Raw genomic sequence first — 71,690 nt, 5'->3', positions numbered from 1 at the left:
ACCCCTCCGCCTCGCTAAGATCTAAGATATGGAAAGAACAGCACAAGAGACACAGGGTTTATACTGGTTCGGGCCACCATTGTGGTGTAATACCCTACTCCAGTGTGTGGTGTAGTGGATTGCCTCTTGGGCTGATGATGATGAGCAATACAAGGAAGAACAGCCTCGCGAGGGTCCGTTCTTGGCTGGGGGGATGAACTGCTAGGAGGAGTTTAGTCGCCCTTCTCTCTCTCTCTCTCTCTTTGTGATGCTACTCGATCCGATCCTAGCTAGTTTCTCTCTTGGCTTCTAGATTCTCCCTTCTTGATTGCCCCCTACCCTGGGGGTGGCTAGTCCTATTTATAGGCAAAGGCCCTGGGCCTCTTCCCAAATATTGAGCGGGAAGGGCGCCAACAATTGGCCATTTTGAAGGGGAACATCTGGTACACTTATCCTGACTAAAGTTGGTCCTCGCCTGCCAAAGGCTCTGGTGGTGACGCTGGCTTGGGCTCCACAATGACTTCCTCCCTGCCGTTGGACTGGTCTTGGTCTCGTTGCACCGAAACGGGTGCCTTTGCTTGATGCTCTCGCCTGCGCTTGCTCCCTTTGCACCAAAGAGGAAAGGAGGACACTGCGCGGCTGGCGCCCGCCTGGCGCCTTTGGTCGTCATGGCTTGCGTCACGGGCACCTCGTGAGGTACCCCGCCTTGATCTCTCCGCCTCCTCGCGAGCCAGCCTGATGAGGCCGTGCCTGAGGAAGCTCCGTGTCGTCCGCCCCGCGAGGCTTGGCCCCTCGCGAGGGTCTTGGGTCTGTGTTGATGAAGATGGGCCGTGCTGGGCCCCCTTTGAGCCACGCCGCAGGCCGCAGGCAGGCAAGTCTGGGGACCCCCGTTCCCAGAACGCCGACAGTAGCCCCCGGGCCCAAGGCGCGCCCGGACTTGGCCGTGCAGGGAGGCGAAAGGGCAAGAGCGAAGCGCCGCGGGCCCTAACAGCCTGCGGCCTTGGGCGCCGCGTGGCGGTTGACTGGACGTGGGCGCCTCAGCAACCGCGCGAGTTGATAAGGGAGCGGCATCTGCCTAGGCTTTGCTTTTTTTGCTTTCTCCGGTTGCTGCTCAGATCCCCTTTCTTGCGCCTCTCCTTCCTTCCTCCAAAATTTCCAGATCTACTCCGACCGCGTGACCTAGGAAGCCATGGCGCCTCGTCAGTCCCCGGCCGGAGCTTGGTACTCGTCTGCCCTGGACTCGCCGAACGTGTCGGAGGCGAGCCTCGCCCGGTTGCGCCGGATGGCGGCGGCGCAGGGCATCGACGGGGCGAAGGTGTTCAAGGCCGGCTCCGCCACCCCTGAGGGCCAAGGGAGCACCTTCTATCCGTTCTTTGTAAGCGCCATTGCTGCTGGCCTGGTGCCTCCCTTCTCCGAGTTCTTCTTCTCTGTCCTCCGCCATTATAAGCTACAGGCTCTGCATCTCCACCCCAACTCCGTCCTTCTCCTGGCAATCTTCGCCTATTACTGCGAGGCTCACGTAGGGGTGCAGCCCTCAGTGGCCTTGCTGCGCCACTACTTCTACCTCCGGACCTCTCGCGGTCCTGCTTCCGCGTGCGCGAGCTTCATCGCGTACGGTGGCGCCATTGCCATTTCGAACCCCGGGAAAAGGATTGAGGGCTTCAGGAGCAAGTGGGTCTTGGCAGATGCTGGGCGCATCCACCCTCGGCTGATCTTGCCCACGGAGCAACCCACGAGCTCCAGCGATTGGGGTCGAGCGGAGCTCGCGGACCCCCGCGCGAAGCTGGTGTTGGAGAAGATGGACGCGGATCTGAGGCCGGCCAACATGGCGGCGGCGAAGCTGACCGGCGCGTCGCTGCTGAGGGAATTCCTGGAGCACCAGCTGGCTCCGCTTCGGCAGTACTCACTTCCGATGTGGAGGCCCCATCCGAGCCCCGCGGCCTTGGCCGACGAAGATCTGGCTGCGGTCCTCCAATCTCTGGTCGGGGGCGATGTGGCGAGGTTGGAGGGCGCTCCTACGCCCTTGTTCCTCCGCGACGACTGGGAGCAGGTAGTGGAGTCCATGCCCGTCTTCAACGGGGACGGGCCCGTGCCCATGGAAACTCCCGGGGAATCGGTGGACGTGTCCTCCGACGACTCCAGCGAAGAGGAGGAAGGAGGGGAGCGGGAAAAAGGGCCTGACTCCGAGGCGACTGACGGAGAGTCGAGGGCTCCCCTCCCCCGGCGCAGGTCCCGCGCTCTCCGCCTCTCTCCGAGCGATGACGACGAGGATGATGACGAGCAGGGCGGCGGGAGCTTGCCCCCGATCCCGAAGAAGGACAGGACCGGGCTGATCTCCCGCGGGTCTGCCCCGGCCCCGAGGCGGACCGCAGACGCGCCTTCCGCTCCCGAGCTTCCCAAGGTTGACCCTTCCAGCCGGCTTTCAGGCTTCAAATTTGGCCGGAGGCTGCCTGAGCTCACTGGCGACGACCCGTAAGCGCTTGATTCTTGTCTTTATTTCTTGTTCTGCTGCTGAGGCTTGACGTCCACATCTCTTGGATAGGCTGGCGCCCGCAGCAAAGAAGCCGAAGGGAGCTCCTGAGGTTCCATCCGTGGCAGCGCCTCTGCCCGCGAAGGAAGGTGACCGCGACGCACGGGCTTCTCCTGCCCGGTCGTCCTCGCGAGGCCTGGCTGAGCCGGCTGGGGCGAGCTCAGCTCCCATGGCCCAAGTGACTCCCGAGGTGCCTTTGCCTGCTGCCGCCACTACAGCCGTTGGGGCGCAGCAGGCTCCGCCTCAGGATGCTGTGGTCGCGCTGCCGCCTTCTCCTCCTACTCCACCGACTGCTGTCTCTCCGACTCCTCCTGCCGTTCTGGATCGTGCTGCTGCTGAGCTGGACCGGCTGCGGCAGGATCTTCTTGGCGCCGACCCTCGCTTGGTGGCCGGGCGCTTGGAGCTGGCTTCAGGATGGATTCGCTCCGACGCTTCGATTCGGGCGGCGCTGGTCCAGGCCTCGACGGCTTGCGATGAGGAGAGGCAGGCCGTCCTTGAGGCGAAGGCTGCTCGTGACGCAGCCCTGGGGGAGGTGGTCGACGTCCGTGGTCGCTGCAAGGCGCTGGAGGACGAGCTGCAAGGCCTGCGGGACCAGCTCGCGAAAGAGGCCCGCCTTCGCCAAGAGCAGGAAGAAGGCGTGAAGGCTCGCGAGGCGGCCGTCAAGGAGAGGGAGGTCAAGCTCAGGAGGCGCCGTGACCGCCTAGGCGCGCTGGAGCAGGAGTTGGGGGCGAGGAAGGTCGAGCTGGACGACAAGGCCCAGGTTCTTGCCGAGGACCGCGTGGCCTTCGCGGAGATGGAGGCGAAGGCTCGCTCCTCGCTGAGGACGCTTTACGACAGCGGCCTGGAGAGCCCGCTGGCTGGCGCCGAGGACGGCCCCGCCAAGCTGCTTCCCTTCCTGGTTCGCGCTCTTGAAGATGTCGCCCTTGGCCTTGGCCCCACGGCCGAGGCCGAGGCGCGTGTCCTGTCTTCTGCAGCGCTGACGCGGGTCCTCACCCACATCTACCTTCGCGATCCCGGCGTCGACCTCGACAGCCTGCTGGAGCCAGTAAGCGGCGAGCGTGCCGCTGCCGCTGCCGAGGCCGTGAAGGGTCGCGCGGAGGCTCTGCTGGGGAAGTTCCGGGCCTTCAGCACCAAGCCGAAGCAAGGCGCTGCCGACCCCGCTGCTCCATGAGGCGAACCCACTCCGCGCTGCTCCACCGCCGACAAGTGACTCCGTTGTGGCTCCTGTCCTGCCTTTAATTCCTGCACATGTATCATGCCTCGGGGAGGCGTTTAAACTTGCGTTTGGCATTGAGATAACAGTGTGGACTGTAATATTTGCTTTTGAATTCCTTGAAATTTACGCTTTTCCTTCCTACTTGCTTATGTTCTACGCCGGCAGAGCCCGGCCCCGCGCATACCTCAGCCGCCGTTAGCCCCGACCGGAAACCAGGACGGGACCAAGGAGTGAGGGGCTACGTGACAAGTTAGGCTCCTGAGTCGCGATGCTCAGGAGTCCCCCTTGGCGCACGAACAGCAAGTAGGGAGGTGTGATGTGGGTGGATCTACCGTTCTACGTCTGCAGAGCCCGGCCGCGCGCATACCTCAACCGCCGTTAGCCTTTCGGAACTAAGGAGTGAGGGGCTACGTGACCAGTTAGGCTCCTGAGTCGCGATGCTCAGGAGTCCCCCTTGACGCTCAAACGGCCTTCGTACCTTGGCTCCGCTCGGGGAGAGACGCGCGACGAACCAGGCCCGGGGGGGCCTGGCTGGGTGGCGTGCGTCTGGGCGTGACCCAGGCGCAGCCCCCGTGCCCAGCCCCCTCGCGCGGCACTCCCGAGGGGAGGCGTTACGATGAGGCTAGACACTGAGCTCTGGGCTCCCTGAGGTTGATGCGGCCCGGGGGCCGCCCTCAGTTGTTTATCACCAGCGCGGAGCATAGCGCTTCCGTATGTGTACGGGCATAGCCGCTCCTCGGCAGTGTCGTCAGCCAGCGCGGAGCATGGTGCTTCCACTGGTACGTGGGAGGGGGCTCCCCTCCGGGAGGAGCCCCCGGGGCGTGTACAGCCCCGCCCTGACACGTGGCTGGCATGGTAGGGCCTGGCGAGGTGTATCTGGGCACCCGTGAGCCAGCGCGGGACTCACGGGGCCCTACCTCTAGGCGGGTTGCGCCTGGCACTGGGCCTTATCTTGTGATGTGTCCCTGCAAATTTGGTTAGATGCCGGCACTCTATGTCCTCGGGTCCCGGCCCTCGAGCTGGTCTCAGCCGTCACTGGTATGCCAGGTCGCGATGCCGTGGACAAGGCCAGAGGGTGAGGGCTGGAGAGCCAGTAAGAGCCCTGAGTCGCGATGCTCAGGTACCCCCCCCCTTCACGTGCAAGTGGTTGGCATGGAGAAGAAGAGGTGCCGTGGACATGCATCAAATAATCAAGCATGGTGGGTCGAACGCATAGCCGGAAATAAACGCAAAAGGGATACATGCCGCTGGGTCTGGCCCGAGCGACTTGGGGATGATGCAGCCCGAGGGGCGCCCCCAACAAGGTAAGCTAACAACATGAAATAAAAGGGATACATGCCGCAGGGACGGACCCACGCGGCCTGGGAATAATGCAGCCCTGGGGGGCGCTCCCAGCTGGAAATGAAACTTGAAAGATGTCACCTGATGATGTTGAGGATGAAGGAGTGTTGGCGTAGCAGACTCGGTGGGCTGCGGAAGCCGATCCTCACGAGCCCCCAGGCCCAGAGGCCTCGGGAGGCTCCGGAGGCGCTGGTGGCTCCTCGCGGACCATCTCCATCTCCGCCAGGGCTGCAGAACGCCTGGCCTCTTGAGCCTCCATGATGCCCCTCATGAGGCGCTGGTACACGGCAGCCGCGTTCGGCAAGCCGTAAGGCATGCGAACGTAGCTGTGGGGTGGACCTTCGCAGCGCCCCACTCGCGAGGGCCAGAGGCGCTCCAGAGAGGCGACTCGATTGAGCCCTGGTATGTCGATGCATACGTGCAGCCCACCATCCTCGCCTGGATGGGGAGCCACAGCTGGTAGGCGGCGGCCGCCTTTCATGACTCTTGACTCCTGTAGCTCCTGAATGGCCTTGCTGACGAACTCCTGAGGGTCTGGCTCTCCTTGCCTTACTCCTTCTTGAGGGAAACGTGCTTCGAAACACGCCTCCATGTGGTGCCCAAGCGCCTCCCTCGTGACCTTAGCCAGGTCGGTGGCCCTCCAGGGGAGAGCCCCCGAGCCCTGCCTGAGGAGGGCGCCGGGCGCGCTTTCCTATGCGATGGAAGGAGGTTCCCCCTGGGCAGGCGCGGGCCCTGAGGGGCCTGCCTCCTGAGGGGCCGGGCCGGACGATGTCTTCTTCTTCTTGGGGGCGGTCTCGGGAAGCCTCCTGCTTCCGCGATCCGGGTCTTCCAGTGATGCGGCCTGAAAGGCTCGTTCCAGGGAACACACCGCGTCCTTCTCTTCACAGGGCACCGTGATGACTCCGCCACTTCCTGGCATCTTGAGGACGTTGTAGCCGTGGTGAGTTACGGCCATGAACTTGGCCAGCGCTGGGTACCCAAGGATGGCGTTGTACGGCAGGCGAATGTGAGCGACGTCGAAGTCGATGAGCTCGGTGCGGTAGTTGTCGCGTGCCCCGAAGGTGACAGGGAGGCGGACCTGCCCAATCGGGACCGTGGAGCCGTCGGTGACTCCGGAGAAAGGCTTGGTTGGCTGAAGCTGGTTGTAGGGCACTTGGAGATTGTTGAATGTTTCCACGGACAGGACGTTGAGCCCTGCCCCGCCATCGATGAGGGTCCTGGTGACCACCACGTTGCTGATGATTGGGGAACAAAGCATCGGGAGGACTCCGGCTGTGGCCGCACACTTGAGCTGATCTGCTGAGCTGAACGTGATGGCGCACGCCGACCACCTGAGAGGGCGCGTGGCTTCGAGCTTGGGGAGGACTGCATTCACTTCGCGGGCGAACTGCTTGAAGATGCGTTGAGAGGCTGGGGCTTGAGCCCCGCCCAGGATGCAGGCGATCGCGCGCGGCTCCTGGAAGCCCCCAGCCCCCTCGTCCTGATGGCGGTCCTCGTTTCTCCTTGGCTGCGGCGGCAGCGGAGGGAGGCCTGCGTTGCCTTGCGGGCGATCCTCGCGAGGCTGATCCCTCCAGTCTCCCTCGCGAGGCGGGTCTTGCCAGCGATCCTCGCGAGGTCGATCGCGCCACCCTTGGCGCGGGCAGCGGTCTTCCTAGCGTCCTGCGTTCCTTCCTCCTCCTCGACCATAGCCCCGGTCACCGTGGTCGGGCGACGGCCGATCCTTCCTTCTCGCACGGCTCGGAGCTCTTGACATTCGTTGGTGTTGTGGGTGTGGAGGTCGTGGTACACACAGTACCGACTGCCCTTGGAAGATTCGGGCTGATCTCTGCCCCGCTTGGTGTCTGGTTCTGCCGCGAGCATGGCAGCCCCCTTGCGCTTCACATCCTTGGCCTTGGGCTTCTTCTCTTCTGGGTCCGCGGCAGGCAGCTCGAGGAGGGAGAGACGCCCTTCCTCAGCCCTGGCGCACTTGGTTGCCAAGTTGAACAACTCCAAGGAAGTGCACAGGTCTTCATGCATCGCCAGCTCCTCCTTCATCTTGACATCGCGCACGCCGTCGGAGAAGGCTGAGATGATGGCCTCCTCGGTCACCTTGGGAATCTTGAGGCGTGCGTTGTTGAAGCGCTGGATGTACTTCTGCAGGGTCTCTCCGGGTTGTTGCTTGATGCGGCGCATGTCGCTCACGGCGGGTGGCCGGTCGCGAGTACCTTGGAAGTTGGCGATGAAGCGGGTGCGCATCTCGTCCCAGGAGGAGATCGTGCTTGGAGCCAGGTTCAGGAGCCAGGTGCGGGCCCCATCCTTGAGCGCCATGGGGAACCAGTTCGCCATGACCTTCTCGTTTCCGTTGGCAGCTTCGATGCCCAGCTCATAGAGCTGGAGGAACTCCGTAGGGTCGGCCGTGCTGTCGTGACGAGGAGGTAGGTCTGGCTTGAACTTGCCGGGCCACGCGACGCTGCGTAGCTCGGTGGTGAAGGAACGGCAGCCTGCTGTGGCCACGGGAGGCCTTGGGTGAAGGAGAGCTTGGTCTTGCATGTCCCCACGCGCTGCAGCTGGGAGCAGCGCGGGGTCTTGACGTGCGGGAGCAGGAGCATGGTCGCGACGTGCTGGAGCAGGGAGCGCCCGGGCAGCTTCTTGCGGGCGAGGGACTTCTTGGCAGCTCTGCTCTTGCCGCGCTGGCACCTGACGGAGTGGATTCCGCCCAGGGGCCACGCGCCTTGGAGCCATGGCACCTTCTTGAGGAGGAGGCGGCTGGGGCGCCCCTGAAGCTTCGTCGCCCGCGCGGGGCGGGGTGCGGTGCAGCGGAACGGACGGCGCAGGAGAGCCCCCTGCGGTGCGGACGAGCTCGGCGACGCGGTCGAGACATTCTTCGTAGATGTCGTTGATGGGACGGTAGCGCAGGAGCTCGTTTGCTGCGATGAGCGCAGCTCGAGCCTCCATGGGTGCGCGGAGCGCGCGGGACGAAGAACCAGCTGGGGTGAGCGAGGGAGTAGCGGTGCGGCCGTCTTGCCGCACGGACGGATGCTGAGACGACGCTTGCTGCTCGTTCCCCGCCGGGCCGGTGGCGGCGTTGATGGCAGGTGACGGGGAATGGCGAGGACGCCCGCCGACAGGAGCCGTCCTGGCGACGCGGGCCCGACGACCGTCAGACATGGACGCGATGGTCGAAGGAGAACGAGGTGGTGGAAGACGAATTCTGGCGCACCCCTACCCGGCGCGCCAAATGTCGGATTTCGGGTTCCGGCAGACCCTTGAGGTTCGAACACTGGGGTGCATGCGGAGATTTCGCCTTCTACCTACATGCACCCCTCCGCCTCGCTAAGATCTAAGCTATGGAAAGAACAGCACAAGAGACACAGGGTTTATACTGGTTCGGGCCACCGTTGTGGTGTAATACCCTACTCCAGTGTGTGGTGTGGTGGATTGTCTCTCGGGCTGATGATGATGAGCAATACAAGGAAGAACAGCCTCGCGAGGGTCCGTTCTTGGCTGGGGGGATGAACTGCTAGGAGGAGTTCAGTCGCCCTTCTCTGTGTGTGTGTGTGTGTGTGATGCTACTCGATCCGATCCTAGCTAGTTTCTCTCTTGGCTTCTAGATTCTCCCTTCTTGATTGCCCCCTACCCTGGGGGTGGCTAGTCCTATTTATAGGCAAAGGCCCTAGGCCTCTTCCCAAATATTGAGTGGGAAGGGCGCCAACAATTAGCCATTTTGAAGGGGAACATCTGGTACACTTATCCTGACTAAAGTTGGTCCTCGCCTGCCAAAGGCTCTGGTGGTGACGCTGGCTTGGGCTCCACAATGACTTCCTCCCTGCCGTTGGACTGGTCTTGGTCTCGTTGCACCAAAACGGGTGCCTTTGCTTGATGCTCTCGCCTACGCTTGCTCCCTTTGCACCAAATAGGAAAGGAGGACACTGCGCAGCTGGCGCCCGCCTGGCGCCTTTGGTCGTCATGGCTTGCGTCACGGGCACCTCGTGAGGTACCCCGCCTTGATCTCTCTGCATCCTCGCGAGCCAGCCTGATGAGGCCGTGCCTGAGGAAGCTTCGTGTCGTCCGCCCCGCGAGGCTTGGCCCCTCGCGAGGGTCTTGGATCTGTGTTGATGAAGATGGGCCGCGCTGGGCCCCCTTTTGAGCCATGCCGCAGGCAGGCAAGTCTGGGGACCCCCGTTCCCAGAACGCCGACAGCTTTTCTAAATGGTGAAATTGAGGAGGAAGTTTATGTTAAACAACCTCCCGGGTTTGTTAATGCTAAGAAACCCAGTCATGTTTACAAACTTCATGAAGCTCTTTATGGTCTTAAACAAGCTCCTAGAGTGTGGTACAAATGCTTGACCAAGTTCCTTATTGAAAAAGGCTTTGAGATTGGAAAGATTGATTCTACTCTTTTTACTAAAAGGGTTAATGGTGAATTATTTGTGTGCCAAATTTATGTTGATGATATCATATTTGGTTCAACTAACCCTCATTTTAGTGAAAAGTTTGGAAAGCTAATGTCGGAGAAGTTTGAGATGTCTATGATGAGTGAACTCAAATTCTTCCTTGGTTTGCAAATCAAGCAAACTAAGGAAGGCACCTTTGTTTCCCAAACAAAGTATACCAAGGACTTATTCAAGAAATTCAAGATGCAAGAAAGCAAAGGTATGAAAACTCCCATGCCTACTAGTGGACATGTTGACTTAACCAAGGATGGAAAACTAGTTGACCAAAAGATTTATTGCTCTATGATTGGTTCATTGTTATATCTTTGTGCCTCTCATCCCGATGTTATGCTAAGTGTGTGCATGTGTGCATGATATCAAGCAGACCCCAAAGAACGTCATCTTAAGGCTGTGAAAAGGATAGTGAGATACCTAATCCATACACCAAATTTTGGCATTTGGTATCCTAAGAGGTCTTCTTTTGATCTTGTTGGCTATTCCGACTCGGACTATGCCGGTGACAAGGTTGATAGAAAGTCCACTTCAGGTACTTGTCAATTTCTTGGTAGATCTCTTGTATCTTGGTCTTCCAAGAAACAAAACTCGGTATCCTTATCCACCGCCGAAGCGGAATACATTGCCGCCGGTTCATGTTGTGCTCAGTTACTTTGGATGACCCAAACTCTTAAAGATTATGGGATCTATGTGAAACATGTTCCATTGCTTTGTGACAATGAAAGTGCTATTAAGATTGCTCATAATCCCGTGCAATATTCTCGAACCAAGCATATTGAAGTTCGTCATCACTTCATTCGAGATCATGTTTCCAAAGGGGACATTGATCTTAAGCATGTTCGTACCGATAAGCAATTGGCGGATATATTCACGAAACCGCTTGATGAGAAAGTATTTTGTCGTTTGAGAGGTGAATTGAACATCATTGATGCCTCAAACTTGGAGTAGAAACTCCATTTGGATGCATGCAAGGCATGAGCCTTTGACTAATCCTTGATATTCCTCTTATGATGATGATCATATATCTTGGATATATTTGCACACTTGCATGCTATCTAACCCTTGTAGGTACTTGGATGAACCAAAATCTATGAGATTGCAAATCACTCACATCTTGAGCAATCTCTACATCACCAAGTCTCTACAATATGGTGATTGAAGACAAGGAAGCATGAAACCTTTCAACATATCCTTTGACCATTTCTATATATCAAATTTCATTTGGTATCAAATTCATGATTGTCAATTTGGATACACAAGTGCTCTTTGATACGTCTCCATTGTATCTACTTTTCCAAACACTTTTGCCCTTGTTTTAGACTCTAACTTGCATGATTTGAATGGAACTAACCCGGACTAACGTTGTTTTCAGCAGAATTGCCATGGTGTTATTTTTGTGCAGAAATAAAAGTTCGCGGAATGACCTGAAAATCAACGGAGCAAACATATAATGAAGATTGGAAGGAAGATCCACGTCAGGGGGTGTCCCACCTGTCCACGAGGGTGGGGGCGCGCCTGCCCCCCCCCCCTGGGCGCGCCCCCTGCCTCGTGGGCCCCCTGACGCTCCATCGACCTCAACCTGGACTCCATATATTCACTTTTGGGGAGAAAAAATCAAAGGAGAAGGATTCATCGCGTTTTACGATACGGAGTCGCCGCCAAGCCCTAAACTCTCTCGGGAGGGCTGGTCTGGAGTCCGTTCGGGGCTCCGGAGAGGGGAATCCGTCGCCATCGTCATCATCAACCTTCCTCCATCACCAATTTTATGATGATCACCGTCGTGCGTGAGTAATTCCATTGTAGGCTTGCTGGACGATGATGGGTTGGATGAGATTTATCATGTAATCGAGTTAGTTTTGTTAGGGTTTGATCCCTAGTATCCACTATGTTCTAAGATTGATGTTGCTATGACTTTGCTATGCTTAATGCTTGTCACTAGGGCCTGAGTGCCATGATTTCAGATCTGAACCTATTATGTTTTCATCAATATATGAGAGTTCTAGATCCTATCTTGCAAGTCTATAGTCACCTATTATGTGTTATGATTCGTTAACCCTGAAGTGACAATAATAGGGATACTTACCGGTGATGACCGTAGTTTGAGGAGTTCATGTATTCACTATGTGTTAATGCTTTGGTCCGGTACTCTATTAAAAGGAGGCCTTAATATCCCTTAGTTTCCGCTAGGACCCCACTGCCACGGGAGGGTAGGACAAAAGATGTCATGCAAGTTCTTTTCCATAAGCACGTATGACTATATTCGGAATACATGCCTACATTACATTGATGAACTGGAGCTAGTTCTGTGTCACCTAGGTTATGACTGTTGCATGATGAACCGCATCTGGCATAATTCTCTATCACCAATCCATTGCCTACGAGCTTTCCATATATTGTTCTTCGCTTATTTACTTTTTCGTTGCTATTGTTATCATCACTACAAAACACCAAAAATATTACTTTTGCTACCGTTACCTTTTATCACCGTTACCACTACTATCATATTACTTTGCTACTAAACACTTTGCTGCAGATATTAAGTTTCCAGGTGTGGTTGAATTGATAACTCAGCTGCTAATACTTGAGAATATTCTTTGGCTCCCCTTGTGTCGAATCAATAAATTTGGGTTGAATACTCTACCCTCGAAAATTGTTGCGATCCCCTATACTTGTGGGTTATCACTCTTCCTTGCAAGGCTAACCCATGTAGGTAGATGAACTCAAACTACAAGTGGTGCTCCCAATCCTTGATGATCTACATCGACCTTGAGCATCCCATACAAGTTCAACTACATGATCAAGTTCAACACCACCACCCAAGGTATGCTATTCCATCTTAGAGAAGCTTTACCCCAAGTCATGGGTCAAAGCAACTCAACAAGATGCGAATACATCAAATGCTTAAACAGAAAATGGTAACCCCATTTTGACCTTAAACGATAAGTATGACCTACGATCAAGTGTTCTCACTTGACTCCTCGGTCAATATACACTAACATAGGTGACTTTGTCACCGACCAATTCTAGATGAAGTTCTCTAGTGTTTCTCTACTTTTTTTGCATTTGTCTCTTGCATGTTTGTTTCCCTTTTCTTTTCTTTGTTTTGTTCTGCATTCCTTGCATCAAATTCATTGCAAATCCTTCCGTTAATTCCTTGCAAACCTTTGTGAGATCTTTTTTGCCTAGTGAGCTGAGGAGACAAAATGTTGTTCGTATGTTGAACTCAGTGCCACTGAAGAATACAACTCGGTGCTACCGATTTCAGTGCTGGGAAGACAATTTGCACCTTGCATCCTGCATTTTTTCTCCAGCTCCACTCAATAATTCTTGTCCTCTACTAGCTGAAGGAAATATGCCCTAGAGGCAATAATAAAGTTGTTATTTATATTTCCTTATATCATGATAAATGTTTATTATTCATGCTAGAATTGTATTAACTGGAAACTTAGTACATGTGTGAATACATAGACAAAATGAGTGTCACTAGTATGCCTCTACTTGACTAGCTCGTTAATCAAAGATGATTAAGTTTCCTAGCCATGGACAAGAGTTTTCATTTGATGAACAGGATCACATCATTAGAGAATGATGTGATTGACTTGACCCATCCGTTAGCTTAGCACTTTGATCATTTAGTTTATAGCTATTGCTTTCTACATAACTTATGCATGTTCCTATGACTATGAAATTATGCAACTCTCGAATACCAGACGAACACTTAGTTTGCTATCAAACGTCACAACATAACTGGGTGACTATAAAGATGCTCTACAGGTGTCTTCGATGGTGTTTGTTGAGTTGGCATAGATCAAGATTAGGATTTGTCACTCCGTGTATCGAAGAGGTATCTCTGGGCCCTCTTGGTAATGCACATCACTATAAGCCTTGCAAGCAATGTGACTAATGAGTTAGTTACGGGATGTTGCATGATGAAACGAGTAAAGAAACTTGCCGGTAACGAGATTGAACTTGGTATTGAGATACCGATGATCGAATCTCAGGCAAGTAACATACCGATGACAAAGGGAACAACGTATGTTGTTATGCGGTTTGACCGATAAAGATCTTCGTAGAATATGTAGGAACCAATATGAGCATCCAGGTTTCGCTATTGGTTATTGATAGGAAGTGAGTCTCGGTCATGTCTCAATAGTTCTTGAACCCGTAGGGTCCGCACGCTTAACGTTCGGTGACGATCGATATTATGAATTTATGTGTTTTGATGTATCGAAGGTAGTTCGGAGTCCCGGATATGATCACGGACATGACGAGGAGTCTCGAAATGGTCGAGACATAAAGATCGATATATTGGAAGGCTATGTTTGGACATCGGAATGGTTTCAGGTGAGTTCGGGCATTTACCGGAGTACTAGGGGGTTACCGGAACCCCCCGGGGAGTGTATGGGCCTTATTGGGCCTTAGTGGGAGAGAGGAGGAGGCGGCCAAGGTGGAGGGCGCGCCCCCCAAGCTCAATCTGAATTGGGTAGGGGGCCGACCCCCCCCCCCTTCCTTCCCTCTCTCTCCCCCTTCCTTTCTCTCCTACCCCAACAAGGGAAAGGGGAATCCTACTCCCACCTGGAGTAGGACTCCCCCCTTGGGCGCGCCATGAGAGGGCCGGCCCTCCCCCTCCTCCACTCCTTTATATACGGGGGAGGGGGCACCCCATAGACACACAAGTTGATTGTTTTAGCCGTGTGCGGTGCCCCCTCCACAGATTTCCACCTCGATCATATCGTTGTAGTGCTTAGGCGAAGCCCTGCATCAGTAACTTCATCATCACCGTCATCACGCTGTTGTGCTGACGAAACTCTCCCTTGACCTCAGTTGGATCTAGAGTTTGTGGGACGTCACCGAGATGAACATGTGCAGATCACGGAGGTGTCGTACCTTCGGTGCTAGGATCGGTCGGATTGTGAAGATGTACGACTACATCAACCGCGTTGTCATAACACTTCCGCTTACGGTCTAAGAGGGTATGTGGACAACACTCTCCCCTCTCGTTGCTATGCATCACCTAGATGGATCTTGCGTGTGCGTAGGATTTTTTTGAAATTACTGCGTTCCCCAACAGTGGCATCCGAGCCAGGTCTATGCGTAGATGTTATATGCACGAGTAGAACACAAAGGAGTTGTGGGCGTGGGTATATACATATTGCTTGTCGTCACTAGTTGATTCTTGATTCAGCAGTATTGTTGGATGAAGCGGCTCAGACCGACATTACACGTACGCTTACGCGAGACTGGTTCTACCAACATGCTTCGCACACAGGTGGCTAGTGGGTGGATGTTTCTCCAAATTTAGTTGAATCAGATTCAATGAACAGGGTTCTTTCAGAATATCAAAAAGCAATCACTATACCACGTTGTGGTTTTTGATGCGTAGGTAAGAACGGTTCTTGCTAAGCCCATAGCAGCCACGTAAAACTTGCAACAACAAAGTAGAGGATGTCTAACTTGTTTTTGCAGGGCATGTTGTGATGTGATATGGTCAAGACATGATGCTAAATTTTATTGTATGAGATGATCATGTTTTGTAACAAAGTTATCGGCAACTGGCAGGAGCCATATGGTTGTCACTTTATTGTATGAAATACAATCCCCATGTAATTGATTTACTTTATCACTAAGCGGTAGCGATAGTCATAGAAGAAATAGTTGGCGAGACGACAACGATGCTTCGATGGAGATCAAGGTGTCAAGTGGTGACGATGGTGATCATGACGGTGCTTTGGAGATGGAGATCAAAGGCACAAGATGATGATGGCCATATCATATCACTTATATTCATTGCATGTGATGTTTATCTTTTATGCATCTTATTTTGCTTAGTTCAGCGGTAGCATTATAAGATGATCTCCCACTAAATTTCAAGGTATAAGTGTTCCCCCTGAGTATGCACCGTTGCTACAGTTCGTCATGCCGAGACACCACGTGATGATCGGGTGTGATAAGCTCTATGTTCACATACAACGGGTGCAAGCCAGTTTTGCACATGCAGAATACTCGGGTTAAACTTTACGAGCCTAGCATATGCAGATATGGCCTCGGAACACTGAGACCGAAAGGTCGAGCGTGAATCATATAGTAGATATGATCAACATAATGATGTTCACCATGGAAAACTACTCCATCTCACGTGATGATCGGACATGGTTTAGTTGATATGGGTCACGTGATCACTTAGATGATTAGAGGGATGTCTATCTAAGTGGGAGTTATTAAGTAATATGATTAATTGAACTTTAATTTATCATGAACTTAGTACCTGATAGTATTTTGCATGTCTATGTTGTTGTAGATAGATGGCCTGTGTTGTTGTTTCGTTGAATTTTAATGCGTTCCTAGAGAAAGCTAAGTTGAAAGATGATGGTAGCAATTACACGAACTGGGTCTATAACTTGAGTATTATCCTCATTGCTGCACAGAAGAATTATGTCCTGGAAGCACCGCTAGGTGACAAACCCGCAGCATTGCTTAGAACCGGGACTTCAACGACGTTTTGAACGTCATGGAGCATATGAGATGTTCCAAGAGTTAAAGTTAATATTTCAAGCAAATGCCCGGATTGAGAGATATGAAGTCTCCAATAAGTTCTATAGCTGCAAAATGGGGGAGAATAGTTCTGTCAGTGAACATATACTCAGAATGTCTGGGTACCACAACCACTTGACTCAACTGGGAGTTAATCTTCCTGATGCTAGTGTCATTGATAGAGTTCTTCAATCACTGCCACCAAGCTACAAGAGCTTTGTGATGAACTATAATATGCAAGGGATGGATAAGACGATTCCTAAGCTCTTCGCAATGCTAAAGGTTGCGGAGGTAGAAATCAAGAAGGACCATCAAGTGTTGATGGTCAACAAGACCACCAGTTTCAAGAAAAAGGGTAAAGGGAAGAAGGGGAACTTCAAGAAGAATGGCAAGCAAGTTGTTTCTCAAGTGAAGAAACCCAAGTCTGGACCTAAGCCTGAGACTGAGTGCTTCTACTGCAAAGGGACTGGTCACTAGAAGCGGAACTGCTCCAAGTATTTGGCGGAGAAGAAGGATGGCAAAGTGAAAGGTATATTTGATATACATGTTATTGATGTGTACCTTACTAATGCTCGCAGTAGCGCCTGGGTATTTGATACTGGTTCTATTGCTAATATTTGCAACTCGAAACAGGGGATACGGATTAAGCGAAGATTGGCTAAGGACGAGGTGACGATGCGCGTGGGAAATGGTTCCAAAGTCGATGTGATCATCGTTGGCACGCTACCTCTACATCTACCTTCGGGGTTAGTATTAGACCTAAATAATTGTTATGTGGTGCTAGCGTTAAGCATGAACATTATATCTGGATCTTATTTGATGCGAGACGGTTATTCATTTAAATCAGAGAATAATGGTTGTTCTATTTATATGAGTAATATATTTTATGATCATGCACCCTTGATGAGTGGTCTATTTTTACTAAATCTCGATAGTAGTGATACACATATTCATAGTATTGAAGCCAAAAGATATAAGTTTAATAATGATAGTGCAACTTATTTGTGGCACTGCCGTTTACGTCATATTGATGTAAAGCGCATGAAGAAACTCCATGCTGGTGGACTTTTGCAATCACTTGATTATGAATCACTTGATGCTTGCGAACCATGCCTCATGGGCAAGATGACTAAGACTCCGTTCTCCGGAACAATGGAATGAGCAACAGACTTATTGGAAATTATACATACTAATGTATGCGGTCCAATGAGTGTTGATGCTCGTGGCAGGTATCGTTATTTTCTAACCTTCACATATGATTTGAGCAGATATGGGTATATCTACTTAATGAAACATAATATTGAAGCCAAAATATGCAAAGTTAATAATGATAGTGCAACTTATTTGTGGCACTGCCGTTTAGGTCATGTTGGTGTAAAGCGCATGAAGAAACTCCATGCTAATGGGCTTTTGGAATCACTTGATTATGAATCATTTTGATGCTTGTGAACCATGCCTCATGGGCAACATGACTAAGACTCCGTTCTTCGAAACAATGGAGCGAGCCACTGACTTATTGGAAATAATACATACCGATGTATGCGGTCCAATGAGTGTTGAGACTCACGGCGAGTATCATTGTTTTCTGACCTTCACAAATGATTTGAGCAGATATGTGTATATCTACTTGATGAAACATAAGTCTGAAACATTTGAAAAGTTCAAAGAATTTCAGAGTGAAGTGGAAATCATCGTAACAAGAAAATTAAGTTTCTACGATCTGATCATGGAGGTGAATATTTGAGTTATGAGTTTGGTCTTCATTTGAAACAATGCGGAATAGTTTCGCAACTCGCGCCACCTGGAACACCATAGCATAATGGTGTGTCTGAATGTCGTAACCGCACTTTATTAGATATGGTGCGATCTATGATGTCTCTTACTAATTTACCGCTATCATTTTGGGGTTATGCTTTAGAGAGGGTTGCATTCACGTTAAATAGGGCACCATCGAAATTCGTTGAGACAACACCTTATGAACTGTGGTTTGGCAAGAAATCCAAGTTGTTGTTTCTTAAAGTTTGGGGCTGCGATGCTTATGTGAAAAAGCTTCAACCTGATAAGCTCGAACCCAAATCGGAGAAATGTGTCTTCATAGGATACCCAAAGGAGGCTGTTGGGTACACCTTCTATCACAGATCCGAAGGCAAGATATTCGTTGCTAAGAATGAATCCTTTCTAGAGGAGTTTCTCTCGAAAGAAGTGAGTGGGAGGAAAGTAGAACTTGATGAGGTAATTGTACCTACTCCCTTATTGGAAAGTAGTTCATCACAGAAGTCAGTTCCAGTGATTCCTACACCAGTAAGTGAGGAAGCTAATAATGATGATCATGAAACTTCTGATCAAGTTACTACCGAACCTCGTAGGTAAACCAGAGTAAGATCCGCACCAGAGTGGTACAGTAATCCTGTTCTGGAAGTCATGTTACTTGACCATGACGAACCTATGAACTATGAGGAAGCGATGATGAGCCCAGATTCCGTAAACTGGCTTGAGTCCATGAAATCTGAGATGGGATCCATGTATGAGAACAAAGTATGGACTTTGGTTGACTTGCCCGATGATCGGCAAGCCATAAATAATAAATGGATCTTCAATAAGAAGACTGACGCTGACGGTAATGTTACTATCTACAAAGCTCGACTTGTTGTGGAAGGTTTTCGACAAGTTCAAGGAGTTGACTACGATGAGACCTTCTCACCCGTAGCGATGCTTAAGTCCGTCCAAATCATGTTAGCAATTGCCACATTTTATGATTATGAAATTTGGCAAATGGATGTCAAAACTACATTCCTTAATGGATATCTTAAAGAAGAGTTGTATATGCCGCAACCAAAAGGTTTTGTCGATCCAAAAGGTGCTAACAAAGTGTGCAAGCTCCAGCGATCCATTTATGAATTGGTGCAATCCTCTCGGAGTTGGAATATACGCTTTGATAGTGTGATCAAAGCATATGGTTACATACTTTTGGAGAAGCCTGTATTTGCAAGAAAGTGAGTGGGAGCTCTGTAGCATTTCTAATATTATATGTGGATGACATATTGTTGATTGAAAATGATATAAAAAGTGAGTGAAGTCTTGTGTGGGAAAACTAAATATCTTACTGAATTTCTTGTTCTTGGTTCCCCACAAGATAGCTTTTGTCCCATTATTTTCGGTAGACCCTTCTTGAACACTGTTAATGCTAAGATAGACTGCGAAAAGGATGTTGTTACTATTGGTTGGGGTGATATGTCTCATGAGTTCAACTTTTCTAAATTTCATAGACAACACCATGAAGAGGAATTGCCTAGTAAAGATGAAATTATTGGTCTTGCTTCTATTGCCGTACCTCCTAGTGATCCTTTAGAACAATATTTGCTAGACCATGAAAATGATATGTTTATGAATGAAAGAGGGGAAATAGATGAAGTATTCTTTAAACAGGAACCCATCCTGAAACACAATCTGCCTGTTGAAATCCTAGGGGATCCTCCTCCACCCAAGGGTGATCCCGTGTTTGAGCTTAAACCGTTACCTGATACTCTTAAATATGCTTATATTGATGAAAAGAAGATATATACTGTTATTATTAGTGCTAACCTTTCAGAACATAAAGAAGAGAGATTATTGAAAACTCTGAGGAAGCATCACGCTGCTATTGGATATACTCTTGATGATCTTAAGGGCATTAGTCCCACTCTATGTCAACACAAAATAAATTTGGAGAAAGATGCCAAACCAGTTTGTGATCACCAACGATGGCTGAATCCTAAGATGGAAGAAGTGGTAAGAAAGAAAATACTAAAGCTTCTAGAGGCAGGTATTATTCATCCCGTTGTTGATAGTCAGTGGGTAAGTCCTGTCCATTGTGTCCCTAAAAAGGGAGGTATTACTATCGTTCCTAATGATAAAGATGAATTGATTCCGCAAAGAATTATTACACGTTATAGGATGGTAACTGATTTTCGCAAATTAAATAAGGCTACTAAAAAAGATCATTACCCTTACCTTTTATTGATCAAATGCTAGAAAGATTATCCAAACATACACACTTTTTCTTTCTAGATGGTTATTCTGGTTTCTCTCAAATACCTGTGTCAGCTGATGATCAATCTAAGACCACTTTTACTTGCCCTTTCGGTACTTTTGCTTATAGACGTATGCCTTTTGGTTTATGTAATGCACCTGCTACCTTCCAAAGATGCATGATGGCTATATTCTCTGACTTTTGTGAAAAGATTTGTGAGGTTTTCATGGACGATTTCTCCGTCTATGGATCCTCTTTTGATGATTGCTTAAGCAACCTTGATCGAGTTTTGCAGAGATGTGAAGAAACTAATCTTGTCTTGAATTGGGAAAAGTGCCACTTTATGGTTAATGAAGGTATTGTCTTGGGGCATAAAGTTTCTGAAAGAGGTATTGAAGTTGATAAAGCCAAGGTTGATGCTATTGAAAAGATGCCATGTCCCAAGGACATCAAAGGTACAAGAAGTTTCCTTGGTCACGCCGGTTTTTATAGGGGGTTCATTAAGGACTTCTCAAAAATTTCTCGGCCTCTGACTAATTTATTACAAAAATATATACCATTTTTTTATGATGATTGCATAGAAGCATTCGAAATACCTAAGAAAGCATTGATCTCTACACCTATTGTTCAGCCACCTGATTGGAATTTACCCTTTGAAATTATGTGTGATGCTAGTGATTATGATGTAGGTGTTGTTCTAGGGCAAAGGGTTGATAAGAAATTAAATGTTATTCAATATGCTAGTAAAACTCTAGACAATGCTCGGAGAAATTATGCTACTACTTAAAAAGAATTCTTAGCAGTTGTGTTTGCTTGTGATAAGTTCGGACCTTATATTGTTGATTCTAAAGTAACTATTCACATGGATCATGCTGCTATTAAATATCTTATGGAAAAGAAAGATGCTAAGCCTAGACTTATTAGATGGGTTCTCTAGCTACAAGAATTTGATTTGCATATTGTTGATAGAAAAGGAGCTAAGAACCCCGTTGCAGACAACTTGTCTAGGTTAGAGAATGTTCTTGATGAACCACTGCCTATTGATGATAGCTTTACTGGTGAACAATTAAATGTCATAAATGCTTCTCGTACTGCTCCATGGTATGTTGATTATGCTAATTATATTGTTGCTAAATTTATACCACCTAGTTTCACATACCAGCAAAAGAAAAAGTTTTTCTATGATTTGAGACATTACTTTTGGGATGACCCACATCTTTATAAAGAAGGAGTAGATGGTGTTATTAGACGTTGTGTACCTAAGCATGAATAGGAACAGATCCTACACAAGTGTCACTCCAAGGCTTATGGAGGACACCACGCTGGAGATAGAACTGCACATAAGGTATTGCAATCCGGTTTTTATTGGCCTACTCTCTTCAAGGATGCACGTAAGTTTGTCTTATCTTGTGATGAATGTCAAAGAATTGGTAATATTAGTAGACGTCAAGAAATGCCTATGAATTATTCACTTGTTATTGAACCATTTGATGTTTGGGGCTTTGATTATATGGGACCTTTTCCTGCCTCTAATGGTTACACACATATTTTAGTTGTTGTTGATTACGTTACTAAGTGGGTAGAAGCTATTCCATCGAGTAGTCCTGATCATAACACTTCTATTAAAATGCTTAAAGAAGTTATTTTTCCGAGGTTTGGAGTCCCTAGATATTTAATGACTGATGGTGGTTCACATTTTATTCATGGTGCTTTCCATAAAATGCTTGCTAAGTATGATGTTAATCATAGAATTACATCTCCGTATCACCCGCAGTCTAGTGGTCAAGTAGAATTGAGTAATAGAGAGCTCAAATTAATTTTGCAAAAGACTGCCAATAGATCCAGAAAGAATTGGTCCAAGAAACTTGATGATGCATTATGGGCCTATAGAACTGCATATAAAAATCCTATGGGCATGTCTCCGTATAAAATGGTTTATGGAAAAGCATGTCACTTACCTCTAGAACTAGAACATAAGGCATATTGGGCTATTAAAGAGCTCAACTATGATTTCAAACTTGCTGGTGAGAAGAGGTTATTTTACATTAGCTCACTTGATGAATGGAGAACCCAAGCCTACGAAAATGCCAAGTTGTTTAAAGAAAAAGTCAAAAGATGGCATGACAAAAGAATACAAAAGTGTGAGTTTAATGTAGGTGATTATGTATTATTATACAACTCTCGTTTAAGATTTTTTTGCAGGAAAACTTCTCTCTAAATGGGAAGTCCTTACGTTATCGAGGAGGTCTATCGTTTCGGTGCCATAAAAATCAACAACTTCGAAGGCACAAATCCGAAGGTGGTGAGCGGTCAAAGAATTAAACATTATATCTCAGGTAATCCTATAAATGTTAAAACCAATGTTATTGAAACCGTAACCCCAGAGGAATACATAAGGGACACTTTCCGAAATGTTTCAGACTCCAAGAAGGAATAGGTATGTGGTACGGTAAGTAAACCGACTCCAAAATAGTTCTAATGGCAATTTTCTTCCGTTTTGGAATATTTAGAAAAATAGAAAAATAAGAAGCAGTACGGGAAGGACACGAGGGCTCCACGAGGGTGGAGGGCGCGCCCTACCCCCTAGGCGCGCCCCCTACATCATGGGCACCTCGTGTGCTCTTCGGACTCTGTTTTCTTACACGACACATATTTTGGTCGGTAAAAATTCATTATATAACCTCCCGAAGGTTTTGACCACAGTATCATGCAAAAATCTCCTGTTCTTGTTTCGAGTTGTTTCTGCTGCAGATTAGAGCAATATGTCGTCCCAGGATTCGGAAGGAGAAAGCTATGTGGTTGATTATCTTGTAGATCCTAAGGTCTATGGGGACGTGGAGCATTGCGGTTGGACTATGGAAGAAGAAGAGGACTATGAACCCAGGGGAAAGGAGGAGACGAGTTCAGATGAAGATGAAGTCCCATTACCTCAACCTGGGACATGCATGTGGAGTTCAAAAAGTCAAGCCTCCCTGATAGAGCAAAGAAACCTAAGATCGAGTTTATCCCTTTTTGCCTCTTGCAGGAAAACAAACTGGAATTATGCAAGAAGATATTAAACCTTGAGCAGGAGATCGATGACCTAAGGGATCAAAATTTTGTCCTCAAGCGCAAATTAAGGAAGAAGCCTACGTCATCAACAACTCCACCCTCTCCACCAACAAAGAAGAATTGAGTATCTGGTATGGGCACTCCCCTTGGCAACTGCCAAGCTTGGGGGAGTGCCCCGGTATCGTATCACCATCACTTCTATCTTTACTATTTTTCTTAGTTCGATCCTTTTGATAATATTTTGATCTAGTAGAATAAAGTTTTAGTATGATCTAGTTGTGAGTTTTGCTTTATGATCCTTCTATGTAATCGAGTCCGTGAGCTATATATAATAAAGATTAGTGTTGAGTCAAGGGCTTGATTATTTTGCCATAATCTTGAGTGAATAAAAGAAAAGAGAAAGAATAAAAAGGAAACAAAGAGATCATATGGATCTTATGGAGAGTAATGAGCTCGCATATAAAAAGTATGATGAATAAAAGCTGTTGAGAGTTGACAAACATAGTTTTGGTCATCGTTGCAATTAATAGGAAGTAATGAAGAAATAGAGGTCTTCACATATAAATATACTATCTTGGACATCTTTTATGATTGTGAGCACTCATTAAAATATGACATGCTAAAGAGTTGATGTTGGACAAGGAAGACAACGTAATGGGTTATGTTTTCTTACATCTGAGATAAATTATATTGTCATGGATCATCCAACATGGTTGAGCTTGCCTTTTCCTCTCATGCTAGCCAATTCTTTGCACCAAGTAGAGATACTACTTGTGCTTCCAAATATCCCTAAACCCAGTTTTGCCATGAGAGTCCACTATACCTACCTATGGATTGAGTAAGATTCTCCAGGTAAGTTGGCATCGGTGCAAGCAATAAAAATTGCTCTCTAGATATGTATGACTTATTAGTGTGGGAGAAAATAAGCTTTATACGATCATGTGATATGGAAGAAATAAAAGTGACGGACTGCATAATAAAGGTCCATATCACAAGTGGCAATATAAAGTGACATTCTTTCGCATTAAGATTTTGTGCATCCAACCATAAAAGCGCATGACAACCTCTGCTTCCCTCTACGAAGGGCCTATCTTTTACTTTTATCTCCTGCCTTACATAAGAGTCATGGTGATCTTCACCCTTCCTTTTTACATTTTATCTTTTGGCAAGCACAACATGTTGGAAAGATCCTGGTATATATGGCTAACTGGATGTGAGTTTTCATGAACTATTATTATTGACATTACCCTTGAGGTAAAACGTTGGAAGGCAAAACTATACGCCCCTATCTTACTCTGTGTCCAATTAAAACTCCATACCCATAAGTATTGCGTGAGTGTTAGCAATTGTGAAAGACTATATGATAGTTGAGTATGTGGACTTGCTGAAAAGCTCTTATATATTGACTCTTTCCTATGTTATGATAAATTGCAATTGCTCCAATGACTGAGATAATAGTTTGTTAGTTTTCAATGAAGTTTATGATTCATACTTGAAATTGTGATTGAATTGTTACCCTAGCATAAGAGATCATATGACAAGAATTATATAAGTTGTTGTTCTAAGAATGGTCATGATGCCCTCATGTCCGTATTTTATTTTTATCGACACCTCTATCTCTAAACATGTGGACATATTTTTTGATTTCGGCTTTCGCTTGAGGACAAGCGAGGTCTAAGCTTGGGGGAGTTGATACGTCCATTTTGCATCATGCTTTTATATTGATATTTATTGCATTATGGGTTGTTATTGCACATTATGTCACAATACTTATGCCTATTCTCTCTTATTTTACAAGGTTTACATAAAGAGGGAGAATGCTGGCAGCTGGGATTCTGGGCTGAAAAAGGAGCAAATATTATAGACCTATTCTGCACAGCTCCAAAAGTCCTGAAACTTCATGGAAGTCATTTTCAGAATATATAAAAAATACTGAGTGGAAGAAATACGTCAGGGGGGCCACCACCTGTCCACAAGGGTGGGGGCGCGCCCTACCCCCCTGGGCGTGCCCCCTGCCTCGTGGGCCCCCTGCTGGTCCTCCGGTGGCCATCTTCTGCTATATGGAGTCTTTCGATGAGGAAAAAATCATAAGCAACCTTTCGGGACGAGACTCCGCCGCCACGAGGCGGAACCTTGGTGGAACCAATCTAGGGCTCCGGCAGAGCTGTTCTGCCGGAGACACTTCCCTCCAGGAGGGGGAAATCATCGCCATCGTCATTGCCAACGATCCTCTCATCGGGAGGGGTCAATCTCCATCAACATCTTCACCAATACCATCTCCTCTCAAAACCCTAGTTCATCTCTTGTATCCAATTCTTGTCTCCAAGTCCGGGATTGGTACCTGTGGGTTGCTAGTAGTGTTAATTACTCCTTGTAGTTGATGCTAGTTGGTTTATTTGGTGGAAGATCATATGTTCAGATCCTTTATGCATATTCATACCCCTCTGATTATGAACATGAATATGCTTTGTGAGTAGTTACGTTTGTTCCTGAGGACATGGGAGAAGTCTTGTTATTAGTAGTCATGTGAATTTGGTATTCGTTCGATATTTTGATGAGATGTATGTTGTTTCTCCTCTAGTGGTGTTATGTGAACGTCGATTACATGACACTTCACCATTATTTGGACCTAGAGGAAGGCATTGGGAAGTAATAAGTATATGATGGATTGCTAGAGTGACAGAAGCTTAAACCCTAGTTTATGCGTTGCTTCGTAAGGGGCTGATTTGGATCTATATGTTTCATGCTATGGTTAGGTTTACCTTAATACTTTTGTTGTAGCTGTGGATGCTTGCAATAGAGGTTAATCATAAGTGGGATGCTTGTCCAAGTAAGTACAGTACCCAAGCACCGGTCGACCCACATACCAAATTATCAAAGTACCGAACGTGAATCATATGAACGTGATGAAAACTAGCTTGATGATAATTCCCATGTGTCCTCGGGAGCGCTTTTCTCTATATAAGAGTTTGTCCAGGCTTGTCCTTTGCTACAAAAAGGATTGGGCCACCTTGCTGCACTTTATTTACTTTTGTTACTTGTTGCTCGTTACCAATTATCTTATCACAAAACTATCTGTTACCTATAATTTCAGTGCTTGCAGAGAATACCTTGCTGAAAACCGCTTATCATTTCCTTCTGCTACTCGTTGGGTTCGACACTCTTACTTATCGAAAGGACTACAATAGATCCCCTATACTTGTGGGTCATCAGTGTCATTCCTAGTGCATCGGGTCCAATGAAAATCTTTTGTGACAACACTGGTGCAATTGCCTTGGCAAAGGAACCCAGATTTCACAAGAGAATCAAGCACATCAGAAGACGCTTCAATTCCATCCGCGATCAAGTCAAGGAGGGAGACATAGAGATTTGCAAGATACATACGGATCTGAATGTTGTAGACCCATTGACTAAGCCTCTCTCACGAGCAAAACATGATCAGCACCAAGACTCCATGGGTGTTAGAATCATTACTATGTAATCTAGATTATTTACTCTCGTGCAAGTGGGAGACTGAAGGAAATATGCCCTAGAGGCAATAATAAAGTTGTTATTTATATTTCCTTATATCATGATAAATGTTTATTATTCATGCTAGAATTGTATTAACCGGAAACATAGTACATGTGTTAATACATAGACAAAATGAGTGTCACTAGTATGACTCTACTTGACTAGATCGTTAATCAAAGATGGTCAAGTTTCCTAGCCATGGACAAGAGTTGTCATTTGATGAATGGGATCACATCATTAGAGAATTATGTGATTGACTTGACCCATCTGTTAACTTAGCACTTTGATCGTTTAGTTTATTGCTATTGCTTTCTCCATAACTTATACATGTTCCTATGACTATGAGATTATGCAACTCCCGAATACCGGAGGAACACTTAGTGTGCTATCAAACATCACAACATAACTGGGTGACTATAAAGATGCTCTACAGGTGTCTCCGATGGTGTTTGTTGAGTTGGCATAGATCAAGATTAGGATTTGTCACTCCGTGTATCGGAGAGGTATCTCTGGGCCCTCTTGGTAATGCACATCACTATAACCCTTGCAAGAAATGTGACTAATTAGTTAGTTACGGGATGTTGCATTACAGAACGAGTAAAGAGACTTGCCGGTAACGAGATTGAACTAGGTATTGAGATACCGACGATCGAATCTCGGGCAAGTAACATACCGATGACAAAGAGAACAATGTATGTTGTTATGCGGTTTGACCAATAAAGATCTTCGTAGAATATGTAGGAACCAATATGAGCATCCAGGTTCCGCTATTGGTTATTGATCGGAAGTGAGTCTCGGTCATGTATATATAGTTCTCGAACCCGTAGGGTCCGCACGCTTAACGTTCGGTGACGATTGGTATTATGAGTTTATGTGTTTTGATATACTGAAGGTAGTTCGGAGTCCCGGATATGATCACAGACATGACGAGGAGTCTCGAAATGGTCGAGACATAAAGATCGATATATTGGAAGGCTATGTTTGGGCATCAGAATGGTTCCAGGTGAGTTCGGGCATTTACCGGAGTACCGGGGGGTTACCGGAACCCCCCGGGGAGTGTATGGGCCTTATTGGGCCTTAGTGGGAGAGAGGAGGAGGCGTCCAAGGTGGAGGGGCCCCCCAAGCCCAATCCGAATTGGGTGGGGCCCCCCTTCCTTCCCTCTCTCTCCCCCTTCCTTTCTCTCCTACTCCAACAAGGGAAAGGGGAATCCTACTCCCACCGGGAGTAGGACTGCCCCCTTGGGCACTCCATGAGAGGGCCGGCCCTCCCCCTCCTCCAATCCTTTATATACGGGGGAGGGGACACCCCATAGACACACAAGTTGATTGTTTTAGCCGTGTGCGGTGCCCCCCTCCACAAATTTCCACCTCGGTCATATCGTTGTAGTGCTTAGCCGAAGCCCTGCGTCGTTAACTTCATCATCACCATCATCACGCCGTCGTGCTGACGAAACTCTCCCTCGACCTCAGCTGGATCTAGAGTTCATGGGACGCCACCGAACTGAATGTGTGCAGATTGCGTATGTGTCGTACCTTCGGTGCTAGGATCGGTCTGATCATGAAGACGTACGACTACATCAACCGCGTTGCCATAACGCTTCCTCGTACGGTCTATGAGGGTACGTGGACAACACTCTCTCCTCTCATTGCTATGCATCACCTAGATGGATCTTGCGTGTGCGTAGGATTTTTTTGAAATTACTACATTCCCCAACACCAGCATCACACTCTAAATGCTTCTTTGCTCTGTGAATCAAGGACCAAACCTAATTTGACTCATAATCCAGAAGATCCCTTCTTGGAAATTGATGTCAAAGGGGGAGAGAGAGATCACATCAAAGCTTACTCACTTAAAAAGGGGGAGAGTACTTCAAAGGGAGAGAATGCGTAATCGCATCTAACGGAGAGAGAGGCCCCAGATGCTTGGTATTCATGAGGAGAGAAGTCACATGTCTTTAAGAGGGGAAAGACAGGTTAGATTGTCTTATGTTTCTGTGCTCTGATCTGTTTTGCTCTGATTTTCTATTCCCTATATTCTCCCATTATCAAATATAAAATTCATGGGGAGAAAGACATCTAAGGGAAGGAAATCTTGAATTCTTTGCATATCTTTATCCTTGGAGACATGTCTATATCCAATAGGAGTACCTAGTACTCATTCTCTACATGTCATCCCAATCTTGGTACTCTTGTGGTTTGCCGTTTGCTATGTTTAGTAGATATATCTGTGTTATCTAACCTTGTTTACTCAGGTTCATCTCTTCCTAAGACAGCTTAAGACCACAAGGTAAGTATATGCATCTCACCCATGTGCATGATGATCTCTTGCTATTGTACATATTGTTTGCAAGAAGGACTCATGAACATGGAGGTACAATTCCTATATCCACATCACTTGCTCTGATGCATATAGCCAAGATACATGTAACTCATTGCTTGCTCTATCATGATTATGCATTCACATGCTCTTATACTCTGTATTCACATGATTGCATACGTGTAGGGGGGGCTTATGCATGTTACATGTCTTTCCAAAGCTTTATTTACTATTCTTTACATCTTTATCTAAAGCTTTGATGTATGTTGTCATCAATTACCAAAAAGGGGGAGATTGAAAGCACAAGTGCTCCCTGGTTGGTTTTGGTAATTAATGTCAACATATCTCTTGTTGGACTAATGTTTTTATCTAGTATATTTCAGATAAGTTCAACAGATGGAGTGGCGTGGACAAGAGGATGTGGAACCCCTTCAAGATGCTAAGGACAAAGGATTGGCTCAAGCTCAAGACTCTACATTTTCATTTTAGTGATCCAAGATCACATTGAGTCCTTAGGAAAGCCAATACTATTAAAAGGGGATGAGGTGTTGCTTAATGGCTTGCTTGCTCAAAGTGCTTAGTGATATGATCCAAATCCCCCAACCACTTTCCCATATCCACATATGCCCAAACCAAAAGTCAAACTCGGCCCCACTGATTTGATCCATCTGGCAGCATCGAGTCCACTTGACATAGCCACTGCCAGAAACCCTAATTAATTCGGTCTCGCCAATGGGATCTCGGTCTCACCGAGATGGGCTTGCAAACTCTCTGTTGCCTGTTGCAACTATTTTGGTCCCATCGAGATAGGCACATCGGTCCCACCGAGTTAGCTTGACCAACTCTCTGTTTTGCTTATTACCAAAATCGGTCTCACCGAGTTTGTGTAATCGGTCAAATCGAGATGAGGTTTTACCCTAACCCTAGCACATCGGTCCCACCAAGTTGATCATATCGGTCCCACCGAAATGCCTAATAGTCACATTATGAACTGAATCGGTATGACCGAGTTTTCTGATTTGGTCTCACTGAGTTTAGTAAATTGTGTGTAACGGTTACATTTTGTGTGGAGGCTATATATACCCCTCCACCCTTCCTTCATTAGCAAGGAGAGCCATCAGAACGTGCCTACACTTCAGCATTCATTTTCTGAGAGAGAACCACCTACTCATGTGTTGAGACCAAGATATTCCATTCCAACTATATGAACCTTGATCTCTAGCCTTCCCAAGTTGCTTTCCACTCAAATCATCTTTCCACCAAATACAAATCAGTGAGAGAGAGTTGAGTGTTGGGGAGACTATCGTTTGAAGCACAAGAGCAAGGAGTTCATCATCAACACACCATCTATTACCTTTTGGAGAGTGGTGTCTCCTAGATTGGTTAGGTGTCACTTGGAAGCCTCTGTCAAGATTGTGGAGTTGAACCTAGGAGTTTGTACAGGCAAGGAGATCGCCTATTTCGTGAAGATCTACCCTAGTTAGGCAAGTCCTTCATGGGCGATGGCCATGGTGGGATAGACAAGGTTGCTTCTTCGTGGACCCTTCGTGGGTGGAGCCCTCCGTGGACTCGCGCAACCGTTACCCTTCGTGGGTTGAAGTCTCCATCAACGTGGATGTACGATAGCACCACCTATCGGAACCACGCCAAAAATCTCTGTGTCTCCAATTGCGTTTGCACACTCCAATCCCATTCCTTTACTTTTTTGCAAATTGCATGATTTACTTTCCGCTGCTTATATACTCTTGCCATGCTTGCTTGAATGTATTGTGAATGTTTAAACTTGTGCTAAAACTCCACCTTAACTTGAAGAAATTAAAAACTGCTACTTTTCTTTGTTAAGAGTCTATTCACCCCCCTCTAGACACATCTTCTAGATCCTTTCAGGTAGCCTTGTCCTTCCACTTGAGGATGCGAATGTCCTCTTTCAGCTTATCGACTTCTCTTTCAAGATCCCAAATTTTGCGGCGCAGTTTGTCCATATCTTCCTGCACATGGCGAAAAGGGGTGAATTGAACCTTATGGACCTTCATCATATTTGGCAGAGTGGACCTCTTGAACTCCACATTCATGTCTCCTGGTTGATGTAGAGGGAAGTCCTCTTCCTCCCCGCTTGAGTGATCCAGCATCTCCGAATCAGCATCCTCCTCCTCATCTGTTGGCCACTAGTAAGGACCAACATCACCTTAGACCCAAGGAATTGAAGTGTAGTGAGATACATAGCTCTACCCATCCGAATCTTGTAAAGACATTATGGGCCTGGCTTCATGACCTTGCCAGGAAAATAGCCCGAAACAAGAACAAAGAAGAAACTTGCAATACGGTGGTCAAAACATCGGGAAGTATATACAATGAATTTTTATCTTGCAAAACAAATATTTGGGAAGAAACCGGAGTCGAAAAAGTACACGAGGGGCCCACAAGACATCTGGGCACCCCCAAGGGGTAGGGCGCGCCCTATTGTCTTGTGGTCTCCTTGTGGACCTTCCCAGTTGTTTCCAATTTCCAAATTTTCTAATAATCCAAAACTGACAGAAAACATTTTTATGGAATTTTTGGAGTCGGTTTACTTACGGTATCACATACCTATTCCTTTTCAGGATTCTGGAACATTCTGGAAGGTCTCTTTTAGATATTCCTCCACTGTAATTGTTTGAATAACATTGGTTTCAACTTTAATGGGGTACCTGGAATATAATGTTTAATTCTTTGCCTATTAACCACCTTCGGACTAGTCCCATCGGCATTACTGATCTTGATGGCTCCAGAACGATAGACCTCCTCGACGATGTATGGCCTTTCCCATTTGGAAAGAAGCTTGCCTGCAAAATGTCTAAAACAAGAATTGTACAATAGAACTTGATCACCGATATTAAATTCTTGTTTTTAAATTATTTTATCATGTCATCTTTTAAATTTTTCTTTAAATAACTTGGCATTTTCATAAGCTCGTGTTCTCCACTCATCCAGAGAGCTAATATCAAATAAGCTCTTTTCACCGACAAGTTTGAAATCATAATTGAGTTCTTTAATTGCCCAATAAGCTTTATATTCTAACTGAGAGATAAATGAAATGCTTTTCCATAGACTATTTTATATGGTCACATACCCATTGGATTGTTGTAAGCAGTTTTGTTGCCCACACTGCATCACCAAGTTTCTTAGACGAGTTCTTCCTAGATCTATTAACAGTCTTTTGTAATATTAATTTTATTTCTCTATTGCTTAATTCAACTTCCCCACTAGACTGAGGATGGTAAGGTGATGCAATTGTATGGTTTACATCATATTTAACCAAGATTTTATGAAATGCACCATGAATAAAATGTGAACCACCATCAGTCATTAAATATCTAGGGACTCCAAACCTCAGAAAGATAACTTCTTCAAGTATTTTAATAGATGTGTTATGATCAACACTACTGGTTGGAATAGCTTCTACCCATTTAGTAATATAATCAGCATCAACTAAAATATGAGTATACCCATTAGAGAAAGGAAAATGCCCCATACAATCTGACGATTGGATTTATGCATACTTTTTAGAGTATATTCTAGTGCCAAAATCCCTCTTAGCATACCCATCTAGCACTTATTCATGTCTCCAATGCATAGTTTTTGGTATTTACTTGTTTTACCAAATTCGTTGCATACTTTTTACTTTTATTTAGTTTTCCTTTGTTTTGTGGTCTTTGTAGGTGTGTTGATGTGTTCATGGACTTGAGATCATTCATAAAACATGTTCTTCATAAGTTGCTTGGCTTCTTGGCTGCAATTGATCTTCACGCCACAGGCACAACGGGTCATCTAGTTTAGATTAATTCATGGCAAAGCAAACAACCGCGAATTCACATATTTGATCTTTGTCTTTGAATTTTATATTTGATCTTTATTACTGTTGCATTGATCTACCCATCGGTGTGAAAGCTGGCTATAGGCATTCTCAGGTAACGTACGAGATATCCTATTTGATGGAAATAAAGGTTTTAAGTAGTATAGAGATATATTTTCAAAACTGCAAAAGTCGACTTCTTAAGTTAAAAAAATCTGAAAATAAATACAAGTACTTAGAGACCGGACCTGATGGAAATTGCCTCCGTGATTTTGTTTTATTTACTGTATAAGTCCATGATTTTTTTGTGTGTGCAGCTCGCACCAAAAAGCATTTCATTATGAAATTTTACAGAAATATAATATACTTGTGTTTTTTTAAGTTCTGTTTGAAAAGTCATAATATGATTTTTGATATATTTCTTCCTCAAAAACCAGGCTTCCGGAGCAAGAAATAGAGCGATTGCTGAAACACGCTGGCGATCATGGCTTGAGCCATACCCACGTTATCCACTTCTATTCTTACACGGACCAGGTTTTCAATCCAGATTATCGCGCGCTCCTCATGTGGTTTTCACAAACCAAAAATGGAGCTTGGTGTGTTCAGAAAAGAAAAAGGAGCCACAAGCCCTGGAGGCTCATCCTTCCACTGACGCCTCGTCGTTGGCGCCACTATCGGCTCCAAAGATGCGCCCTGAATTTACATGCCCCAATACCAATAGCTCCTGAATGTTCATGCAGGCAAAAAAGACGTTTGTCACCCCTATGGTACCCTGCAGCAATACTTTTGATGAACCCTTTATGCAGGCACCAAACAATACTAGCATTTTGATGAACCCTTTATGCAGGCACCAAACAATACTAGCATGACGCTACTTACCACTTGGTATAGAAGCTGGGAGCTAAAACAAAACTGAAACGATTTAGCTACACTTTAGTCGACTGATTCGACTTTAGGTCAATCGATTTTTGGAGGGGTGGGGGGGCTCGTCGGAGTGAAGGAAGGACCGGCCGCAGCGGGGAGGGGGGGGGGGGGGGGCTCGCCAGAGAGGCTACCCCACTATCCATCTTAGGGTTCAAGATGGGGCGATGGAGGGGAACGATGGTGGGGCAGTGGCGTGGGGATTCATCGGAGAAAAAACTCGGCGCAGGAGGGCCTAGAGGGATGGCCGGGGCGGCGGCGGACCGGCGGTGGGGAGAGATTTCGGGGAGGGTGGGGCGGCAGTGGCCGGTGGCACGCATGGCGGTCTGGGAAGAAACAGATGTGAGGAAGAAGAGGGTTTAGATGCCACACAATCTTCGTCCAACGGCCCACAAATCGATTGACCCTAATTGAAAAAATCAGTTGAAAGTGTAGCCTCACCCAAACTGAAATCTATCGATTTACTCATAAACAAGATCGCCCCTGGAAGATCAGAAAACACCAGATAAACATACTACGCGCTCACTACCTGTCCTATTTTACATCATCATCATACAACTGATGCTACGCAAAAAATTATTGGCACGGAGCGACTGGGAAGTAGCTTCCGAGCCAAGCAAAACCATGTTTCCAAAAACGAGTCAGCAAGATTGCAAGTCTTGAGTCCATGACAAATTTTTTTTTTACTTCAAATGGCATCATTATTCCCCAACAGCCCTCTTTCGGGACTTGCGTGGTCGTTCAGAATTCACCACGCTATCTTCGCGGTTCGCAGTTGTGCAATCTTGTACCTTCTGCTCGCTCTTAGTATGATCCCTTGGTTTCCTTTTACCACTGGAAATTTCGAGCAGCACACATTTTATTACTCAAGCTTACTCAAGCTTTGAAAATTGCCGCACAGAACTACCGATTGAAATGGCAGTTTAAAAAATAGCACGGAAGCATGTGTTAGCAAACCAGACCTGCTAATTTCCGATGCGTATTCAGTATCATGTACTGATAGCCAACGCATGCATCCTGTGTGAGGTGGCATCAAAGATCCAGTTATGTGACAATTCATTTCCGTGTCCACCCTATAAATGAGTATCAGGCAAAGGCACGTGATTAGTTTATTTGACTCAAAATACAGTGTCACATGACTATTTGACTAAGAGTAGAGTAACATACAAGCTACAAATCGCTTAGTGAATGCTCATATAGTTCTCACATGCAGCTCAATATATTGTGGGGATGAGCTTCAGTCCGTTTCTAATACATTATTTGTTCTGAAGGAATCATAGTGCATGATTAAATAAGCTCAAAGCTAATGCTCCTTATATAGGAAAATACACAGGAGCTCCTGGGTGCTCCACACCCCTATAAAATATTACATGTAAAAAATACCAAAAAATTCAAAAAACCCTGAAATTTGGGGATATCAAACCTGGGTTCCCAATCTACTTCCGTGTGAAGTTTCATGAAAAAAATACCCGGAAAGGTATCCATGTCCGAACAAAAATCCATCCAAACATTTTTTTTCTATACATAGGAATTTTTTGCCTTTTTTGCCACGGATACATTTCCTGGTATTTTTCCACGAAATTTCACACGAAAGTAGATCGGACACCCAAGTTTGATATCGGTATACTGTCAGTTTTTTTTTCAAATTTCTCGGTATTTTTGAACTTAATGTTCACATAAGGGGTGGAGCGCCCAGGTGCTACAAATCCTCTTCCTCCTTATATAGCTCTAGTATCACCATGCTGGTATATAGTTTCATGCATTAAAGAAAGCCATCACCTTGTACACCATCAAACTCCTGATATGTTATTATGGAATGCTATTGTTGAAAGTTCAAAGCAAGGTGGGTTTAGGGGTACCCCCTCATCAGCACAGCAGAGAAAAAATATTAATACGCTACGGTACGCATGTACAACACCAACATACAGCAGTATAAGTAACATAAGCAAAGTAAAAGCTATACAAATATCTAAAATGTGTAGAGTTGCTGGCCAAATTGGAAATAAAACTCCGGGAAAGGCAATTTGAACCAGACAAAAGAGGAACTGGATGAGCCCATACCTTTTAACAGAAAACCGTATCATGCTTCCTTTTTTAATCACATGCCGCTTGTCCGACTGGCTTATAAATTTTCCTCCATGTCCTCTCTGTGAAAGCAATAAACTCTAACTTATTAAAGTGATTGGATGGTGTTTAAAACTACTATATCTACAGAGTTCTCAAGATTGGGAAGTTGTTAATCACATGTTGTCTTCACGAACCCATTCAAGTTGGAAGTATCAGCCATTTTTCTCTACGATGCAATAAATCAAGGCCTATTCCCACATTTTGGTGTTTACTTTCTTTAGAGACTTCCTAGTCACATGTACCTTTTGATAATGTGAACACCATCCGCTAACTTCTTTTTCTTGTAACAGTTGGCAAAATTGAGTAATGATGGCCGTAATATTTGTCAAAAACGTTCAGAACTGTACACAGTATACTTGCAAGTTCCAACTATTAAAGATCAACACGAAAAGAGATGAACTTTAAGCCATATGGTTTTATGCACAAGTAAATATGCATTAGCTCTGTTGAGTACAAGCGAATCTGAATGGCTATGCATTGCAATATAACAAACAATTCTTGCAAGGTTCAGTTTCCACATCCATGGGCATCAGCTCTGTTGAGTACAATTTATGAAGCATCCAAACAAGACAAATTAAATTGATAATCAATTACTGAGACTTGAAAAGAGAAGGTTTCATTTATGAAGTTCCATGAAACAAAACAAATATAAGATTCAACACATTATATTAGTATCAGAACAGCTAATTCCTTGATTATCAAGAAAGGTGGATCTTACTCTTTTGAATTTGAATGTCTCAGGGATATCATCTGACATAATGGCTGCTGAGAAAACCCCCAGGACAATGGCATGAATTGATTCCTTGCCAAGCATTTCAACTTTCCCTTCTGAAATTAAAAATAAACAAGCATAAGGCATGCATATTTCAAACTTCATCCGCAATATTTTTTTCAAGGGAAGTTTTTAACAATGCCACTACTCTCAGTTCAAACTGTAATCATACACATCATTGAATATATGTTCACATCTATATACATCATATAGATATGCACATTTTGTAAATGTTCATATTGTTTTCTATAAACTTGGCCAACCTTACAATGTTTGACTTAAGTCAAAGCTAATATGCGGAGTAAATAAAAACGGAGGGAGTATTTTCCTAACTCATATGCTACTCTTTCGGAGAAAAAAGATATGCTCCGAACTCCGAAGGCCACTTGGGAGCAGAAGCTCTAGGTGCTCACTTGAATTGCATCAGAGGCGGAAAGAGATGAGCAAGCAGGCAACACAAGGAAACTGATTCTGCAACGTGCATATCCAAATAAAACATCTTTTAAGCATGTTCTGAGCTGCAAAGGCAGCCAATCTGCACCAAAATAAGCACAAACGGGCAGCTAATGCAATGTAAATTTGACAAGCACAAGCAGGAATCTAGCAACAATAATGGATCCAAATTCTGAGAAGCACAAGTGCAAACACAGTCCATCAGATTATGCAGAATACAATCCATCCATTAGAATAACAGCTGTGACCGAGGGCAATTAGGGGGGGGGGGGGGGGGGATATGGCCAGCTCAGTAAAAATACTTTGAGCTGAGACTAGTGGCATTTTCAGAAATAGCACTGCAGTTATGACATGGTAACAATTGGAGCTGGGACTAGTGCCAGTGTCTATAAATTTCCCTTTCTCTCGATTAAACAAGAGATGACATACAAATTCAGCCATTGAAAAATGCACTGACGCGCTCTACTACAATTGAATGCGCACGATCTCATATAGCTGACGTGCAGATATGAGGTCGTCGAAAGAGCGATGTTGAGAAGAGTTATGTGTTCACCTACCTAGTATCATCTCTGGCTGGGGAGAAAACAGCAGCAGGTTCGCAGTCACCGGTACGCCAAAATATGGTACCAGACCATCCAGGATTTTGGCGTTGATAACCTTTTTCCCGTCTCCGTCAACTTTTCTGTCTTGGTCATCTTCGTTGTCACCTTCGAATTCAACTTCATGTGATAGCAACACGCCATCAAAGCGATCTTCATACCTGAACAGCAATGCCCATTATCCAAGTTGTTCACATGCTGTTTCCCCCGCAAATTTACACCTCTCTACCCAAACCGGCGCCCAAAGATGCACCGTTGCAACGCTATACTGGGGCACGCACGGGGCATCGCGATACCGAGAGAAGGAGCGGTGGGGAGGGTGACGTACGAGAATAGGAGGGTGCTGAGCTGGCGGGAGACGGCGCAGCGGACGTCGGCGGCGTTGGAGGGGTGCACGTACACCGTCAGCTCGGCCGTCGCCTCCCGGAGCGCCTCCATCGCAAGCGGCGGCGGCGGTCGGAGCTTCGGCTCGGGCCGTAGGTGGCCAAGCAAGACGTGGGCGCCGGTGATCTCAGGAGTCGGTAGCACCCGTGCGTTCGGCAGCGGGAGGGGGCGGCTCAGGGAGGAGGGAAGGGACTCCGGTGGCGGCCGGAGATGGGGGCAGGTGGCGGCGCCGGTCGGGAGTGAGGAACCCTAACGGGAGATGGTTGTGTCGTTCAGCCGGGGCGGGAGATGGTTTTTCTGGAGCGCTCCCGCGAAGCTGCTGCTGGGAGCCGGCCCAGAAAGGGCTGTTTGTTTGGGCTCCTGTTGGAGCAGCTGCTGGGAGCCCAAACAAAACTACTCTAGTCCTGCCTGTCAAAAAAAAAAGAACTTTGGCTAAAAAAAACTACTCTAGTCCAAGCTCTTGCTTTTTTTTTGAACTTGTGGCACACTTTATTCAACTCAAATAAGGGATACATCAGAAACAAGTTCAGCTAGAATAAACTGTGGAGGATCATTATCCCACGAGATTACAGAATTAGAATCGTAACAACATCTAGCTAACTTGTGTGCCACTTAAATTGCCCCTCTTGGACAATGAGCATAAGATACTGACCCAATTCTTTGAGCTAATATAAAGCAGTCACTCAAAATCGCCGAATAAGGACTCATAATGTCCACTTCCCCCTTGCATGCTAAGATAATTTCGAGGCAGTCTGATTCAAAAGTGATATTGGAACATCCAAGTTGGTCTGCAAGCATCATACCATTTTTTGCAATGACATCGCCTCGGTGGAAGGGGCATCGAGAAAGCTATGGCACTCGCTGACGATTGCAAGGGTGTGGTAGAAGATATTTAAGAAGGAACCGGTGGCCCTTATGGTGCTCAGGGAGACGGCAAGCCGGAAGATTGGTTTTGAGTATTGCCAAAAAAAATCGAGAACTTTGAGTCTTGCAATTATGTACACGAGTGCGAGAACTTCAATTTTGAAGCTCATAATCTTGCTAAGCATGCTAATATGTTAGGTCTAGGCTGCCATGTGTGGTTGGGTCACCCTCATGATCCAGTTCTTGTACTTATGAACATTACCATTACCTAATAAAGCTTGGTGTGATTTCTTACCGCAAAAAAGTTGGATCGCTCTCTCATTAGCTTATCACTCGCTAGCTATATAAAAAAAGACTGCTTGCTTGCTAGCACCTCTGGTTTAAGAACAAAAACATATTTATCTCTTATAGATTAAAAAGCATGTACTAAAATGTAAAAAAATGCTAATTTAAAAAATGTTCGTTCATTTTTAAAAATTTCATGAATTTGAAATATATTCATAAATTTAAAAGGAGTTCGTGCATTTGGAAAAGGTTCAAAAACTTTAAAAAATAATGATTTTGAAAAAAGGTTATGAGTTTTCAAAGAGTTCATAGATTTTTACAAAGATCATGAATTTAAAAAATATTCAATTTGAAATAATTTCTGAATTTTCAAGTTCATGGACTTTTAAAAAGTTCATAAATTTGGAAAATATTTAGTTCAGAAAGTTCACGGGTTTTAAAAAATCATGAATTTAAATAAAGTGAAAATTAAAAAGGAAAGGGAAATAAAGTGACAAAATGAAGAAAATGATTTTAAATTCATGAATAGTTTATTGAAATCTTAAACATTTTTTAATTTATGTATTTTTGGATTCAGGAACATTTTTAAATTCGTGATTTGTTTTCAAATTGGTTATTTTTTTAATATTTATGAACATATCAATTAAACTGCCTAAAAACACACAATTTAAGCTGAACGATGGCTTGCGCCGATACTTCGTCATGAGGGCCAGGGAAGTACCGGGCGAGCAATTTGTACCCATCAGATAGTTCGTGCGGCCCATTAGGCCGAGCAAGCTCTTATACGCGGTTCAATGATCAATCATTAGATCTTCTAAAAAAAAGTGATCAATCGTTAGAGTGAACGCCACCGGCATAGGCATCGTTCCTTCACTTGCTGTTCTTGTTGGTGTGAGCATAGATACATGTAGTTTTGTCTGCCATCTTGTGCCCTGCGATCTAGACGATAGTTTTTGCCCTAATTGAGATTTGTCGAGTGTTGATATACGCGAGTTGTCATTGGCTATAATTGTTCCCACTACATGAGTTCATAAAAGTTTTTGCGCCTTTGCCCTTCTCGAACCGATGAGAACATTCATGGAACGATCCTAGCCAAGAAGTTAACGTCTTCAGCAAGCTCTCTGCGATGTTTTGTCTACGAGGCTGGATCCAAGATCACAGTCTCATCGAGTAGGGCTCCACATATTTTCTCGCAATTGGTCACCATGGTCTCAATTTCTCCGGTTATTAGTTGGGCCCAGATGCTTCTTCGTTTTTTGAAACAGAGATAAAAGCTTTGTCTCATTTCTCATTGATTATACTCCCTCCGTTCCTAAATATAGGTCTTTCTAAAGATTTCAACAAGTGACTACATATGGAGTAAAATGAGTGAATATAAACTCTAAAATATGTCTACATATATTCGTATGTGGTAGTCTATTTGAAATCTCTAAAAAGACTTATATTTAGGAACGGAGGAAGTAATAATTAAGCAAAAGAGAATTGTTTAGTTAATTAACAAACAATACAAACAAAACCACATACACACAGTTGACCCAACATCACAAAGGAGAACACCTCGGTCGAAGGCAACAGACACCACCAAAGTGTTTGGATACTTCTTGCAAGTGTTCTTTTGACATCCACTGATGGGTGCCCTGCCCATACTTCTACATCACAAAGGAGAACACCTCGGTCGAAGGCAACAGACACCACCAAAGTGTTTGGATACTTCTTGCAAGTGTTCTTTTGACATCCACTGATGGGTGCCCTGCCCAGCGACTTGACTGGGAAGATCCAAAAGATATTTAAAGAGGCAAAAAACACTGCACGTGTGCATGCCAAACTATCCAAAAAAGAGAGCACCGTTCTTCAACCAAGCCATCAATGAGAATCTGTTTCAGAAGCAAAAAGAAAATAACAGCACTATCTGAGCAACGCAATATGCAAGTACACAAAGAATCAACGAATTTTGATTATGTAAAGGGCAATGCTTCTATCAGTTTATTCTTTCCATGGCTACACAAGGATAACAGAAACGAGAGGCCAAAGACAAAAACACCATATATACCACAAAGAATCAGGAATTCTTGATCAGCAGAAGGACTTCTTCCCGCCAACAAAAAAAAGAGCAGAAGGATACTTCTGCCTTTTACTTTGTATGATCATCAGGCCACCTCTCCCTCCTACTGGAAGATGTTTCCAGTGGTGAGCACAATTAGCTCCACTGGTCGGAAGATATGACTTGGTGTCGTGTTCATTTTCTGCGCTTCCTCCGCTTTCACTTCAACTTCTCAACTGCAGCAGCTGGCTTCTCAAGCTGTACTCCCTCATCTATGTAACGGGCAATTTTCAAGAAACCAGTTAGATATTTCCGTGGTAAAGATAGGATCGCACAAGAACATGATGTATATTCCGAGCAGAGTGCAAGTAAATTCATTTAAATTTGTACCTGCATATGGTGTGCTTGATTTAGTAGATTCCCACACTCTTCTATCAAGTCCCTTTCACTAGTGATTATTTGTGCAAGTTTGGAGGCCACACCATCAACTTCTTCAACCTATATGAGAAGAGCAAAATGAGATTGCATCAATATAACAAGAATAGCTCAAAATGATACTGCCTCCAATTCAAAATGCAACTCATTTAGAATTCGTACCAGTCAAGACATTTTACATTTGGCCATCTATAAAGGAAATTACTTGCGCGTCTAAAATTCCAGATTGATATAAGTAGACATTTATAATGCTGGGAAAACTTCTGGTGTTCCAGGTTTCAAACAGATATGACTGCGTTGGATATTTCTTACAAGTATACAGGTTTTAAAAACAAATGACACCAGCCTCCCTTGGTATTTCTTATAGAAAGGCAACGGCATGCTGGCATCATTGGACACTAGCACAGCTAGCCAACGAAGCGACTCACAGTTATCCCAACGAAGCGACTCACAGTTATCAAGTACATTAGCTTTGGGCGAATACATGTTCACTTTGGAGTATGGACATATCTTAGTGTGAACTTTCAATTGTCAATCAAATGAACATGGATTTGTATGCTTAGCATAATCGCAAATAAAGCTTCCTACTTGTGTTTAGAGTTAGCATTGAATTTGGATGGTGGTGAACTTCACAACCTCCATCCACCACAATATAGTTGTTTGATACTGAATATGTTCTCACATAGAAGATCAATATGCAGATTTTTTTTTTCAATCAGCTATAAGATATACTCCCTCCAATCCAAAATAAGTGTCGCAGTTTTGAGCCGGGGTTAATTCAAAACTGCGACACATTTAGTAAACACAATTTAAAAGAATCATTTCAAAAAAGTAACATATCTAGGCATGACAGCTATTTGATAGTTTTCTCACCTTTGGTAATAAATTTCGAACAAGAGGCGACGCCGGCTCCAGTAGTTGCGCAGCAGAGTTAAGAACTTCCGAGATTTCCTCATAGTTTGCCTGCAAGGAGTAGTCTTAGAACATAATATTTTATCTGCATCATGAACATATTTTGGTGCCATCTATGCCTGGAATGTGACATTAAAGCAAAATCTTACCCTAACACCCCCAATTATAGGCAGCCTTAGTGAGGCGTTATGCAGCGCAGATGTTGCCCCTGTCAAGCAGCTGGAATAATCCTCCTCAACATCACTCCATCGATCCAAATACGGCACCTGACATTTTTGCAAATGAACAAATTAATTTTTGATAGAGCATATGTTCTCACATACTAGAAGATAAATACACACTTGATATTCTCTATTTCCCACTATGTATGCTGATTATTATTTTTATTTTGAACAACAAATTTACACATAAATCATCCTAAGTGTGCCGATGCTAGTGCACACACGTAATATCCATTGGGCACATATTGAATGTAGTTGTAGGTTAAAATTTCAGTACTCCATTGGGAGTAGAATTGACAACATATGATTTAGTGTCATACTTCAGTTGGTTCGTAGTAGGACAAACTGAGATCAAAACAGTTAAGGTGGTGATGCTGAGTCATGTCCCTTCTATGGTTTCATCTCATGCGAGTGAGGAAATGAATTCGTTCATGTGACACACACAATTTAAACATTTTGATAGCTCAACTTGGATAGCGAGAGATTTATCTAAAATAGCCTATACGACACTTCATACACAGAAAGCAAAATGTGCCAAATTTTTTGTTACCTGACCACCAAAAATTGAGCACAATCTCTGATCCCTCTTGATCTTCTCAGCCTCTGCCCTCTTATCAGCGACTGATTCTCGTAGCCCAGCAATTCTCTCAGCCAGTCCGAACAGGGAGTTCTTCACACGCAACAAAATGAAAACAATAACAACATCAGCATCTCAGTTCAAATTGTGGAGATCAAACTACATCCTCTGTCACGGTAAAAAGGCCTCACCTCCGCCGCAGCAGCCTTGGCCCTGGCCGCCTCTGCCCCCCGGGCGTTCAGAAACCTGTACTGAACGTAGCGGTTGTCCAGCAGCCGCAGCTGGTGCACGTCCTCCTGCTTCCCGGCAACCTTTCTCCCCCCAATGACCGCCGCCTTCTTCATCTCCGCTAGTTTCGTCCCATGTGGATGCGGTGGCCTTGGCGCCGCCATCACCTTCGCCGCCGGAGCCGGGCAGCTCGAGAGAGCCGAATTAAGCGATCGGTGGCACAGCGGGATGGCCGCCCCGCGCGTGGACCCGCCCGACTCAGGAACCGACGACCGGAGCTCCGACGACAGGCGCCCGCCGCGGCAGGACGCCGGGCCGAGCAGCGGCGGGCTCTCGCAGGGCGCGGCGGGCACCAGGATCCCATCAGGCTCGGAGCAGTCGGTCAGGGTGGAGGAGGTGTCCGTGGAGCTGCAGGACGCGGCGTCGTCCGCGGAGGAGGGGCAGGATGAGGCGCGCGCGGGCGTGGGGGGGAGTGGGTAGCCCCTGCGCCCCGTGGACGGGGCCGGCCCGCTGGACGCGCGGGGCAGGAGCCTGGGGGGCGGGGCGCCGGCGGCGGAGGAGGAGACGGAGGCCCGCGGGTTGGCGCCGATTTCGCCGAACAGCTTCTGCACGGCTCGCCTGCGGGTGGAGGGCGGGACGAGCGGGGGCTGGTTCTCGTTGGCGAAGGGCGTGGCGACGCGCGTGTGGGCGCGCGGCGACGGAGTGGGCGAGGATGCGCGCGACGAGGAGGTGGAGAGGCGCGGGGAGGACGAGGCGGAGGAGGAGAGGGCGGCGGGGGTGGGGGTGGAGAGGTATCTGGAGCTGACCTCCCGCGCGCGGCGGCGCGGGCGGGGCGCGGCGGTGTGGAGCGGCGGCGGGGGCGGGGGCAGGTCGGCGGCTGCCGCCGGGTGCGGCGACGCGGAGGCGGCGGCCATGGGGGGCGGGGATCGGATTCGATCGTAGCGGAGGCGGAGGGGGAGGGGGAGTAAATAGCCGTTGAGGCGTAATGAGATGGATTTTCAGGGTGGGAGGGGATGAGAGGAGCGTAACGGCTAGTTCGGGGAAGGGGGGCGGGTCTGGGTTTAATACGGCCGGCGTGGAAGGGCGTTTAACGGTAGGCACGCAAGGCGGAGGAGGAGGTGGGTTTGTTTCCACTGGGAGGTGGGCCCACAGAGGTTTTTGTCTCTGTATGTTACGATGATCGCCGATGGATGAATCGTGAATGGATGATGGCGGTGTCGAGGGAGAAACAAGGCCGGCAGATCAACATCATTCCACCACTCCACATTATCTCTCGTGTGGATAAGTTCCCAATGATTCAGCTCTTCAAACTTTCCTTTTGGAAGAATTCAACCCTGAAACTTAGAGCATTTCCAACAGCAGTCTTAAAATAGGGTTGCCCAACTTCGACCCAAAAACGAGCTCCAACAACATCCTGAAACATATACACTTGTGGTCTCATTTTAGAGGTGCCTAAAATATCTGGGCCGAATGACGCATACTTGGATCACGAAGCCGGCTGCCCAAACGCAAAAACGGGTGCGACTTGTGTGCCGCGCGCAGTGAAACCTCCAGAGAATACCCTCATGCGCGCGTGAAACCCTAGACACCACTCACCCACGCGTCTTGATCCACCACCCCCCCCCCCCCCTCCCCCGCGCGCCGCCGCCTCTCTCAGCCTCTCTTCACGCCGCCGAATCCGGCAGCCCATGCCCCCGATGCCACCAAATTTAGCCACTGTCAAACGTCGTCGTCGTCGTCGATCCAACCCCCCCCCCCCCCTCTCTCTCCGCCCGCCAGTGTCGCTGTTTCCGCGGCCAATGTATGTCATCGTGTCGCCGACCGAGGAACTCCACCGGCTTCCACGACGTTCGTCTGCATGACTCCAGCTGTTTCTTGGTTGGGTTCACGCACGACAGCGATAGTACTAGCTCGGCACGTATGACGAGCCGGACGTCGCCACCCGCACTTTCAAGTAGGCGTGTTGGCGACTAGGCCGGCCAAAGCGGGTTTTGAACTTCCCGGAGATGGGGACTCGGACTGATGTGGAATTCATCATCTCGAGATCAAGATGGTGACCGTCACGGAAAAGGAAACAAGAGGAAGTTCGCGGGGGGGGGGGGGGGGGGGGGGGGACAAATGGTAAAACATGTGGACTTGAGGGGGGGCCCATAAGCACACATCGCTCTGCCACTACACCCTACCTTTGTTTGAATGTTTTCTCTCATGCGTGAGTTGAGTGATTACAGAGGATTTGTCTTCCATGTAGATTTGAGCGAACCTGTCTATGTCTCACGCCTTTATTATAACTTTATTTGGAAAGGGAAATGGGAGTTTAATGTAGGGAGTTTTGAGATTAGACTTGGGATGAGCGAAAGTACATTTCTACACCCAGGAGCAAATGCTCCTGGTGTGAACAGTAACATCAAAAAAATAGAAAAAATATTCAAAAAATTCTGAATTTTTTTTGTGACATACTTTCACAAATGTTTGTTGCGCATGCAAGAATTTTATTACGAAATCACATTTGTGGAAGGCATGCCGAAAAACAAAATCAGAGCTCCAAAATGCTTTTGTAAGTAATATTTTCAGAGCATCGATTTTGTTTTTTTTACCATACCTTCCACCAATGTGATTTTGCGACGAAATTTTGCGTGAACAACAAACATTTATGAAAGTATTTCACAAAAAAAATTCAGAATTTTTTGAATTATATTTAAATTTATTTGATGTTACTGTTCACACCAGGAGCATTTGCTCCTGGGTGTAGAAACTCAACATCCTGGGATAAGTCATTTTATTCCCAATCCCTTGTTTGGCACATAATGAAAATTATGTGTGGGAGTTTGAGGAGAAAATATATTCCAGCATTTGGTTTGTGAGAATTGACAAGGGAATTTAAGTAAGTTACGATGAAGGGTTAAGATTGACTCACTAAAACAATTCCCTTCCAACTCTGATGTGACGGCGGTCCGATCTTTCGATGAGAGTGGGGATAACTATCGATTTGGTGGATTTTGACCTTGACGATCCGGCTATACCGTACCCGACGGTACGCTTCGACAATCGCTAAACCAATCTCCGATGATTATTGATCTTGCCGTAGGCACGATCAACCTGAACAACGAGGTTCGAGTTCCTGCAAGCAACCGAAGAACAGGCAAGAACAAAGGTGAATTGCAACTGAAATTGCGGATGAAAAATTAAGCACATGAACTAGATCAAAATTTGGGGTTCCACTGTGGATCTGACAAGGCGATAGTCCTACACGTCTCGTAGATGCGAATTGTAGCGAAAGCTAGACAATACAATAAAACCCGAGTCTAAACCTAGATGAACGCTAACTATTTATTAAGTCCGTACGGCCGCCGCCTAGGAGCTGCGCGTTGACGTGTCCAACACCGCTACGATTTGAAGGAAAAAATAGTCATCATCAGGCTGGCCCACATGTAGATAGAATATTGTATGGTTTCCTTCCTTATTTGATGAGGTGGGCTTGTGTGTACCTGGCTTCCTCCTTCTCTCCTTTTGCATGTACGTAGCATGGAGCATAGATGGTTTGATTGGTTCTTGCATGCAATAGTGCTCCTGCTGGTGTAGTCAACGTGTAACATTTTCCATCTCCTGGCTTTATATTACTTTCTCTCGTCAGATCTTCAACACCTTCGTTTCTGAGTACAAGTAAATCGGAACATGAGCATAATATCATATTCTCGTCAGCTAAATCATATGTATAAATGAGCGATAGTACCTGGCCATTTATTTGTCTCATACGGGCTCTAGTCATAGGTCCCGACGGAATTGATGAAGGAATCGTGGCGGGTTTAACGGCAGAAGAGATGTCCTCATCATCCCCCCCCCCCCTTTCTTGAATCGAAGTCGTCCTCGACAGTATCTCATCGTCCTCATCCAAATAAGGCTTTAAATCTGCAACGTTAAAGGTGGGACTAACCCGAAATTCTGCAGGCAAATCAAGCTTATATGCATTCTCGTTAATTTTTTCAAGCACTTTAAAAGGTCCATCTGCACGAGGCATTAACTTTGACTTTCTTAAATCAGGGAAGCGGTCTTTTCGCAAATGTAACCATACTAAATCACCTGGTTCAAACACAATACTTTTCCTACCCTGACTACCAGCAAGTTTATACTTGGCATTCATGCGTTCAATATTTTTCTTAGTCATCTCATGCATTTTCAATACTATCTCAGCACGTTCTTTAGCATCAAGGTTTACCTTCTCCGAAGATGGAATAGGTAATAAATCAATAGGCGCACGAGGTTTAAATCCATAAACAATCTCAAAAGGGCATAACTTTGTGGTAGAATGAACTGAACGATTATAAGCAAACTCTACATGAGGTAAACATTCTTCCCACATTTTTAAGTTCTTTTTCAAAACAGCCCTAAGCATAGTAGACAATGTTCGATTAACCACTTCAGTTTGACCATCTGTTTGAGAATGACATGTAGTACTAAATAAAAGCTTAGTCCCCAATTGTGTCCACAACACCCTCCAAAAGTGGCTAAGAAATTTTGTGTCACGGTCTGAAACAATTGTATTTGGCACCCCATGTAAATGAACTACTTCTTTAAAGAACAAATCAGCAATGTGAGTAGCTGTTGGGGAACGTTGCAGAAAACAAAAGTTTTCCTACGGTTTCACCAAGATCCATCTATAAGTTCATCTAGCAACGAGTGATCGGATTGCATCTACATACCTTTGTAGATCACGCGCGGAAGCATTCAAAGAATGGGGATGAGGAAGTCATACTCGACGTGATCCAAATCACCGGAGATCCTAGCGCCGAACGGACGGCACCTCCGCGTTCAACACACGTACGGTCAGCGTGACGTCTCCTCCTTCTTAATCCAGCAAGAGGGAAGGAGAGGTCGAGGAAGATGGCTCCAGCAGCAGCACGACGGCGTGATGGTGGTGGAGCAGCAGTACTCCGGCAGGGCTTCGCCAAACTCGTGACGGAGGAGGAGATGTGTTGGGGAGGGGAGGGGCTGCGCCTTGGATGTGCTCTGCAGCCCTCCCCTCACCCCTTTATTTATAGGGGAAGGGGGAAGGGGGCCAGCCCCCTCTAGATGAGATCTAGAGGGGGGGCGGCGGCCAAGGGGAGGGGGGCTTGCCCCCCAAGCAAGGGGGCGCCCCCCCCCTTAGGGTTTCCCCCAACCCTAGGCGCATGGGCCCTAGGGGGAGTGGCGCCCCAGCCCACTTTGGGCTGCATCCCTTCCTCATACAGCCCATAAGGCCCTTCGGGAGAGGTGGCCCCTCCCGGTGGACCCCCGGAACCCCTCCGGTGGCCCCGGTACAATACCGATATGCCCCCGAACCTTTCCGGTGACCGTATGACAACTTCCCATATATAATTCTTTACCTCCGGATTATTCCGGAACTCCTCGTGACATCCAAGATCTCATCCGGGACTCCGAACAGCTTTCGGATTACTGCATACTCATATCTATACAACCCTAGCGTCACCGAACCTTAAGTGTGTAGACCCTACGGGTTCGGGAGACAAGCAGACATGACCGAGACGACTCTCTGGTCAATAACCAACAGCGGGATCTGGATACCCATGTTGGCTCCCACATGCTCCTCGATGATCTCATCGGATGAACCACGATGTCGAGGACCTAATCAATCCCGTACTCAATTCCCTTTGTCAATCGGTACGTTGCTTGCCCGAGACTCGATCGTCGGTATCCCAATACCTTGTTCAGTCTCGTTACCGGCAAGTCACTTTACTCGTACCGTAATGCATGATCCCGTGATCAACCACTTGATCGCATTGAGCTCATTATGATGATGCATTACCGAGTGGGCCCAGAGATACCTCTCTGTCATACGGAGTGACAAATCCCAGTCTCGATTCGTGCCAACCCAACAGACACTTTTGGAGATACCTGTAATGTACCTTTATAGTCACCCAGTTACGTTGTGACGTTTGGCACACCCAAGGCACTCCTACGGTATCCGGGAGTTGCACAATCTCATAGTCTAAGGAAATGATACTTGACATCCAGAAAAGCTACAGCAAACGAACTACACGATCTTTGTGCTATGCTTAGGTTTGGGTCTTGTCCATCACATCATTCTCCTAATGATGTGATCCCGTTATCAATGACATCCCCATGTCCATAGCTAGGAAACCATGACTATCTGTTGATCAACGAGCTAGTCAACTAGAGGCTCACTAGGGACACATTATGGTCTATGTATTCACACATGTATTACGATTTCCGGACAATACAATTATAGCATGAATAATAGACAATTATCATGAACAAGGAAATATAATAATCATTTTATTATTGCCTCTAGGGCATATTTCCAACAGTAGCATCGTCACTTTTATGACAAGGTATAAAATGTGCCATCTTAGAGAATCGATCGACAACAACAAATATACTATCCCTCCCCCGTCGTGTTCTAGGCAGTCATAATACAAAGTCCATAGATATATCTTCCCAAGGAGTGCTAGGAACAGGAAGAGGCATATATAAACCATGTGGGTTCAATCGTGACTTAGCTTTGTGGCATGTCGTGCAGCGTGCAATATATCTCTCCGCATCCCTTCTCATTTTTGGCGAGAAGAAATGACCAGCAAGGATGTCTTCTGTCTTCTTGACGCCGAAATGTCCCATAAGTCCTCCGCCATGCGCCTCCTGTAACAATAGAAGACGAACAGAGCTATCTGGGATGCATAGCTTATTAGCACGAAAAACAAATCTGTCATTAACGACGAACTTGTTCTAAGTTCTACCCTCTCTGCAATTGAGCAATATATCTTTAAAATCGACATCATTAGCGTATTGCTCTTTTATAGTTTCAAGTCCAAAAAATTTGAAGTCAAGTTGTGATAACATGGTATAGCGTCTAGACAATGCATCGGCAATAACATTCTCCTTCCCTTTCTTGTGCTTAATAACATAAGGAAAAGATTCAATAAATTCAACCCATTTTGCATGTCTACGGTTCGGTTTGCTTTGACTTCTAATATGCTTGAGTGATTCATGATCAGAATGTATAACAAACTCCTTAGGCCATAAATAATGTTGCCATGTCTCCAAAGTCCGAACTAGTGCATAAAGTTCTTTATCATATGTTGAATAATTCAGACTAGGCCCACTGAGTTTTTCACTAAAGTATGCTACTGGTTTGCCTTCTTGCAATAGAACACCACCTAAACCAATGCCGCTAGCATCACATTCTAATTCAAACATCTTATTGAAATCAGGTAATTGCAGCAAAGGGGCGTGTGTAAGCTTATCTTTAAGAATAATGAAGGCTTCCTCTTGTGCGTCGCTCCAAACAAATGGCACATTTTTCTTTGTGAGTTCATTGAGCGGTGCTGCGATGGTGCTAAAATCCTTCACGAACCGCCGGTAGAATCCAGCAAGTCCGAGAAAACTACGTACCTGTGTGACCGAGTTAGGGGTCGGCCAACTCTGGATCGCTTCAACCTTGGCTTTATCAACTTCAATTCCCTGCGCTGTCACAACATAGCCAAGAAAAGCGACGCGATCCGTGCAAAAAGTGCACTTCTCGATATTACTAAATAAACGTGCATCACGCAGAGCAGAAAAAACAGCACGCAAATGGTCTAAGTGTTCCTCTAGTGACTTACTATAAATCAGAATATCATCGAAGTATACTACCACAAATTGTCCAATGAAAGGTCGCAAAACTTCATTCATTAGTCTTATGAAAGTACTAGGTGCATTAGTCAATCCAAAAGGCATAACTAACCACTCATATAAACCAAATTTAGTTTTGAAAGCAGTTTTCCATTCATCACCTAGTTTCATACGAATTTGATGGTAGCCACTACGCAAGTCAACTTTAGAAAACACAACTGAGCCACTGAGTTCATCAAGCATGTCATCTAATCTAGGAATAGGATGACGATATCGAATTGTAATATTATTGATGGCTCTACAATCAACACACATACGTGAAGTACCGTCTTTTTTAGGAACACGTAAAATTGGTACAACACATGGACTAAGTGATTCACGAATATAACCTTTGTCGAGTAGTTCTTGAACTTGTCGTTGAATCTCCTTAGTCTCCTCGGGATTAGTCCGGTACGGCGCACGGTTGGGTAATGAGGCGCCAGGTATCAAGTCAATTTGATGTTCAATTCCTCTCATAGGTGGCAGCCCGGTGGTACTTCCTTTGGGAAAACATCATGATACTCCTGCAAAAGGTTAGTGACAACAGGAGGCAAAGAAGGAGGCATATCCTCAAATGAAAACAAAACTTCTTTGCATATAAGAGCATAACATTCATCAGTTTGAGCATCTAACTCAAAAAATTCAGCACGTGTAGCTAAGAAAGAAGCACCTTTCAATTTAATTTCTTTAGATGTGCTAGGATCAGATTTGTGCATCTTATTAAATTGTTCTAACTCATCAACAACTTTCTGATTTTCAGATTTAGTACGCTCAACATTTGTGTTTCTACTAGCCCTAGCAAGATCATCTTTTAATATTTGCTCAGGAGACATAGGGTGTAGAATGATTTTCTTTCCTTTATGTGTGAGAGTGTACTGATTAGTTCTACCATCATGTAAACATTGTTTATCATACTGCCATGGCCTTCCTAGTAACATAGAACAAGCTTGCATAGGCACAATATCACAATCAATAGTATCATGGTATGAACCTAAAGAAAAAGGAACTCTCACCATGTGTGTTACCTTTACTTTTCCACCATCATTAAACCATTGAATGTAGTAAGGTTGTGGATGTTGTCGGGAAGGTAGGGAGAGCTTCTCCACCATGTCAATGCTTGCTAAATTGTTACAGATCCCTCCATCAATGATTATGCGAACGGAACGCTCCTTGACGACTCCTTTGATGTGGAATAGGTTGTGACGTTGATCCTTCTTTGCTTTGACAATCTGAGCACTAAGTACACGATGTGATATAAGACTCATGTGCTTATCGGCGTCGTCGGCGGTCACATGTTCTTCCTCTTGCTCTGGTCTTGTGTCATCATCTTCATGTGCAGCAAGCAAGGCATATGTGTCTTCATCAAAATCACTAGCAGAGTCATACTCGCCGTCTTCACGAATGATCAATACACGCTTATTAGGACACTCCTTCATGACATGGCCAAATCCCTTACAAGTGTGGCACTGGATATCCTTTGTTCTTTTGGAGGAAGTGGATGATGACGATGAACTTTTTGTTGGAATTTGTGTAGTACTTTTCAGTGGTGCCGAAGTGTGTGATGCTGAAGTTGATGAAGAAGGCCCCGGTCGAGAGGTTGTGGGTGCTGTTGTAGAGGTGCGAGTGGACGGGGCAGCATGGGTGCGCGTCGCCCATGTGGAAGTACGACCTGAAGAAAAATTAGGACGCATTCTCGAACGACCCTGCACTTCATGTTCAGCATGTATAGCAAGATGGAATAAACGGGTCATTGAATGATAATTCTTATAAGCAAGTATGTCATAAATTTCTCGATTCAATCCACTCAAGAACCTAGCCATAGAGGCTTCCTCAGTCTCAACTAAACCACAACGTAACATGCCCATTTGCAATTCTTGATAATAGTCTTCAACAGATTTAGATCCTTGGTTCAAGCGTTGTAGTTTATTTAGCAAGTCACGTTCATAATATCCAGGAACAAAACGGTGACGCATTACTAATTTCAAAGCTTCCCAAGTGGCAGGAATATTATTAGGATGTTTACGACAATGTTCTCTCCACCAAACAGAAGCAAAATCACTAAACTCACTAGTTGCAGCCCTAACTCTTTTATCACCGGGAAAATCATGGCAAGCAAACTTTTGATCAACTAATAATTCCCAGTCAAGATAAACATCCGGATCATATTTCCCATCAAAAGAAGGCATGACAAATTTAATTTTACCCAAAGAGTCGTCATGGCCACGTACCTGAGGACGCTGGTATCGTCCCATACCATGTTGATTAGTGCGTAGGCGACGATGATCACGATCATTGTTATCATTAACTACATCAGGATCCTCGGAATCACCATCATAGTTGTCATCTTGGATGTCGCCGGCTATCGAGTTGGCGTTGCGAGGACGGGGCTGGTCGACGGCATCGGTGTATGAAAGAGGGTGCCTCGGGTCCCCTGGGGGCACCCGACAAGCTCGTGGTAGACCTGTGTTGGTGGCTGGAAGACGCGGAGCGACAGTGGATGCGGCACCCAGACGGGCATCCTGGGCATCGAGATGTTTCATAATAGATGCAAGTATTTAAGTGAACATCTCATTGCTATCCTCGATCGACTTGAGACGCTTATCAAGTGCGCCCTCGAACGATGTGAACCGCTCAGTGTATGCATGCACATCCTCCTCAAGGCGTGCCACCGTGGCTTTCATGTTGTCTTCGTCACCTGCCATGGTTAGGATGAAACAAGAACAAAATCACAAGTATATTGCTCCTACAGTAACTACAGTGAGGCAGTGGAAAATGTCTCTCAACTCTCGAGCAATTACCAAGCTCTTACCAGTTCTTACCGTGCTGCAGTGGTTATCGGCCGTTGGCGAGGTCAAAAGTGATCAAAAAATTGATATAGCGATTACCAAGGGACCGAACAAGATACAATATAGGAAGTGGAGCTTGATGAAGGTTTCCTCAACTCACAATATGTGGCACAATTAAGCAAAAAGTAATGCAAGCTGAATAATTGCTCAAACTCCTAACTAGTGTTGGCAGTCGACTAGTAAAAGATATAACAATCTAAGCCTAGATACTGAATCAAGGGAGTGAAAACCGATAAAATATAATAGCTCTAAATAGCTAGATATAAGTGAGGTGTAAACGTAGCGTATGGCGACCAAGAGCGACAAAAGAAAATGTCCAACAAGTATCACGTGTATAGCAGAGGAACAATTCTAAACGTCAAAAGAGATTGCACCAAAAGTGCTAGCCGGCCTGAATGTTGCAACCCTTTTTTTTCTTCTTTTTTTTGTCTTTTTTTCCTTTTCTTTTTTTTCTTTTGCTTCACTTTTTTTCTTTTTCTTTTTCAAGCCGGTTACTAGCAGAAATTACGTACATCAAGATGAGGCTAAGAGAAATTAAATGCCAGTGTTGTAACTTGTGCTAATTGAGCTGCATGCAAAAGCTAACAACGACGCAAGGTGACAAATATTGATACACTGGATGTATGGTGTATTGCGCGTGGAGGCAGACACAAGAGAGGAGTTGTCTGATGACCTGCGTGTGTGTATATAGCGCGTGGATGGACAGACGCCCGCTGGCTGATGTCTGGGCGACTGCGCGAGATTAGACCGCTGTGTGTGTACGCACAGAAAACAACGGACAACAAATGATTTTTTGTAAACAGACGCGACTTCGGATTGCAAGCAAGGATAGGCAAAAGTATAAACAATCCGATGCAAACTTGCTTTGATTTTTTTAACGAAAGTTGTGGCGGAAAATATGGTGGACAAAAACATGGTTAGATCTAGTAGACAAATTTTCTCTCAAACTAATCTAAACCAGCACGAATTCTAGGATGTATGCAACCAAAAATTCAACTACGCAAATACTAGATGCAAAAATTGCTAAAGGCTAAAAAGGTAGGTGTAATGGATGAACTAATCTAATTTTTTGGGCTTTTTCCTGGGTTTATAGGACAGAAAAATAAACTAAACTACGAAAACTGTAAATCTCTCATTGATGAACCTAAAAACTGATACCACTTGATGTGACGGCGGCCCGATCTTTCGATGAGAGTGGGGATAACTATCGATTTGATGGATTTTGACCTTGACGATCCGGCTATACAATCGCTAAACCAATCTTCGATGGTTATTGACCTTGCCGTAGGCACGATCAACCTGAACAACGAGGTTCGAGTTCCTGCAAGCAACCGAAGAACATGCAAGAACAAAGGTGAATTGCAACTGAAATTGCGGATGAAAAATTAAGCACATGAACTATATCAAAATTTGGGGTTTCATTGTGGATCTGACAAGGCGGTAGTCCTACACGTCTCGTAGATGCGAATTATAGCGAAAGCTAGATAATACAATAAAACCCGAGTCTAAACCTAGATGAACGCTAACTATTTATTAAGTCCGTACGGCCGCCGTCTAGGAGCTGCGCGTTGACGTGTCCAACACCGCTACGATTTGAAGGAAAAAATAATCATCATCAGGCCGGCCCACATGTCGATAGAATATTGTATGGTTTCCTTCCTTATTTGATGAGGTGGGCTTGTGTGTACCTGGCTTCCTCCTTCTCTCCTTTTGCATGTACGTAGCATGGAGCATAGATGGTTCGATTGGTTCTTGCATGCAATAGTGCTCCTGCTGGTGTAGTCAACGTGCAACATTTTCCATCTCCTGGCTTTATATTACTTTCTCTCGTTAGATCTTCAACACCTTCGTTTCTGAGTACAAGTAAATCGGAACATGAGCGTAATATCATATTCTCGTCAGCTAAATCATATGTATAAATGAGCGATAGTACCTGGCCATTTATCTGTCTCATACGGGCTCTAGTCATAGGTCCCGACGGAATTGATGAAGGAGTCGCGGCGGGTTTAACGGCAGAAGAGATGTCCTCATCAAACTCTCACCCCCTCCTCTGTTAATAAAACGATGGAAGTTGGAGTCTCAAGTCTCATGACTATTCCCTTATGAACTCTCAGTCCTCCTAATCAAACAATAAATTTGAAGTTTCGTACCCCTTCAATTCCCATTCCATAACTCTAATTACCCCAACCAAACACGCTGTATATACTATACCGTGAGGAGATGGAGTCACAAGGGTTGTTAAGAGAAGTGCAACGTTTTTGTGCTCGGGTTCCATGAAGCCTTTTTTTAACATTCAAATATCGCATTTCAAAGTTTTAAAAAAATCTGAAAAGAATTCAACATTTACATATGGATGGTTTTATATAGTGAACAGTGCATTACTGTTAACTGTTTTTAAAATCACCAAGTAGTTATTCTTGTGTACTTTGCGTGTAAATGTATTTGGCCATGAAAATTTACACAGATGCGGTATACATCCACATGATACTATGGATTTTCTTCAGAATTTTTGAAACACTGAAATGTTTTTTTTAATTAAAAACAGACAACGGCAAACATACATCAGGAACATACGGAGTCGAAAGCTCTAAGAACATGACAGCAGGAACATACGGAGTCGAAAGCTCTAAGAACATGACAGCGACACAGCAGATATCAGTTTGCACAACAACAGACAACCGCAAACATACATCAGGAACCACAGAGGTAAGACGGGCTTATCTTTCAATGCATTGTCACTTTATGACAGGCATTTCCGTGACAGCTTAATTATGCCCCTAACAGTTTTAGATTTCACTGGAATACATCACAGTAATGTTTAACCGTGGTACGTTCACTTCACAACAAGGGTTTTCCGAGCCAATGCAGTTGGCAGTGATCAGCGATGAGCTGTTGGAAACAAATGATCTGGTGTAAGACAAGGGCTTGGGTCAACAAAGTTCGTCACAGAACTTTGCCTTTTCAACTGGGGCCCCACCATGTACCATTTGAGCCTTGTAAATATATACAGGAGGCATGCTGTCCTGATCAGGCTTATGATTTCTATCCTACAATATGCTCTGCCATATGTTACTCAACAAAGGCAAAGGTGTATGTTTATATCGTTTGATGGTTCCAATCTGGATCCCACGTTCTACGATATCGTTAAGTCCATTGGCACTTGGCACCGTGTATAGCTAGTCATGCCCAAACTCTGCTATTGATCATAGAATCCTCGTCTCTGGTTTTGGGGTTGATCACCTGTCGGGAACCAAGCAGAGAGCAATCAGCAATTTCAGGGACACTCTGAATGAATTATTCAGATGGAAAAACTAAAACTAATGACACAATATAGCACGCTTCAAACCAAGAATTCATTGTGTAGCAATAATCATGTATGTGGGCACTCTGGCCACTGAATGACGAAATATTTTGTACTTACCAAAATCATCAGCATCATCATCAGTCTGACTGGTGAAAAATGGAGTTAGATAGTTCTTGTCAAGGGCGGTGAACGATGTTGTGCTGTGTCATCATTTGAATGTAATCAGTTGTTTGCGGAGTAATGTTTTGTATGCAAATGGAAATGCATTATCTGACAACGAGCACCTTTTGTGGAACTCCTTGAGTTTCATTCTCAACCCTCCTCCAGACGATGTACCTTCCTCATAAGTTGGGGGAATGTAACCATTGTTATTATCCTCGTAAGTCTGAGAATGGTGGCACACAGAAATTAGTCCTAAATCCAAAATTATCCTAGGAAATATCAAAAGCAAGCAAACTGTGCCACACAGCATGATAATACAATATAAATAAGAACCTACAAATCATGATCAGCTACCCAGCTAGAGGGCAATTGTTTTACAGGCCCATAGCAAAATATGACCCTGAGTAGCTATTACCCCCAAAAATATGAATTCCAGTGGATCCCAGCATTACATTAATATCATAACAATTAGCATATTTCAGAAAAAATGCGAGATATTTTTAGAAACATAGAAAATAGATGAGTAGTTAGAACAGAAAACCAAATCAATGCTTACTTCTATTGATGTATTTTCATCACCAATCACATCCAAAGCTTCTAACATGGTGCCTGTCGACCCTCCAATAAGAAGAACCTGCATGATTTCAAGTAATTCATGAGAGTTGTGCAACTCACTTTAAGAGTATCTGATGGTAATATGGAATTACGTGCCAACTATTCCAAAATATAGCACAGGAATGCCATGTATGCAACACTTACAAAGAACTTTTACTGCACAGAAAGGATGTACCAACTTGATTATGTGCTCCTTAGATTTACCAAATTATTTCGGCAAAATTGTTTGGTCTATGAAACTACATTTGTAATACACATCAGAGCAAAATAAAAGCTTAATTAATATAGAAGTGGACCAACTAGCAAAAATTATAAGCAGGGCATCATGCCATCCGTAGAAATGCAATACACATAAAAATGCCATTCCAATTGGTAGCTTCATCATTTCATGACTAGTGCCCAAAATTAAGGAATGTGAAAAATGTGCAAATACCGTCAAAACGACAATGGCTGTGGTAGCTGTTAATATCGTCTTTCCATGTCCTTCAGGAAGTTCATGCACAGATTGGAGAGCAAGCGCAAAAGCCATGGCTCCTCTAAGCCCTATTTGTCCAAAATCCAAATAATGAAAATTGGCCTTATAGAAGCCTTTATCATATATGTCTAAAGTTGCCAACTACAGTATAATGAAACTCACCACTAAAACAAAGAGCTTTCTGGTGATTTAGAGGTATACGCCGATGTTCTGGACGTGATATATTAACCAAGTAGGCACAAGAAAAGACATTTGCTGCCCTACAAAGAAACAAAATTGCAGGAAAGAGTGTCAGAGAGTGTGCTTGTTTCACCACTGAGCTTACCTGGATATGACAAATTTGATAGTTGGGATAAGTCACGCATTATTTTCTACATGTTCTACATCATTGCAGACTCAGTTTGACTTCAATTCAAATATGTGACTAACAACAAGGTGACAAGGCATGAGTATTTTATACACATCAAAATATGACCATTGCTAAATGCTCAAACAGTGCAGGACACAGTTGTGAGATCTAAACAAAATGTGCTTTCTACTTTGTAGTGTCTAGTAACTTAGTAAGTACTGTATATTACCTCCGCCCCGAATTACTTGTCTTGGATTTGTCCAGATACGGATGTATCTAGACACGTTTTAGTGTTAGATACATCCGTATCTTGTCTAGATACATCTGTATCTTGACAAATCTAAGACAAGTAATTTGGGACGGAGGGAGTATGTGAAACAAGGGCATAGCCATAGGAGTACCTTGCAACAATTATGAATATCTATCGTTAAGTCAAGGAACCAAACTTCAAGCAAAGAATTCAATAGATCCAACTGGTGATATTTGAAAGTAAAACAAAGGATACAATCGAGAAGATGATGAACCCAACGTGTGACCAACTATGTTCTTCCATGGCAATATCAAAGCCCATATAAATGAAGCTGAAAAGAAAAAAAAAACAGTCAATTAGGACGAAAGAGCGCGGTTATATTCCAATTACTCAATTATTAGGAGTGCTCCCGGGGCTTACACAAATGTTTCAGCCAAAGATGACAGCAAGTGAAAAAAGGCGGAAACAAAGCGCTGCGAGTTATCTGACAGATTAGAGTACGTATAGTGCTTCATAACCTGAGAAGAAATAGCAAATATGATGTCAGGAGACATAGCCACAGTAAAAACATAACTAGATATCACATAATAAATTTCATAATGTTCCTACCATCCCTGTGAATAGTATAGAAACAATTCCTGACAAGCCAAGTCCTTCTGCTAACATATACCTAAAAATTAAAGTGAAACAGTTCAATGAAAAAGTACCCAAAATGGAAAAGTGAAATTTCAAATGTCCTTACGAGAAGTATGGGAAGAGAACAAAAAGGCAGCACTCCAAGTTCTGAAGACTGAAATAGTAAACATAACACAACTTTAGAACTGGCAAAATATGTCAATTTGTTTAAAGTGAAGACTGAAAATAGGTAACATGATATGACTTACTTGTCAATATCCAATCCCGCATATTTAAATAGGTACCAAGTGGTCAAGGCATCACAATATCAACACAGTATAATAAGTGGTGGGGATGGAATAATGCCTAAGTAACCCAAATTTACATAGCGTACTCCACCCACCACTCCCCAGCACACACACACTCAAAAGCACCAAACAAGAATGGTGATGCATGTTCCACTAGGGGAAAAAGGGTATGTGATGCGAACAACAGGAAACGAGATAATATTATGTAGATTGTACCAACTTTTCTTGGTTGCAGCTATCTAAGAACAACACTTGTCTAGTAACAGTTGTCTAGGACTAGAAGCAACAGTACTGTGAAGTTCAATAGAACATACGGAATATGAATTATAGACATCATATGAAGCAAACTTGCAACTAGAGTTTTGTATGCAACACAAGGGGGAAGGATATAAGAGCAGAGATAAATCCAACTCCGACACCTGCAAATCATAGAAATGCTATGTGAGAAATTTCTGCATAATCAAAATATCTTAAAATGAAAAGTTGTGCATGTCACAATAAAATGCAATTTCATTTAAAACCCACTTAGAATGCAGTAATGTATGTTGGATGGAAGAGAATTCTCATGTGTAGATGAGACGGATGCTAATGGTTTAAGCTAGTAAATCTAACGGTTATAACTATTTGATGATGTGGAAGCAATGTTTTTAAAACCCACTTAGATGCACTAATGCATGTTGCATGGTAGAGGATTCTCATACGTGCATCGGACAGTTGCTAGTGGATTAAGCTAGTAAATCTAACGGCTACAACGATTTTGATGATGTGGAAGCACGCATGTTGAGATAATTAGAAGTAGTGGGGACCGCTCTCTTTGGTATATATAGGATGTTCTAGCTATTAAGTGCCCAACATGTGTAACTAAGTGTGTATGGTCATGGCAGTCCTACATCCAATTGAAAAGTGTTATCTTCGGCACTGGTGCTAACCTGATGACATTGAACCAACAAAGATCTCAAGGAACTGTAGAATCATCATAAAAATGTTCTCGCCTCCTGCTGCATTACTCCTGACTGATGACATTGTTCTGAAGAAAATAACAGACATAAGCAAGAAGTGCACATTTTGGACGAATTATGTAACAGGCTCATTGATAGAAGTAAACCTGTAAAGAGAAATTGCCATCTGCACTCTCCAAATAGGAAGACATACAAGTTAGTCATTGGCACGAGGAAGTACTGACTATACTTGCATGCACTGGAAACAAGTAAAAACAGACCGCATCGTTTAAAACAGATTCGCCGAACACCAGAGCATACAAGTTCACATCGCTTCCCAGTTCCTGCACAGAAATGATATCACAAGTTCCATGTCATTAGTTCAGGGGCTCAGCATACTCAGGGTCACACATTTGCATTACCTCTTCAATAAATGTGGCATTAAATACTGACCTACAATGTAACAACTGGACCTTTTTTTAATGAAAGGCCATGGGCCTAAACAGCACATGTAACCGAAATAAATAATCTGCTTAACGTGGCAGCACCTAAGACAAATAATATGTCCTTACAGAACAGTTTATATTTTCCAGCTGAGATTTGCAGTCTTCTGGCTGTTCGCAATCATTGAGCACTGCAACTCGGGTTGGCCTGAGTTGCAAATTTGCAAGCTTATAAACAACCATTCAGCTAAGCAGCAAGACATTCTACATATTACCGAGTGCATATGATGTGGCTTATAGGTAGTTCAATAGCTAAGCCCGCAGTAATTAAAAAGCAACGCTGACATTAATATTTATGCTACGACGCTTCATCTTGCAGGCGAGACCGCGAGAGGAAATATGGACTTTCAGACTAGCACAATGGAACATACTTACTAAGTATTACCTACATTAGAAGCATGATGCTTCACTTTTCAGGCATGAGGGAATCCCTTTTCTAGCGGAAAACTAGGAAATAAGATCCTTGACATTTCTTCAAACAACAGGGACAAGTGACTTATTTCTGATATAGTGATATGTTCCTGACTAAGATTTGCATTCAACATCAGTTAAATCACTACAACATTCCGAAGTCCTTGGGAACAAAGGCGCAAAGGCCGACAAACAACATTAAATCGCTACAGAGTAAAACTGACACAGAACAAATATAGCTAACTATACAGGTCTAAGAATGAGATGGAGAAAAGAAATGGCAGGCACCTGGAATATTGATAATACCGTGACAGGATCAGTCGCGGATATAAGAGCGCCAAACATAAGACATTCAACCAGTGGAAGTTTATACATTAGAAATGTGAGTCCACCAAGATAGCTGCAGTGAAAACAGATATAGGCTTAGAAGATGAAAGAGATTTTAATAGAAGTAGACAAATGAAGTTTGTTATGCTTACACAAGCATCCCTGTTACGATGGAAGCGATGAATGTCCCAAGAATGGCAAAAGTTACAATAGCCCCAAAGTTGGCAAAGAATGGTTTCTGTAAAGAGACGTCTTAGGACAAGTAGCTTAGATAAAGAAAGTATTATCAATGTACAGTACTTACTGGGGATAAGCTGAATCCTGATTGGGTTCACTTAAGTCAAGGAATACAAGTTTCAATTTGGAAAAGAGAAATATTCCAGTTAGGAGGGTTAGAGAAGTATTTGGGGAAGTTGCAAGTTAGGAAGCCTATTTTGCACACCAAGGTACTAACAATATTAAAAGAGAGAAAACTGAAGAAAAAGGATATAATATTATAGGAGGTAATAAGAACAAGAAGAAGAATTCTTCATGGAAGTTGAACCATGTCCTGCAAATCAGAGGGAACAAAGCATGATCAGGTGGAACATGCGAACATTGTGTGTAAGATCTAGACTACAGTAAACACAACACAAATGATGCAGAAGTCCAAGTAAGAACAAGATTACACAATCAACACAAACCTAGTGTTGGTCTCTGTGTTTGAAATATTAGCAAGCCCACCAACAACTAGTCCTGTAATACAGTCATGAAAGTTCCGTAAGTCAAAAAATGCCCCCAATATAACAAATGAAATGAAATGAAAACAGGAACTGCGAAACTGGTGTATAATATACAATAGAGCAATCGGAGATCTCAATTTATTTTCTTGTTCAAATATCAGTTTGCTCATTTGATGGAAGACTTCCTGGAAGCACATATTTATTCAATGCTTCTCCTTGATCAAATGAGGAGCTACTGTTGGACTGCATCAAAATGATGGCACATTTTGAACAATTATCTTATCTTAAACTGGGTCACTCTGAAACAGAGAACATCAAACTAGTTGCTATTTTTTAATGATATACTTCCTCCGTTCCTAAATCTAAGTCTTTTTAGAGATTTCAAAAAGACTACCACATACGAATGTATATAGACATATTTTAGAATGCAGATTCATTCATTTTGCTCCGTATGTAGTCACTTGTTGAAATCTCTAGAAAGACCTATATTTCGAAATGGAGGGAGTATATCAAAGAACTCGAAACTGGAATTTACAGTTATATTCAAGTCGGGTGAGAGCCCTCGAATGAATTTTCACCGACAAACGTTTTTCGCATTCCCAGTGGCATGACATCCTATGAATGGATTTAAAACCCAAGTATAGTCAATCTGATAGCAAGACAACAGACCCTGCCACTAGCCTAGTTTAAAGTTAGCAGAAATACTAATTATCCCGTTCTTCTGTGCGGTTTGTGCCAGCTTAAGGCCAAACAAGGACGAAACGGGGTAGAGCAACTAACATGATCAGAACTAAGACAGAAGTTTCCAGAATCTACGAAATGATCAGAGGTGCGAGCAGCCGGCGACCAGGGTTAGGGTTCAGACGCAAGGGTCAGGCAGTCGCCTCGGCCGCGGAGGCGTGCGTGCGTGATGTGACGTAAACATACCGATGAGGAGCGAAGCGCTGGCCTCGGGGAGGTAGTAGAAGCGGTGGCGGCGGAGGACGTGGCCGAGCACGAAGGAGAGCACGAGCATGGAGATCTGCAGCAGGATCCCCACCCCTGCCACCTGCTGCTCCTTGCCGGGCGGGGCGGGAGGGGGCGGGGCCAGCAGCCCGCCCCCCGGCGGCGCCGCCAGGGCCATGCTCAGCTCCAGCGACATGCCCGCCGGCGAGAAACGCTGGGGACGGCGGCCGGCGACGCGGGGATCAGTCAATCGGGGCCTTCTGGAAGACTGCCGGGCTACGACTGGGAGGAAGCTTGGAAAGTGCGGCTTGTTGGTGGGCCGCCACTTTCTAGCACAGCGAGCGTGTTTCGTTCACTTCCTGGAGTTGCCTGGGCATTCCATACAAAAAAAAAGGTGTATGGGCATTGTTTTGTTCGTGCCTGCCTGAGGCGATGCCACAAATTTCTATCGTCACTGTGGATTGGTGTGTTCGAGATTTTTTATAACATTTGAATTTTAAAGTTCCAACTTCAACTTTTTTAGAACATCTACAACCGGAATTGCCTAATCCAGAGCCCTATACGCCAGCGGACAGCGTCGGGCAGGTCTTAATTTGGCCCTCTCCACAACCGCACTACTCAAATCTTGATACCCAAATTCATGAAAATCCATACACAGCGATCATACAATGCAAATTCATCATATATTCAACGATACAAAGATAATGGAGGTGTTTGTTTCACTGGACAGTAACGCAAACGGTAAGGGTATCAGGTCGCAATGGGATCGAAGTTGTAACGATCCATGTGAGGGGTTGTTTGTGCCAGAGTAGTAACGTTATCAATTTACTTCACAGTGTTTGTTTTGGCACTATAACGTGAATACATCAGAAGTGTGTTGTATAATTCCACGTACAGATCTTGGGAGGGGTGATGACGGATGAGTACGACGACGTGAACAAAAGAATGGCCGGTGGTGACCGGCGGCGGCTGCCGCTCCTCGTTCTGGTTTTTGCAAAGAACGAGGTCGGATGATGGGCTATCCATACTCCTCATCGGTAGATCTTGGGCCGGGGAGAAAATAAGGGGCGGAGGTGGAGGCGACTTTGGGAAGACGGGGAATGGTGGGAGGCGGAAGTGGAGATGGACCTCGGGGCAGGGGGGTTTCTGGTGAGAAGATTGGGGTTCGTCGGAGGAGGAGATCATGCGGGGTCGCTGGTGGTGATGGAGGAGAACAAAGGCGGAGGGAGGGCTTCGATCAGGGGCTTGCTCGGCTGGTAACGCGATGCATTAACGGAGAGGTTCGGGCATAATCAATCAAAGACTACGATGAGATCTGTTTACGTGATATGGGATTATGGAGCGATTTAAACAAACACCAGATAATGCGATCCGTTAACGCCGGCGTTAACGGAGGACGTTACAAAACCACGAAATAAAATCCAATGTAGCACGACAACCATATGACGCTATCTTCTCTGCTGCCTCATGCTCGTGCTGCCTCCGGTGCCGCTCCTTCCGGGCAAGGTTTTCCGCTTTGCAAGGATCCAAAGCCAAGTCGAGGCTATCCTATGACTCGTGATCATAGGAAAAAAAAGATGCATAGTTTAAGTGTGACGTCCTTATTCTCTCTTTTAGCGATGTGGGGGTGACCATCCACCTTTGACTGCCAACTTTTAGACTAACAAACCTTACAGGCACTTTATAACACATGGTTAGTGCTTAATCCATATGTCGTTACACCAAAACCCACTTAGGACAACAAATGTTATTTCACTTACTATAAACCCTTAATTCATATGACATGAATATAGAAAAAGATATCGGTAATGTTAAAAAGCCGACTTCAAATTTTCAAGCGCGAAAATTAAACGTTTTTATGACAATTTATGTCAACGCGAGGATGACAAATTTAGTTTACAAGCACGAACTGAGGCGGATTTTGTTACGCTTGTCTACTAGACCTGTCATCATCGACAAACATAAATTGCCATAAAAAATTTAATTTGCCATTGTCAAAAATCAGGCATCAAAATTGTAGTTGTGTCCAAAAATATAGATACATTTAGGATATATCAACATCCACACGTTTAATCCACACTCCTACTCAAGCACATATGGTTGGATGATTAGAGTGGCAGTGGTATTCCCAGCCCATCAGGGTTTAAATCCCGGTGCTCGCATTATTCCTGGATTTATTTCAGGACTTTCGCGATGCGCTTTCAGTGGGAGGAGACGATGCTCATAGGGTAAGGTGTGCGTGTGTGCGTTCATATGGTTGAGTGTATGTGCGTATGTATGAGCGCTTGCGTCAATACTGTGTTCAAAAAATATAAACATAATTAATTGATGTAATTTTCTATGTGAAGATATGCAAATAGAATAAGTGATACAAGGCAATTATATGTATATTTCAAAATTACGAAACCTTTTCAAAGCGGATAGACAAAATAATTTCTTTTGTACACTGTTCCGTAGAGACAACATCATTACCGCATGTAAAGCATCTAGTACGTACACCCAGCCTTATACGCAGGGGCGGTTGGCAAACACGCGGGAGAGATTGTCCCGCACAAAACTTTTTCCCCCGAAACCTAAGGGCTCCTCTGCGTGGAAACTGATCGACGGCCGCTGATCCCATCGGCGGGCTGCCACAAGCCCGACGACGCGGACGATGGCAACATCCTCCCCGTCTGCCGGTGCGCAAGGGAACCCGGGCACCAACAACCCTAGATCAGCTAGGTCAGAACTCGAGGAAGCCTTGGGGAAGTTGTACATCTCCGAGGAAGAAGCAACTCCGCTTGTGATTGATGATCACGTTGACGGATGTCCGGTGAAGTGGCTCCTGGCTGACAAGATCCTACACCACCAATACCATATCCAGACCATTGGCAATGCTCTTCGACCGGCTTGGGATAATTTGAGGGGATTGAAATTTCGCTCGATGGGGACAAACATGTTCGTTGCAGAGTTTGAGACCCAGAGAGACCGAGATAGGATTTGGGTCGGATCGTCGTGGCACCTGAATAAACACGCGGTGATCTTGGCCGAGTTTGACGACTGCATGCGCCCAGATGAAGTCAAGTTTGACAAGCTCCATGTGTGGGCTAGGGTTTTAAATCTGGCCTACAATTTGAGGGATGATGCATGATCTTTACCGATCGCGCAGATGATTGATAAGGGAGCTGAAAGTGCAAAGTTTGATCATAATGGAGGTTATCTTCGTACCAGAGTTACCATCAAGGTTGACAAGCCTCTTCGAAGATGGATCCTTATTGATTCAGCAAGGAAGACGGTGGATTCCTATGATATCCAGTATGAGCGGATTCTTACTTCTGCTTCTCATGTGGACGCCTTGGCCACTCTGATTTGTGCTGCCAGAACCCAGGTACGAGGGATGAGAAGGGTGAACTGCCTTTTGGCCCGATGTTGAGAGCCCCTGAGGAACACAAAATACCAGCAGCTAGTGAGAACTCGTCCAAGGGACAAAACTCAGACCCTAGCAAACAGGGAACAAGGAATTCGAGCACCAAGACCAAACCTGATGGTGAGGACGAGGTAGTCTCGCATGTGAAAAACAAGGAGAGGACACACAAATAAGAGAAAGGATGCCCCTGCAGCGGTATACAAGCCCAAGCAGTTACTGCTTACGGCTACTACGAGCACTGATGCTCAAGAGGACTCGGCTACAAACACATCTGGCCAGGAAGATGGCGATGAGTTCGTTAAAGAGCCCAAGAAGAAGAAGCGTACACCAAAAAACTCGGCAGAGATCGGCGATCGGTCCTGCCCGGCCCAGTGAGTTGTATTAGTTGGAACTGCTGGGGGCTTGGGAACCGCAAGGCAGTTTGAGAGCTTCACAGCATCGTGAAGCTGGAAGGCCCCACTCTCCTGTTTGTCATGGAAACAAAAATAAAAGGGAAGAAAGTTGAAGCTTTGCAGAATCAGCTAGGTTTTGGTGGATGTTTTGCTGTCGATAACATTGGCCTAAGTGGTGGCTTGGGCCTTTTTTTGTTGGGGAACGTAGTAATTTCAAAAAAATTCCTACGCACACGCAAGATCATGGTGATGCATAGCAACGAGAGGGGAGAGCGTGATCTACGTAACCTTGTAGACCGACAGCGGAAGCGTTAGCACAACGCGGTTAATGTAGTCGTACGTCTTCACGGCCCGACCGATCAAGCACCGAAACTATGGCACCTCCGAGTTTTAGCACACGTTCAGCTCGATGACGATCCCCGGACTCCGATCTAGCAAAGTGTCGGGGAAGAGTTCCATCAGCACGACGGCGTGGTGACGATCTTGATGTTCTACCGTCGCAGGGCTTCGCCTAAGCACCGCTACAATATTATCGAGGGTTATGGTGGAAGGGGGCACCGCACACGGCTAAGAATATGATCACGTGGATCAACTTGTGTCTATGGGGTGCCCCCTGCCTCCGTATATAAAGGATCAAGGGGGGGGGGTGCGGCCGGCCAGGAGAAGGGCGCGCCAGGAGGAGTCCTACTCCCACCGGGAGTAGGATTCCCTCCTTTTCCTAGTTGGAATAGGATTCGTGAAGTGGGAAAGAGGAGAGAGAGAAGGAAGGGGGGGCGCCGCCCCCCTCTCCTTGTCCTATTTGGACTAGGGGGGCGCGGCCCAGCCCTGGCTACCTCTCCTCTCTTCCACTAAGGCCCACTAAGGCCCATATACCTCCCGGGGGGTTCCGGTAACCTCCCGGTACTCCGGTAAAATCCCGATTTCACCCGGAACACTTCCGATATCCAAATATAGGCTTCCAATATATCAATCTTTATGTCTCGACCATTTCGAGACTCCTCGTCATGTCCGTGATCACATCCGGGACTCCGAACAAACTTCGGTACATCAAAATGCATAAACTCATAATATAACTGTCATCAAAACCTTAAGCGTGCGGACCCTACGGGTTCGAGAACAATGTAGACATGACCGAGACACGTCTCCGGTCAATAACCAATAGCGGAACCTGGATGCTCATATTGGCTCCCACATATCCTACGAAGATCTTTATCGGTCAGACCGCATAACAACATACGTTGTTCCCTTTGTCATCGGTATGTTACTTGCCCGAGATTCGATCGTCGGTATCTCAATACCTAGTTCAATCTCGTTACCGGAAAGTCTCTTTACTCGTTTCGTAATACATCATCTTGCAACTAACTCATTAGTTGTAATGCTTGCAAGGCTTATGTGATGTGTATTACCGAGAGGGCCCAGAGATACCTCTCCGACAATCGGAGTGACAAATCCTAATCTCGAAATACGCCAATCCAATATGTACCTTTGGAGACACCTGTAGAGCACCTTTATAATCACCCATTTACGTTGTGATGTTTGGTAGCACACAAAGTGTTCCTCCGGTAAACGGGAGTTGCATAATCTCATAGTCATAGGAACATGTATAAGTCATGAAGAAAGCAATAGCAACATACTAAACGATCGGGTGCTAAGCTAATGGAATGGGTCATGTCAATCAGATCATTCACCTAATGATGTGATCCCGTTAATCAAATAACAACTCTTTGTCCATGGTTAGGAAACATAACCATCTTTGATTAACGAGCTAGTCTAGTAGAGGCATACTAGTGACACTTTGTTTGTCTATGTATTCACACATGTATTATGTTTCTGGTTAATACAATTCTAGCATGAATAATAAACATTTATCATGATATAAGGAAATAAATAATAACTTTATTATTGCCTCTATGGCATATTTCCTTCAGTCTCCCACTTGCACTAGAGTCAATAATCTAGATTACACAGTAATGATTCTAACACCCATGGAGCCTTGGTGCTGATCATGTTTTGCTCATGGAAGAGGCTTAGTCAACGGGTCTGCAACATTCAGATCCGTATGTATCTTGCAAATCTCTATGTCTCCCACCTGGACTAGATCCCGGATGGAATTAAAGCGTCTCTTGATGTGCTTGGTTCTCTTGTGAAATCTGGATTCCTTCGCCAAGGCAATTGCACCAGTATTGTCACAAAAGATTTTCATTGGACCCGGTGCACTAGGTATGACACCTAGATCGGATATGAACTCCTTCATCTAGACTCCTTCATCTGCTTCCGAAGCAGCTATGTACTCCGCTTCACATGTAGATCCCGCCACAACTCTTTGTTTAGAACTGCACCAACTGACAGCTCCACCGTTTAATGTAAACACGTATCCGGTTTGCGATTTAGAATCGTCCGGATCAGTGTCAAAGCTTGCATCAACATAACCTTTTACGATGAGCTCTTTGTCACCTCCATATATGAGAAACATGTCCTTAGTCCTTTTCAGGTATTTCAAGATGTTCTTGACCACTGTCCAGTGATCCACTCCTGGATCACTTTGGTACCTCCCTGCTAGACTTATAGCAAGGCACACATCAGGTCTAGTACACAGCATTGCATACATGATAGAGCCTATGGCTGAAGCATAGGGAACATCTTTCATTTTCTCTCTATCTTCTGCAGTGGTCGGGCATTGAGTCTTACTCAACTTCACACCTTGTAACACAGGCAAGAACCCTTTCTTTGCTTGATCCATCTTGAACTTCTTCAAAACTTTGTCAAGGTATGTGCTTTGTGAAAGTCCAATTAAGCGTCTTGATCTATCTCTATAGATCTTAATGCCTAATATGTAAGGAGCTTCACCGAGGTCTTTCATTGAAAAACTCTTATTCAAGTATCCCTTTATGCTATCCAGAAATTCTATATCATTTCCAATTAGTAATATGTCATCCACATATAATATCAGAAATGCTACAGAGCTCCCACTCACTTTCTTGTAAATACAGACTTCTCCAAAAGTCTGTATAAAACCAAATGCTTTGATCTCACTATCAAAGTGTTTATTCCAACTCCGAGAGGCTTGCACCAGTCCATAAATGGATCGCTGGAGCTTGCACACTTTGTTAGATCCTTTTGGATCGACAAAACCTTCTAGTTGCATCATATACAACTCTTCTTCCAGAAATCCATTCAGGAATGCAGTTTTGACATCCATCTGCCAAATTTCATAATCATAAATGCGGCAATTGCTAACATGATTCGGACAGACTTAAGCATCGCTACGGGTGAGAAGGTCTCATCGTAGTCAATCCCTTGAACTTGCCGAAAACCTTTTGCGACAAGTCGAGCTTTGTAGACAGTAATATTACCGTCAGCGTCAGTCTTCTTCTTGAAGATCCATTTATTCTCAATTGCTTGCCGATCATCGGGCAAGTCAACCAAAGTCCATACTTTGTTCTCATACATGGATCCCATCGCAGATTTCATGGCTTCAAGCCATTTTGCGGAATCTGGGCTCACCATCGCTTCTTCATAGTTCGTAGGTTCATCATGATCTAGTAGCATGACTTCCAGAACAGGATTACCGTACCACTCTGGCGCGGATCTCACTCTGGTTGATCTACGAGGTTCAGTAGTATCTTGTTCTGAAGTTTCATGATCATCATCATTAGCTTCCTCACTAACTGGTGTAGGTGTCACAGAAACAAGTTTCTGTGATGTACTACTTTCCAATAAGGGAGTAGGTATAGTTACCTCGTCAAGTTCTACTTTCCTCCCACTCACTTCTTTCGAGAGAAACTCCTTCTCCAGAAAGTTTCCGAATTTAGCAACAAAAGTCTTGCCTTCGGATCTGTGATAGAAGGTGTATCCAATAGTTTCCTTTGGATATCCTATGAAGACACATTTCTCC

General features: G+C 45.1%; 3 protein-coding genes across 4 annotated transcripts; all 3 read right to left on the bottom strand.

Moving 5' to 3' along the window:
• Positions 1-34,111: 34,111 nt before the first annotated feature.
• On the bottom strand, positions 34,112-38,292 carry LOC123103431 (uncharacterized). The gene is made up of 6 exons (XM_044525019.1): positions 37,947-38,292; positions 37,577-37,779; positions 36,513-36,622; positions 35,729-35,814; positions 34,630-34,740; positions 34,112-34,501 (listed from the first exon to the last, which is right to left on the bottom strand). Exons 1-6 carry the CDS (start codon positions 38,054-38,056, stop codon positions 34,369-34,371), a joined length of 753 nt encoding a protein of 250 aa, XP_044380954.1. The 5' UTR covers positions 38,057-38,292; the 3' UTR covers positions 34,112-34,368.
• Positions 38,293-40,656: 2,364 nt separating this feature from the next.
• LOC123103429 (protein ENDOSPERM DEFECTIVE 1) lies at positions 40,657-44,507 on the bottom strand. Of its 2 annotated transcripts, XR_006449832.1 has the most exons (7): positions 43,529-44,507; positions 43,311-43,430; positions 42,689-42,805; positions 42,501-42,590; positions 41,583-41,690; positions 41,202-41,464; positions 40,657-41,025 (listed from the first exon to the last, which is right to left on the bottom strand). XR_006449832.1 is itself a non-coding variant. In XM_044525018.1 (6 exons), exons 1-6 carry the CDS (start codon positions 44,477-44,479, stop codon positions 41,417-41,419), a joined length of 1,434 nt encoding a protein of 477 aa, XP_044380953.1. In that variant the 5' UTR covers positions 44,480-44,507; the 3' UTR covers positions 41,082-41,416. The 2 variants fall into 2 exon arrangements, 1 of the variants encoding a protein (XP_044380953.1); XM_044525018.1 differs by lacking the exon at positions 40,657-41,025 and having other exon boundaries at positions 41,082-41,464.
• A 12,180-nt stretch (positions 44,508-56,687) lies between these two features.
• On the bottom strand, positions 56,688-64,326 carry LOC123103428 (sodium/hydrogen exchanger 6). Its single transcript, XM_044525017.1, has 22 exons — positions 63,980-64,326; positions 63,014-63,065; positions 62,821-62,880; positions 62,635-62,659; positions 62,483-62,568; positions 62,292-62,403; positions 61,371-61,433; positions 61,257-61,276; positions 61,081-61,178; positions 60,542-60,570; positions 60,113-60,144; positions 59,971-60,018; positions 59,838-59,898; positions 59,649-59,746; positions 59,484-59,559; positions 59,380-59,399; positions 58,792-58,889; positions 58,588-58,697; positions 58,096-58,173; positions 57,662-57,762; positions 57,495-57,577; positions 56,688-57,313 (listed from the first exon to the last, which is right to left on the bottom strand). The coding sequence occupies exons 1-22, from the start codon at positions 64,191-64,193 to the stop codon at positions 57,270-57,272; spliced, it is 1,608 nt and encodes a 535-aa protein (XP_044380952.1). The 5' UTR covers positions 64,194-64,326; the 3' UTR covers positions 56,688-57,269.
• Positions 64,327-71,690: the final 7,364 nt, after the last annotated feature.

The sequence above is a fragment of the Triticum aestivum genome, chromosome 5A, assembly GCF_018294505.1.
Source record: "Triticum aestivum cultivar Chinese Spring chromosome 5A, IWGSC CS RefSeq v2.1, whole genome shotgun sequence".
Taxonomy (NCBI): domain Eukaryota; kingdom Viridiplantae; phylum Streptophyta; class Magnoliopsida; order Poales; family Poaceae; genus Triticum; species Triticum aestivum.
Note: the sequence above shows the minus strand (reverse complement) of the source record. Positions and strands in the feature narration are given on the sequence as shown.

Coding starts and splice junctions, on each gene's coding strand:
- LOC123103428 (XM_044525017.1), bottom strand. CDS start 64,193: ATGTCGCTGGAGCTGAGCATGGCCCTGGCGGCGCCGCCGGGGGGCGGG. Junction 62,404..62,482: donor ATCGTAACAGGGATGCTTGT/GTAAGCATAACA, acceptor TTTTCACTGCAG/CTATCTTGGTGGACTCACAT. Junction 60,019..60,112: donor GCGGGATTGGATATTGACAA/GTAAGTCATATC, acceptor TTACTATTTCAG/TCTTCAGAACTTGGAGTGCT.
- LOC123103431 (XM_044525019.1), bottom strand. CDS start 38,056: ATGGAGGCGCTCCGGGAGGCGACGGCCGAGCTGACGGTGTACGTGCAC. Junction 36,623..37,576: donor CCAGCCAGAGATGATACTAG/GTAGGTGAACAC, acceptor TTTTAATTTCAG/AAGGGAAAGTTGAAATGCTT. Junction 34,741..35,728: donor ATACGGTTTTCTGTTAAAAG/GTATGGGCTCAT, acceptor ACTCATTTATAG/GGTGGACACGGAAATGAATT.
- LOC123103429 (XM_044525018.1), bottom strand. CDS start 44,479: ATGGCCGCCGCCTCCGCGTCGCCGCACCCGGCGGCAGCCGCCGACCTG. Junction 41,691..42,500: donor TTCGAAATTTATTACCAAAG/GTGAGAAAACTA, acceptor CTTCTCATATAG/GTTGAAGAAGTTGATGGTGT. Junction 41,465..41,582: donor ATCAAGCACACCATATGCAG/GTACAAATTTAA, acceptor CCCGTTACATAG/ATGAGGGAGTACAGCTTGAG.